Consider the following 70,835-nt stretch of genomic DNA (forward strand, 5'->3'; position numbering starts at 1 on the left):
CACGCTTGACAGGTTTTAGCTTGAGTAGAACTGCTTTAACTTTTTCGAACACTTATGCTTGTTGGCTGAGGATATGCCTATTTGGCTGCGGTCTCGCAGCGAGGACGTGACGGGGGTCCAGTGGTTCTTCGACGGAGAGCGGTGCCGTGCCTGGAGCTTTCATCGAGGCCTGTGTCCCGGCAACGGAAGCTCCGCCTTCCCCACGCGTCGGCAGTGTAGGAAGGCGTGCCTGAAGCCAGGCTCGCGCCGGAACCCCTGCGCCGTTCCACGAGCGGAAGTCTGCTCGCCGGACGTGCTCAAGTACCCGTTCTTCGCCGACATGTCCGCGGCCAGGGCGCAAGACCGCTGCATGGCGGCCACGCCGAAGAACCTTCTGGGACGTCAGTGCCTCAACGGAAACAACCGCTTCGTTTCGCAGGAGGACTGTGGGCGGGCTTGCCTGGAGGGGGTGCAATGACGCGGCCTCCGCTCTTGCAACTCGTTCTCTGGTCTTCTTGTTTCGCCTTTTCTCTTTCGTCTTTTCTATATAACTTTCCTGGCGTGCAATAACAAATCTCATTTGGAGATTCTCTGTAATTGTCGCCGCCAGCTTTTGTGCGTCTTTTTCACCACCCTAGCAGGTGACTGGTATCAGTGAAGGTAGGTACCTGTCTTGTTAATACCAAGTGTCAAGTTTTCTCAGGTTATAAAAAAAAGTATTCGTGTCTTAAAGTGCACCTTTCGAAAGGTCAGCCTCCGAACATTTGTTTCCCGGCTTCAGGAGGGGTGACATCAGGGTCTCTATTCTTTCCTTCACGTCCGCGCATGGGGCGTTCGGTCGTGCGCTTAGATTTCGCCGTGCAGATCGAACAAAGAGCACATTAGAGATGAAAGAGTGCAGCGAGGAAGGTTAGCAGATGGGCGCGGGGGTAACCTGAGAAGGAAAAGGGTGGAAGAGAATGGCGGGAGAGTGAGGAGACAATCGTAGAAGGTCACGGTTGACCGTATACTTGATCGTGGTATCGTAGAGCCTACCACCTTACCGACACCATCAATATGGTAACGAGAATAATGGGCGCTGCAAGGGCTAGATGGAAAATTTTGTAGTTAAACCTGCATATAACGAAGTACACAAAAACTCGAAATTTTTCGTTACATGCAGGCTTTCGTTACATACAGGTTTCGAGTTAAGGTTCGCGTGAATGGAGGAGGAACAAAACCAAAATGCTGGACATAAGCGATTTCACAGTGACCTCATAAGCATTTATTTCGCTCTAAAAAACTGCGTGATTTAAGCCTGCTCCGAACAAGCAAGATTTCTTATCCCCGTATTTACAAACGTAACTTTATTATAACTTTTACACCTTTCGACACTTTTGGCGCCAAACACGTTTCACGAACCGAACGGACGCTGAAAGAGCGCCTTTTCGCGAACATGATGCTCTTTTCGTACTCAAAATTGTCAAGCAGGTACTAGCGTGGATACTGTACCTTGTGGGATTCTACATTTCACACACTAGTGATTTCCCACCCCGCAACCATCCGCGCTCAGCAAACGTGCCTTGCGAGCGCCGGCTGCGGACGGGTCCGTTGTTTGCGGAGACAGACAAAGGCAGGAGGCAGCGAGGGCAAAACATCAATGGCAGCATTTATTGCAAAGTGCAAACCAAATACACTGCATACAGACTGATCGTAGGCCATAACGGTAACATTGGGAGCGAGGCATTAAACAACGCTAGAGATCGAGATGGTTCGACTCACCCATGGCATACCGGAGGAGCGGAGCGCTGCGCAGTGCGAGCGCGGCGTTCCCCAGGTCAGGACCAGCGCGCCGAAACGTCCGCGCGCTAGCGCGTCCCCAAGACAAGAGAGCGTCCCCTCGTCATGCTACGTCCTACCAGACTTCGCCTTACGGTGGCGCTAGTATCGAGGAAGAACTGGTTCTCGCGTAAGGCAGAGGGGAAAAGGGTCAACGCTTCCACCAGGGCGAAAACAAACCGTCCGGTCGCTGGCGCCCTCCCGTATGGTTCCCGTCGCGTGAGCGAGGCGCGTGTGCACGCCGGCCGCAACGGGAAGCTAGCCAGAAAAGGGGTTCGCGTGAAAGTCGCGATCCCCACATCCCTCCCTCCTAAATTCCTTGCGTACGCCGGTGAGAGCTGACTACAGGACTAGAGGCGACGAAAAGTTCGTTCGTCGATTAAATCGTTAGTCACTGCATCGTGTTGCCTACGCCGGCTTCCACTCGTGCAATGCCACCGCTGGTAGTGTACACCAGCAGGCCCGGTCGTTGCCCGCTGATGTCTGCAGGCAGGTAGCTCCGGGAAGAATCGCACCAGCCAACCCAAGCAAGCGTTGCTCAAGTGGCGGCATATCCGTGATGGCCCGTGGCCGCCGAGCGACCAGACTGCCGACTCTCTCAGCCAGGCTGGTGACGGCATGCCGCACCGCACCCCTTCAGCAGGCTCGGCAGCTCTCCCGGAACAGTAGACAGCAGCATAAACACGCTCCGTCACGTGGTCCAAGCCGGGGTGGCTTAGCTGCACAGAGAAACTCCCCGCACCTTCAGTGTACGGCAGAAAAATAGCTCTCCGATCGCACCGCCTTTGTGGCGCGATCCTATCGACAACTGCCGAGTTGTCAGCATTGCCATCGCTCTGTTAATGTCAACAAAGCCCAATAAATAGTCCAAACCCTACAATGTATAGGGCAGGACAAACAGGCTGCAGTAGCCCTTTGATCCCATCGATCATGTGGTTCGATGTCGAATATCACAACTGCCAAGGCTTCGGCATAATTACCAGCTTGTTAGCGTCAACAAAGCACGCCAAATTGTCCTAACCCCGCAGCGTGCAGGATAGGGAAAATACGAACTCGATTGCATCGATAACGTGACACAATCCGATGGTTCAGCTGCTAAGTTTCTCAGCAATGCAACCGCTCTGGAAATGTCCACAGAGCTAGAACCTGTTCTAACCCTATACGGTACAGGGCACCAAGAACACACACGGTCGCATCGACCGCCCGGCGCGATGCTTAACCACACAAATGCGAAAGCAGTATTTGCTCGCATCAGTAACACTTCATTCATACACATGAACGCGGAAACAGTATTTGCTCCCAACGACAGCCCTATGTTCACACCTATGAACACCGCTTGCGTAAAAATGCTGAAATACGTTTCAACACACTGGCGCTGAGTTTACGTGAACAGAGCTTGGTCTCTCGAGCCGAACAAGAGGGCTCCTGCGACTTTACAATCAGCGGGCGCAAAGTTTGCCTCGCGTAATTCTCCCCGTCAGTGGAAGAGGGATGAGGACCCCCTTCAGTCCCGTCGCCCGCGTGGCGCGACAACAAAAACAACTACGCTGCGGAAAGCAGTTTTTCAAGCAGCGAGGGGTCAAAGCAAGTCTTTCCTGAGGCGGCAGAGATTCCTTTCTCTCGCGCGAGGCGATCAACAAAAGAGGGGGAGCGCTCCATGCGCCCTCGCATTGTTCCCAAGGTCGTGCCTTCTCCGGGAGGACCGGCTGTGAAAGCCTTCGGGTCACTCACTTCGGCAAACGACCCGCATCCAAAAACACAACAAAATAAAACAGACCAAACGAAAGAAACCCTGAACGTGCCCGTACGTGCAGCCGTGAGGAGACATCTGCTTTTTAGGGTCCTACACGCTCGCTGCAACACAAGCAGCTTATGAGCGAGCGGCGCCTACCGCATTCCGCGGTATCGGAGCGCCCATGCCAGGCTGCAATACCAGCTAGCCTTTTGCGGCACACGTGGCCCAGCCACACGGCTCCCAGAGCCTCGACTCCCGGAGTCGACAAAACAAAAAGAAAAACTCGGACCCAAATTGCAGCTTCCGTACACACTCACTTCGGGCTGACACAACGGCGCGGGCTCCCGGCCTCGCATGAATGCAAACTCGGAAACCCTCGTTTCCATAAACAACAACGTCCCGACAAAAAGTCGGAGACCACGTGTTAACTGGCAGCGATGTCCTGCCATACACACGATTGCTGCAAATTCGGCGCTTAACAAATTAAAAACGCCGCAGCAATAAATAATTCGCCTCACTCTCAGGAAAGTTCGCCTCTGCTAATAACTCGCTCCAATCAGTTAGGCCTGAAGTCTGTTGTCTGTGCTCGGATCGTCCGACGCCAGAACAAAGGATGCTGCCGTGCCTCCTGCTCGTCTCCGCAAACAAGGCCCCACGTTGGGCGCCAGATGTGGGATTCTACATTTCACACACTAGTGATTTCCCACCCCGCAACCATCCGCGCTCAGCAAACGTGCCTTGCGAGCGCCGGCTGCGGACGGGTCCGTTGTTTGCGGAGACAGACAAAGGCAGGAGGCAGCGAGGGCAAAACATCAATGGCAGCATTTATTGCAAAGTGCAAACCAAATACACTGCATACAGACTGATCGTAGGCCATAACGGTAACATTGGGAGCGAGGCATTAAACAACGCTAGAGATCGAGATGGTTCGACTCACCCATGGCATACCGGAGGAGCGGAGCGCTGCGCAGTGCGAGCGCGGCGTTCCCCAGGTCAGGACCAGCGCGCCGAAACGTCCGCGCGCTAGCGCGTCCCCAAGACAAGAGAGCGTCCCCTCGTCATGCTACGTCCTACCAGACTTCGCCTTACGGTGGCGCTAGTATCGAGGAAGAACTGGTTCTCGCGTAAGGCAGAGGGGAAAAGGGTCAACGCTTCCACCAGGGCGAAAACAAACCGTCCGGTCGCTGGCGCCCTCCCGTATGGTTCCCGTCGCGTGAGCGAGGCGCGTGTGCACGCCGGCCGCAACGGGAAGCTAGCCAGAAAAGGGGTTCGCGTGAAAGTCGCGATCCCCACAACCTCGCGGTGATGTTCTTATTCTTCGCCGGCAGGGACGACATTTAAAATTTTAAAATTGCGAGATATACTCTTGAAAAGACAAATCTTTCCATTTTATATGGCATCAGATTTGATCACCGACGAACCAACGCCACAGATGGCAGTGGAAACGAGTGACTATATACACGCCGACAGGCTGGCCTAGCACCTAACGGACACTGTACTCACACGACGAAAAGCACCGTAGTTTCCGGAGCGCGCGAAATTCGCTATATTAGTGCATTTCTCCAGGCGATTTTTCAGAAAAGAGGCAACAAACAGCGACTCATCAGCGCAGCGAATTCGTTACGTCCAGGTTAACCGTCGCAATGCCTTCGTTCGCAAACACATGGGTTTCAATTGGGCTGGCAATGGGGGATAAAAAAACTTCGTTAAAAGCAGGATTTCGTTACATGCAGGTTCGTTACACCCAGGTTTAACTGTAATGGCAATCCGCAGTGACTCAACTGTGGAAGCCGCTCTGGCGTGTGTGCGCCGGGATGGCAGCGTCGGCGGCAAGTTAACGCATGCGCGCTGTAGATTCAGTTGCGCAGGAATTCGTCGGTTAAATATCGCGTTTCAGGAGCAGTTACTCGACAACCCGTTTTGACAACGTTGTGACTGCTTTTAGTTCATGGTTGATTTGAAGCCACATATTTCAACATAAATGCGTAACCACCTGGGCCCAAATGTTGCATTGGGGAAGCGTAGTTGCCGGCCCGTTCCCCCTTTTTTGGTTTATTGATTGAAAACAATGAGCATAAAAGCGGGTTGCTTTCTTAATCTGCAAAAAGGCACGATCGAGCCAGGACGCCAGCATCGATCTTGTCCAGGGATCTTGTCCATCGATCTTGTCCCAGACTTTGTGATATTGGAAGAGAGTGATATTGATGAAATGTCCAATTCGATGTCCAATGACTCCACGACAACAAAAAAGTCACCATCGGGGCCATCATCCGAAGGTGGATGTGCAGTGAATCTGTTTGAAATCACTTAATCTGCAGGTGGGCGCATGCAGTTTTTAATTGGTTGAACGTGATCGGTAGTGACAAATGCTTTGTAGTCGCTGTGGTACGCCGTGAGTGATGTGCACTGCGATAGCTTTGGATACATTCTTGGCCAAGATGGAATCCACATATGATCTGTACCGCGTGGTTGGCTGGAGGGGTCGTTGTATTAGAGGAGTACGACGTTGACTCGATGAGGGCCAAGAACCAGTCGTGCTTATAGACTTTCACAATGTCATCCTTAACGAACTGACGATAACTGCGGTTATGTCAACATTTTGTCCGCCCCATGCAACGTGGTTCATGAAGTTCTTAATGTCTGCTTTGGTTGGGTTGTGGGGTTTAACTTGCCGAAGCTGCACTTCGCCTATGAGGAGCGCTGTAGTGGAGGGCTCCGGATTAGTTTTTACCACCCGGAGATCTTTAACGCGCATAGATCCCGATGTACAAGCGTTTTTTTTTTCGCTTTTTGCCTCCGTCATAGAAGCCAGGGATTTATACACACCCCCCTAACACCCCCTCCCCCAACACCCCCCTAGAAGGACTTCGACACCCCCCCAAAAAGATTCCACAACCACAAGCACCCTACCTAGGGATTTATACACCCCCCCTCCCCCAAACATCCCACCGACACCCCCCCAAAATTGAAATTCTGCATAAACCCCTGATAGAAGCAGCCACCGTGGCCAGGATTGAAGCCGCGTCTTTGGGCTCAGCAACACAGAGCCTTAGCCATTCAGTGATATTGCGTGCGGGGAATATAACGAAATTTCCTTTTTTTTCTTTTCCCTTTTTCCCTTTTTCATTGATTTCCCTTTACGGGAAAATTTTGGCCGTAATTTTTCCCTTTTCCATTTCGAAAAAAATTCCCGTTTCGTTTGTAATTTTGGCTAAAAGGGAAAAGGTGAATCTTCAATTTTTGGACTCATAGAGTCAAAGGAAAAAAAATGTCAGTAAACCGGACCTCGCATCATTTATTACTTTGTTTTACTTTAAAAAGTTTTCTAAGACTTCGTCGGCCTCATGTTCAAATATGTTCTGTGGTGTACCCGCAAGCTACAAGCATCTAAGAGGGCTTCCAATCCAGTTCATAAAACAGAAGTGAGCATAGAGGAAAGAATACTCCATGAGAAAGGTAGTAATGCTTGAAGCGGCAGAGGCTTAAGAAGCCTGGTCGCATCTATTCCTGCGCAATATACAAAAAAAGTATTTTAGATGCGTCTTAGTCCGCGCGCCACCAACAAGAGAGGCATCAGCTTTCCCAGAGATGAGCTAAGACGTGGAAAAGGCAAATTAACTTGGTAAAAACCTAAACGCAGGCACATTAAATGAAAGGAATTCAACATAACCTGAAGACAAACAGGGCTAAAAATTTCTCCCACCTCCCTTCGCGGGAACCCCTGTGTAGATGCGACGCATAGGGGGTTCCGTTGTTGTTTCCGTTAGGTTGATTCTCCCATCGCGTAAAACGTGCCGTGAACCCCCTGTCGCGGCTATGACGTAACCCAATCCAACACAATCCACTTTAATCCAATCCAAATCCAATCCAAGCCAATCCCATCGAATCCAATCCAATGCCCCTCGCGAGAGAGTGTTCGCTATCAAAGAGGAGAGGGGGTGAACGGCGGAGAGCGCAGCTCGCGCGGCGAGGATAATGGTGGAGGGGTGTGGACGGACAAGAACAACGCCGTATGGAGGGACAAGGCGAGCGAATGAGATGCAGTCGCATCCAAAATTTATTGTACGCCGAAACTCTGATTCTTTAAACGGCGTCCGCGTGCGGAAGGCTATGTAAAGTAGACATAGGTTGCACTGGCTAACGCCCAAAACCGAACAGGAATCCGCGTAAAGATCTATCAGCTGCAGAAAGAGAATGCAGGGAAATTTGCAGGGAATTCTTGAGAAACGTGCGGGAGAAATTGATAAATATAGGGAATTTCCGAAACTAGAAATAGGAATTTCTCTCCCAAGTGTTGAACACACTGTAGCCACTAAACGAGCGTGGCGGGTACGACTAGCGCGGCAGTGAAAATTCCGGGGAATCTTTTTGGCCGATACACTCCTGCGGGGAGCATCTCCTCACGCAACGTTGTTTCCTAAATGGCACTGCAGTGGCACTTGGTGCAAGCGCCCAGCGCCGTCTTCTAGTTCTCTTTCAGCAATAGTGACATTCCGGGATTCTCTTTCTACAACTGGAGTCTCGAGTCCACAACTCGATTCTCGAGTCGACTCCTGTCGGCTCGATACTCGGCCGTGGTGGCTTTGATATTTAGGAGGAGAAGAAAAACGACATAGAAAGCTTAACAATGTGTGCTGTTGGGCGAGTTGGTGATTCACTTTAAAAATAGCTGTGCGCGAATGTAAACAAGCACTCAGAAATACGGCGCTCGTCTAGCGCTAGTCTCTTCTCCCGGCGGCCGTCAAGCGTTTGTCCCGTCGTCTTTAGGTATACAGCGCGAATATAAACTGGGACACAGAAAGACGGTGTTCGTTATTCGGCGCGTTAAACCCCACAATCAATTAAAACATTCTTCAGAGCTGTGCGGACCCGTAGCTAAAGACTACAATTAGGATCTGGATCTAGGTCCCTTAGCCCTTTGATGCCGAAAACGTAAATTCTTTGTTTGATATTTGTAAAACACTTTTTATTATCTAATCCAAGAGAACTAACGACATCACAAATATGAAGTCAGAAAAAACTCCCACCTCCCCTCGCGGGAACCCCTGTGTAGATGCGACGCATAGGGGGTTCAAGTTGCAGCGTTGGACAGCGGAGGAACGGCGCTGGAACGATGGAGAGGAGCGGCGCAGGCACCGCGTTTTATAGCGCGCATAACGGTGAGGGGACGCGCCGGCGCCAGTGCGCCTGCCGCAGCTATGACGCAACACAATCCACTTTAATCAAAATCCAATACAATCGAAGCCAAGCCAATCCAATCGAATCCGATCCAATGCCCCTCGCGAGAGAGTGTTCGCTATCGGAGAGGAGAGGGGTGAGCGGCGGAGAGCGCAGCTGGCGCGGCGAGGAGATTGGGGGAGGTGTGGACGCCGACAACGCCGGATGGATGCAGGGACAAGGCGAGTGAATGAGATGCGTTCGCATCTAAAAAATTGGTTGATTAGGACGGACGGAATGAAGTGTTCCTGAGCAACGCCGGGCACTTGCTCCTCCATACGTCAGTTGTACAGAAATGCAACCTTGATAAGCATCCACACGCTAATTTTATTGTGCAAGTCGGAACCATACACATAATGTTTGTATTGTTATCATCTCCATTAACGACATTGCACAATTTCGCATACCTGTCACGAGCCTATCGAGTTGCCGGGCTCGGTGGGAGTCGACACGCATGAACAAGCCTGTTTTTGTACCGCCTTAAAGTACGTGCTGCCGTCTTTCTCAATTTCTGAAGGTCCCGGTACTTTCGTCTGTCAACAGATGGCGTTAAGCGACCCTTGGCAAATGGTAGCTGGGGTCGTGGTGTGGCGTAGGAGTGGGACGATGGGCTTCGGTTCTTCGGTCACTGGGTTTTCACGCGTTCTGAACACGCGTTCTGTATACAGCGCGTGCGTAGTTTTTATCTTTTTTGAATGGTTAGGGAAAGTCCTCTCACCCGCTCGCTTTAAAGTTTATAACCGTAAAAACGTCATTATCATCATCACAAAGCGTGGGAGATAAAAAATTTGCAGTGGCTTAGCTCGGCTATGCCAGGATATACGTAGCGTGAGCTACGGTTCAGCTGGTTATTCTTAGGTTTCCTGATTGTCTAGGAATAGCTGATTATCATGCTTACTGTTGCTATAACGATTTCAAATCCAATCCAGTCTAGTCCGGTCCAGTCCAGTTACTGCTTCTCGCGCATGCGCAGCACGGCTCTGCAGGAGCCACGCGAAACGACTATCAAGCGGATCCGGCGCACCGTCAGACTTGGTTACTGCGCAACGGAGGCGCACAGCTGAGCACGCGCCGGGGCCAGTGCGTCTACCGCGGCTATGACGTTACTCTTCTGGAATGCACAGACCGGCGAATCTGCATACCCGATTCTCTACACACCCGTACTCCAATAGACCCTATGCGAAATTGCTTGGTGATCTAGCAACACTGATGTAAACGAGACCGTCGGCCATATTGGTACGGGCGCCGATCGGAAAGTCTCGTATTGTTTACTGTGGAAGAGTAGGTGACGGTAACGCGGTATGGCTCAAACTGGACGGTGTTTTCCGGCTCTTGACCGCGGATTGTGGACGAAAGACTTGCCTGCGCTGCCGACTGTGTCTGAAGACTCATACCACTCGGGGTGCCGCGCCAAAGACCCATCCGAGCGGCAGCGGAGCAGGGCATGCCGCCTAGCCACCGAGGCAGGCATTGCTCGCCTTCATCGGTGCGGATAAACACGCGCGACTCGCAGTAAGTAAATCCTTCTTTGTTTTTATTTGACGCGAGTTAACCGGTATCAGCATTTGTAGAGCACTTTGTTCACCGTTGTTTACCACGCAAATGCGTAGCGGCGACCCTGTTGCAGTAACCCTGAAAGAGGAGAGCGACAATCGCCAGACCGTAGCGCTAGTGGGTGGATTAGGTATTTTCAAATGCTGTACATGGAATTTACGGGATGATTTTTGGCGAAGATGTTTACGGAAAGGTTGCGGCCGTTTTCCGTGACGGTCGTCCGCCCGCGCGTTTGCCGCAAAGCAATCGTGCTTTGCGGCGAAGTCAACTACAAAAGCGCACATACGCCTTGAATTTTCTTTTTTTGTGTGTTTTCATTATTTATTGCGCATGTTCTGTGCAAAAATCTGTTTGTGTGTCTTTCTTCTCCTTTTTTGGCGGTGGGGTGGTTGTGATTGTTTCTAAAGCGCATGTTTTTGGTGTGCATGAATAGATAATACAGTAAAACCTCGTTAGCTCGAACTCACTGAACTAGATTTTTTTCAATTCGATGGGTCATCGGTATAGCCCGAATGTTTACCTGTTTATCTCGAAAGATTCTGGGAGTGAGTTCCAGAGAATCATATTATTGCTTGCTTAAGTTATGACGAACACGATTATGCGGGTACTGGTATCATCACCCACGCTGAGGTTTTTAAATGTTAAACTTCCTTCTCTTGAAAAATGCATTAACAAAGCATGCAGAGATACTTGCACGCTCGAACTTGACAAACAATTTTGACATTGCTGTTTGAGGTGTAGATTATTGCCCTTGCAACAGTGTTAAGGAAGACACAAAATCTGGTCATTTTGAGTCTGTTCCTTGCGGCCACTTCTTTCTGCTCTGTCCCTTTACCATAAACTGTAGCGGACTAGTCCTGTTCTTCTCTGAGTGTTATTTACTGATACTCTCTCTGTTCTTGCAGGTTGGGCCTCATCCATGTGCTCAGCAGCTGCTTTCGCTCCCAGAAGAAAAGTGGCCGGCCCTATGTTGTGTGCCTCACCTTTGAGATGGACAGTGGGGCGATTGGGGAGGCATCGTGCGAGTGCCCGGCGGGTTGCAGTGGAGCATGGAGTCACATCCTGGCTGCTGTGCACCTACTCGCCCTCTTGCAAGCCGAAGGTTTTAAGAGGCGCCACCAAAGCTTGCGTGTACTGAGCTGCCACAACAGTGGGGACGTCCGAGACAGCAGGGCATCAAGCCAGCGAGTGTCCAAAACATTGACTGGAGAAGCCCGCGATAAAATGGCCCCTCCCTTCCCTTGCCAATGCGTCTGTTCGATGCACGTCGAGTACAGGAGCAATGTGAGCAGCAACAAAGTGCCGTGCAGGCGCTTGGGAGAAAACTTGGTAGCCTTGGGAATGAGTTTTTTGCCCCAGTTGTGCTGACCTCCCGCTCCTCCCCCCCCCCTCCCCCGCTAGTGACAGAAACAAGGACTGGCATGACACCTGAAGGGTCACCTACAGTGGCGTAGACTTCTTATTTTTCCGGGGGGGGCAGACCTGGAGTGCGCCTCGAAGCGGCGAAGGGAGGGGGGGAGGAAGTGGTGGGGGGGTCCTTGTGAGATGACACGTCATCACCCCGCTACAAAGAGGCTATCACTAATCATCATCATCATCATCATAAGGGGCACCTGCAGCAGTGAGGGCCTTTTACATTGTGTCGGCTAACTAAGAGGTGTCCCCAAATAAGACGTCCCGCAAATCTATGAACCGTGAACTTCAGCGGTTTGACGCATCCAGTAGAAATTTCTTTGAATACGTGTTTTACTGGTCACATTTATTCAAAAACATTGCATGACTGAACCATCAGCACAAAAAACGAGTTGATTTGTTTTTCTTTTACTGGGCAGTTCGGGGGTAAAAAGAAAGGGACACGAGAAAGGGACACGACAGGGGCGCTACGCGCTGCTATGTTCATTTCCGTTAAGAGCCCCCGAAACGGGTCTGACTTTGACCCCTCATTTTTGTATCCGTGTGTGTGTTGTGCCAGAGCGCCCGACACAAATTCGCTGCACCTGGCGACGTGCCGATGGCGGGGTTGATTCGCGCCTAGGTCAAACCGCCCGCGTCAGACGGGCTGCGACCTCGCGGGAAAGGCGCCGCCGAGTCTGCTCTCCCGTTCCCGTCGCGACGGCTGGACCAAATCATGCCTGGGACAAACTAATCCCCGCAGACACGCAGCAAGTAGCGCCTGGAGATGCCGCCGCAGAGTCGTCTTCCCGTTCCCGGTAGTGGCGGCTCGGCTGACGCAATCGCTTCGCCTCCATTCGCCAGATTCATAATGCGGCCAGTGATATAGCTCCGACTGGAGGCATTGGAACTGCACGCGGCTGTAAAGGAACCCTGGGGGTATAAAACCAGCCCGGAAGCAGCGGTGGTGCGGCGGCACCTCATCGAAGGCCCTGAGTTGAGAAGTGCTATCGCGCTTGTCTTAGCCATGTAACGCTCTTGCTACCTTTGTATATATTGTATATAAATGCTGCTTCAAATAACCGTCAGCTCGGCTACTTCGTCGCTATGGTCTGCGCCGCGTCGATAGCGGACTGGGCAGGGCAACGTCGCATGAGTAGTGACTGAGCTGGGATGGCCAAGTCCCAACAGTGTATGTGTATGTGTTTTGGAGCCTTGGAGCGGGTATCGCTCGCAGTCGACGGCCGCAGTGCACCCAGTTGTTGCCGGTGCTTGGCAGCCGTTACAGCACTGTCCAACTGCTCTGGCGTGCTTTGTGACCTCGAAAACAAAACTTGCAGACAGGCTTTTCGGAGGCGTGATAGCTTGCACTGACGTCACTGTATTCCCGTGTTGGTGCGTTGGTTGCACAGTGGAAATCTGCAGGTCTTGGTTCGAGAAGCGCTGATGAAGTTGAGAGCTATCGATAAAAAGTGCGGTGGCGTCGTTATAGGCAAGCAACATGTTCTACGGGACGTTCCAAGACGCGAGATAAAGGTAAAAACCCAAGGTTTGGCGTTGGCGTTCGTCATATTGTCGCGAAGCCGAGGTCTCTTGATGTTGTTTGTTCGTTTTTGCGTTCTGCACCCGCCGCCAGGGCTCTTGCTTCCAAGTGTTGTGTGTGAAAGTGGTTCGGACGCGGCGATGCCCTGGCCCCCTTTTTTCTGAGAAACGGCTCCGGCGTGTTTGCCCGTCGGCCGACCAGGGAGGAACACGGCTGTTGCGAGGGTATAGGTTACCGCGCGCAGTGGCGTCTCCGACCCCGTTGCGTTTACGCGGGCCGCTCTGTGCTCCGAACCCTCGGTCTGGTTCAAACGACCGCCTGTCTTTTCCCCTTTTCGAGTTTGTGTGCACTACTTTATTCTCACCAGTAATACTTTTGCCGGAAACGGGCGCCTTCGAGTTTGAACTTGGTGTCTACTTTGGCGGGAACATGGCTGATTGGAGCTAAGAAGCGTCTCCCCGATTGGCTGCAGAAAGCCTTGTTCCATTGCGTCCGCACGCTCCAGGATGCACTTTTTCCCCCAATACGTCCCCCACCGGAGCACTTGAAGCGAATATAACGCTGTTCGTCTGGCTATTGAGCGCGGCGGGTGGCGGGCGACCTGCACCAGGACTCACTTCAGAAACTCTGCCGCCCGTCGTCGTGCCCTCCCGCCGGGAGACCGAGATCCAGTCAGCCATGTCTAGCTGCTAAGTACTCTTGATCTATTGACTGTCTTTCTCATTTATGTAACAAGTGTATTCGTTCTGATTCTTATGTGCTAAATGTCATCAATGTTACCAGTAAATTAAATCAGTTAACTTGAAAACCTTTTCAACGCCTCGACTTTTCCCTGCGAAAGCATGCTACCGTAGCGGCAGGCATTGGACCAAATTACGCCGTTACAACATAAAACGGCACTTTTTACGAGGCCTTCCACAGTGCGAGCTTAAACTCGGCACAAGTTGCTAGCGAGGAGTGGTCGCCCAGCCAGTACACCGCAGATGAAAGTAGGGGAAGAACAACCACCGAAATTCACCGTCGTCTTCAGCTTCATCATTACACGGTAGCATAAACGAGAAGCAGCGCATCAGGTTGCCATTGGAAAGCAAAACGCTCGTCCAGCAGCAAGATGCCAACGCTGTTCGACAAAATATGCGAAGCGAAACAAGGCGTCACACGCGTTCTGCTGGGCATTATGATGTCCGATTAACAACCCACAACCTGCACGGTGGCGCTATATGCTCACTTATAAATGGACAGCACGAGGACAAAGTCCTACCAAACCTGAGAAAAAAGTTTCAAAACGGGAGCCTAATAAAACCATGTGGTTGACACAAACCATGCAGTCAATTTGACGCGAATCACGTAAACTAACTGCGACTGTTTAAATGAGCGGTTCCTCTCACGAAACGACTCCAGAGCATGACATGCATCTATGGAAACTGCTTAAGACCCGAAAAGAGCGACTTCGGTGCGCGTAGTGCATGCATTGTGAGCAGCCTCACCGCTTCCCCTAAAACAATTTGAATGAAGCAAGCGGAACGAAGCAGCTACGCGTTCCCAGGCCGCGCATTTGTGAACAAAAATAACTGCTCCAATCAACAGGTGCCGTAGAAACAGAGCAACTGTGGCCGCGCTTCCCACCGGGACCTAACCCCCTCGTTTTTCCCTTTTCACCGCGACCCCTTGCGAGCGACCGCCGAAAAACGCAAACAGCGCCAAAACAGGACAGGCAAAGGAGGGAGGTGCAGTTTTCGTTGCCTGATTTTACCATCCTTGAGAGTTAAGCAGCACAGCGCCACCGCTAAATGTCTGAAACTCGTACACGTTCGTCCAGACTTGAGTTTGTGATAGAACTTGTTTGCACTGCTGTACTCATGAGTGCAAGCACTCGAAAATACAGTATTCATGAGTATTGTAATCATGAGTACTGTGTGCTCATGAGTACCATACTCACCAGTACTCATACTCATGAGTACTCATGCTCATGGGTATTGTACTCATGAGCACTCATACTCATGAGTAGTGTACTCATGAGTTCTGTACTCACGAGTAGTGGACTTACCCCTGTACTCAATCGTCATCATACTAACTTTTTTAACCTGGGTGTGTACTCACTCATCATCGTACTCACTCGTGAGTTTGAGTACAAATGAGTGTACTCACGAGTGAGTGCGCCGACCTATGCTCCCGACAAAATGTCGCTTTGCTGGCGTGCTGTTGAAGCCAAGCTATGGTGGCTAGAAGGGCCACCCTTCTAGCCACCATAGCCAAGCGCAGCGCTACATTGTTGCCAACAATACGCACACTGAGCACATCTAACTCACCGTGAAGAGAAGCGGCACGGCCCTGCGTTTCCCCCTGCCCATAGGGAGGACGGAACTGTCTTTCAAGATCCCAGCCCCTATTGTAAACAATAGTTGGCAGACAGGACGGCCAACAGTCCGATGTCGACGGGCGCAGAGCCGAGCCAAGCCCTTAACAAATTCCTCAGCCGGGGCCGGAGGGGGCTCTGCCCCCCCGTAAAGCCGTCCGGGGGGGGGCACGAGCCCCACTGCCCCCCCGTAGTTGGCGCTTCTGTATGGGCATGTCATTACCATTTCTTTGTAGCGTAACTTCGCCTGCTTTCGAAATCTAAGATCCGCCTTTCTAACCGCAGTTTTCGTAGGGTTTTCACTCGACGTCAACATTTTCACTGCTGTGAGGGTCCTGCGTTTGTGCGACGACACACCTACACTATCTAAAGCCAAGGGTCATGTGCCCTCTGACTTTTAGCCTTGAAAGCCCGCCTTGGTAAACACCGAAGTTCAAACATACGAGCACGGCATGGAAATTACGTCTATGGATCACGCGGTGGGATTTCCCTCTTGCACAAGCACACCTCATGCGGTGCGCCGCAACTTCAAGGTATAGAGTCTCCAGCATTTATCTTTATGTATCAATTCAGCTGTCAAAAATGTCTGGTTAACAATTATTTCTCGTTAGTATTGCAACTATAGTGCCTATAAAATGAACATTATTTGTCGAAAGTATCTCGTAATACTAATTGAGCTGCCACCAACATATGACAGGCGGGTATCTTACCGTATACATACGAAAGCTACATAGATATTGGAAAAAAGTGATCGGTTTAAGCATAAAAAGCCCTTAAAAGTCTTCCTCGAGAATAATAAGGGTTTTTCTAACGTGATTAATTAAGTGCAAAAGCGTACAGTTCTCAGATAAGCTAGTGAACAAAATGTTTGAGATGAACATTGTGGCTGGACACACACGAGACCGTTCAGAACATAATTCAAAACGTTTGTTCCGCCTTTTCTGAACTGGTTAAGCTCTGTCAATGCTTCGTAAATTAATGTACCATAACGATGACCTTATCGGTATAGGGAACAGGGAACAGGGAACAGGGTATAGGGAACAGTTCCACAAAATTGAAAATTTCAAACTTCATCTGCTGCGAAAAGTTTATCAAGAGGTACCGTTCTGCGCAACCTACGTCCATGGACTTCAGAGCTACTTTCTTCAGGAAGAAAAGGAAAACGTGGTCGCCATGCCGCCCTGAGACAGTGGATGTCTAGCGAAGCTGTTGTAAACAACTACGAAAGCTGATGGGGGAGGGTATAAAATGCTTCTCGTCCTCTCGGCGGGCTTGTAGCTTGCACTCAGCCTCTCTGGCGGCAAATGCTGGGTCCTGCCTAGCCTGATGCATGTGCTCGGCGTCTTGAGCAAGAACTGCTCTATTTGGTGACACTAGCTCTGCCTGACCTTCAAATATTATCGGCAAGCATAATCTTTACCATGAACAGATGGTAAAAATTATGCTTATCATCATCCATAACGCGGTTTCGATGCTTGTTTTGTGTTTTTTAAACGAATACTGAGATCTGTGCTGTATTCCTGATTCGCCTGGCGCATGTGCTCGGCGTATTAGGCGAGAACTGCGGGGTTCTGCATTGGGTTTGTTATTTTACGTCACAAAATTTTCCGCCAAACTAGAGGCTAACAGCTCCGTTGTAATAAAGCGGTAACTCGGGCCAACTTAGATGCTATTTCGTTGAGGCGGCATGGCTTAGACAGTTTTTGTATCTAACCTGCAGATGTAGAAAGTGCGTTTTCTTAGCCGCCATGCTACCGAGAGGCCCAAAGCAAGCATTTTTACAAACGTTAACTTTTGTAAACTTCAGTCTTATAAATTTTGGTTCTAAAAATCCCCCAAGAAAACTTGTTGTCAAGGTCTGGTCTCAGGAAGAAAATTGACTGTGGATAGAAACATGGCGTGGAGCACGCTATCCAAATCAAAGTTGCAGAGGTCACCTTATGTAAATAATTTGGACCACACTCTGAGTATCCGCATAGCACGTTAAATAACCGCATGGTGTTAAGAATTATGATTATTCAATTGTATATAAAATGAATTAGTGAAATTATTTCTTTCCTACCATATTCATTTGAGGTGCCACAATCAGTCACCTAGAGGTATTTTTCTACGTTCCCAAAGTGTGACATTCAATTGATTTGGTTACGTCTTCGAAAGTAAATAGGACAAAATATCCTCATAGCGTTTAGGGCCAACAAGGGCTTAACATCACTTTAATTTTGACTTTCAAGGCGTTAATGGTTCTTTCGGCTTTGTTCAACTCCAAAATATCCCTTGTTTGTCAAAAACGCCATAATTACAGCAATCATTTACCCGCCCCTGTTCCATTTTTTTCCTTGCATGAAAGATTACGTCATAAAAGTTTTGTATTATTTTATTGTGTGCTCCCCCCCACCCGGCGCTGGGGTATAAAATCCAGTGCAACGACAAGCGCCGAACGAATGCCCATCGAGCACAAAAAATCTTCCGTGAGAAAAGCGTCACTGCTTGATCGGAAGCGCTAGGCAGCTACGGTTTCCATCTTTAGATTCTCCGCCCAGATTCTCCGCACTTTAGATTCTCCGCACTTTAAGTAAACGAAGTTCTGTATGCAAGGACAGACCGCAGGAACACAGAATAACTGGAAAGCGTTCCTATGCTCTACTAAACACCCACAACTTCATATTTTTCAGAAGGCGCATAATCTTGAATCTGTTCAGCTTGCAATGAACACCAATGGTCTTTAACATCTCCAGCTTTACAGCTATGGCGCCAAAGGACCTCCTGCAGCCAATGATGGACCAATATTTTGCTATTCGAAGCTCGTTATGATAGCCAATCGTGGCTTGTTACTGGGTTGTTGTTTACAGACTTTCACTACCACGCGTTCATTCATGTATTGACAAGAGAGAGAGCAATTTTATTGAAATGAAATACACAGAGAGGTCGACCTTATGACATCTCCGGTCAGCTGTTCCATTTGTGGGAAGGGGAAAGGTAAGAAACAGCTTGTATATATAAGATGATAGCGGTGAAGATGAGGAGAAATGAAAAAATGTACAGGACACATCTACGCTTAAACAGTTCATATAACCGTTCACAAAGGCATACCCCAGCTACAGTCTCGCTGCCGGGCCACTTCTTCGTAGAAACATCAGCACTCCGTTGAATACGTTGCAGGCACGTCGTGCATTAGGCCGAATCCCCAAATGTACTTCTTCAGACGTAACCCGAAAGTCGAGACAATCCAATGACCTGGCTAATTGTTCTCAAGGATACGCCTAACGCGCACAGTGGCAGAGAAAGCGCGGAATAGTCTATGGTACACGGCGTGTTTCACAATTGCGGCCACTCGCAACGCCAATGTATTGACAAAGTTGCTTGTTGCCAGTGTTCGACTGCGCTAGCAGTAATTTTCTTGTCAACGTCAGCTTATTACTCGGCATGCACGGGCGCACATACGGGTCCGTCAGTGTTCTGACTGTATACGCTTACGTAAATAAGAGATAAAAGAAAAATATAAGAGAATACTGCACATTGAAAATGAATTTACATCTAGCATTCCACGCAAACGCGTCGTACCCGCCTGTAGAGAGTTATTTCTGAGGATGGCTTGGAGAACCTTCCCCCACGCTGTGGAGTTGATTTGGTGTGTACGCCCGCCTAAATTATGTTCAAGCACTCGGCATTTCATTGTGTATAAGCTTCTTTCCTAGAGCAGCCCTTCCATCGTGTATTTCCTTCTCTTTTTTTGTGATCGTATTCCCCGCGCCTTCTGAAGCACACAGAATAATAAGTTCAACGTCATAGAATTCACTTCGGCACGCCGTAGTGGAGGTCTACGAACAAATTCAGCCAACCGCGGTATTTTAAGGTGCTCCTAGTTTAACAACCGCGGGATTTTTTTGTTGATGTTTTTCGCCTTCATCAGGGCAACAGCCGCCGGAATCGCGAATTGAAGCCAAACGCTCGAGTTCAGCTGTATAGACATCTAGAAAAAACATCTACTACAACAACCCCATCGGATCAAACGCCTTCTTTTAAATACTGTAAATTTTATTTTAAGAACATGAATTAGTAACAAACAGTAAAGTCGTTTGATGTCATTGTTGGCGTATATTTTTTCCACATATTCTTTTTCCGTAATCTGCACGCTTTACAGTTAGGTTTAAAAATCCTTGATTCAAAAATATCGTGGCTTGTTTTTGAGTTGGTATTACTAGTGTATATCCCAAGAAAGGCGTATATTCCTCACGTGTACCCCTATAGATATAGCTGTAAGCAGATGTCCGCAATGTGAAGAACTCTGAAGGGACAGAAAATGCAATGCCAGCCGCTGTCAAGCAGGAAGCCGCGAAGTCCGGGATAGGCACGAAAGCCGGTAACATCCTCGTCTTGTTTATTTGTTGCCTCCCTTCGACGTGTGGCTCTTTTTTCTTACCTGGCTCATGCCAACGGGGAAATTCTGCCAGTCAAAACTTGCTCTGTCTTTTATCTGCAGTTGGCCAACTTTTATTCCTATGTGTATAGCGCCGAGTAGGCAGAGGCACGTCCACGGACAGTGTTAGGACCGAACCAACTCAATTCGAAACAGTCAGATCAAAGTAGCCTGAACACCGTACAAGTATGTATTTTTTGTAGTGCAGACATCCGGCAATTGTTTCCCTAACTGCAATCACCACAGTAAAGGATCATACACGCCCAGCTACGATTGAAATTCATAGTGACGGATGTGCACTGAATTCACACATTTTGGTTTTTTTAGTGCGAAAAATAAGGATACCGACAATGCAGCCCTACAAGCTGTTACGCATGCCCCACCACTAGGAATTTGAGAAAACTCAGACACTATGGCACTGCGATGCCCAAAAATGACAAAAAATCGAGGCAGAGTTTCGAAGTGAGAACTTACCGCCATCCATGGTCGCGGGTGCGACGGCAACGTAGCCGTGGCAGCAAGAGGCGCAATACGCCGCTAGGACTACGGCAGTGGCGCCTACGGCGGCGAAGGTGCTGAAGGGAGCTGGTGTTTTCTGCATCTTGATGTAAAAGCGACTGAGCAGGAAACTGATCGGGGGTAGAGCTGCTGCGGCCGGCGCCGGACGCAATTAGACAATACCGGTAGCCGCGTCGACGGCGTCCACGCAACAGTCACGTTTCAGGATCTCGTTTCCCTTCCTCTTTTTTCCTTGCGCTATACACGGACACCGTTTTTTTTATCGCCCTTTCTTAGCAGACAGAGGGCGGATTTGGATAAAATAGTAAACGAACGCAGCGCCGATAAAAGAGGGGAAGAGTGCGAGATAGATTGCGAAAGGCGAAGAACGTGTACAGTTAGAGGCACGGAACCCAGCTGAAGTGTTTGAGGGCGTAGTACTAGGAACTTTGGTCACTACGAATATCCAGTCAGCGTCGAGGGTAAGTCTTATCTACTAAGTTTGCCTAAACCTGAATGTTCAATGAAAGCGTTTGGTCAGGCTAAAAACGTTTCTTTATCTCCGCCTACCTCTCTCTTTTAAAGTCACTAACTGGCTGCTATTCTGGTTGCGAAATGGCCCCTAATACTCATCATACCCCGAGAGTTTATAAAGTTTGTGTTACCCAATTTCACACGCAATGGACATTCGAGTCCGAGAGAATTCCAAGTCGAATATGCTAATAAGGTTGGTTTCAACCTGCGTGAAGCCCCGTGAAAATGCCTGTATGCTATCGATACGAAGTATTTTACATCAACTTCCTTGCAGCTATTCTGGTTTTGAAATGGCGATGAATACTAAATACATCTCTTTCGTTCAAAAGGTCTGTACCTCAATTTTCTTTTCAGATTACGGACGTCCGCCTCAACGCCGATTGTAAATTATCTGTGTTAGCGATTTGGTTTCAAGCTGCAAGAAAGTCTCACAGAAGCCTTTCTAATAACCGAAAGACTCAATTTGGGCATTCGTTTCCTGACAGCCATGCTGGTTTCGCAACAGTGAGGAATACTAAATAAATCTTGGGGACCATTTATCCATTGAGCAAGTTATTCTAAGCCCTCAAGGGGCGGGTTCACAAATCAGTCTTGGGAAATTCTCCGTGAAGACAGCGTGCGCTGAGGGGAATGAAAAACGGCTTTTTTAAACGGCACTAGCTATCTTGCGTTCCCTTGGGGTATTTCTTTCCGGGAATCTCGCGATGAAATTTCGTCGACTTCCCCTTAAAATAATCCTTGGCTATCACAATCGTTTTCACCGAAGGCGAACGGATACGTGTACTTTCTAGCGAATTAGCAGCATTTTTATAGTGCAGGCGCTATTCCTACGATCATCGCCAGAAGACGCACTAACCATTCGTAATCATATTATAAGCGAATGAACCGTACAATAAAGAAGCACGCTTGTCTCTGGAAGCTGTTTAATTTGCTGTTTCGACTTGACACAAGCCTTCTTCATGAATGGGAGTATTGGCAAGATCTCCGAGTTTCTACCAAGACCCCACGCCCAAATGCAGAGACGTAAACGACACACACACACACACACACACACACACACACACACACACACACACACACACACACACACGTACACACACGTACACGTACACACACGTACACACACACGCACGCACGCACACACACACACAATGTATATCTATTTGAAAGATGCTTATATGTCATTGCGCCAGCAAAAAAAGTGAATAAAATAAGGGAAAAAATGGAAGGGGGAAGGTACTGAAGATAACCTCCTGTACGCTGGCAAGTGGCAGGGATATTAAGAAATCGGCGAAAATTTAAATCGCCTGAGAGCGATCAGGACCTCTACAAAAGGGCGGACTCTGTTTGAGAAAAACAGAGCCTGTCAAATCCCCCCATTAGCCCCCAAGCAACGAGGTCGAATTTCGTGCAGCACGTTTCCGTTGACACTCGGGACCGTCTTGGGCGAAATGTCAGAAATGGGTTCAGTTGTATACGGCATATATTGTGTGCGGGGCTTACGTTCTTTCAGGGATTGCTTTTGTGGGCTTTGCTAAATGGCGAAATAACAACCTAGTAGCAAAATTGGCCCCTATTCTCCGGCGTGAGCTCCGCTCTCCCTTCCCCTCTCCCACCCGTGCTGTGCGCCACGATGACTGACGTGCTTTATTTACGACATGTTTACGGCAGTACTCAGCAGCGCTGAGAATACACCTGGTCCTCCCGGGTTCCTTATTTCTGGAAAAGCCGATTCCAGTCAGAGCCGGAATCAGGAAAAAGAGAAAGAAAATATGAGAAGGAAGGAGCGAGGGGACGAGAGAGAAACAGACAGTGCTAGCTACAGGCGCGATGGGGGCACGCGAAGTACGAGAGAAGAGATATAGAATGGACGTGCGAAAAGTTGCGCCCCGCACGCTAGCCGTGGATTGCACAATGATCACAAGAAGGGGGGGCACTAAAAACATAAAACCGTATGCATATACGCTCGATCAGGAACGCAAACCCCACGATTCGACGAGTAGGGCTTGCGGGGCAGCTAACACGTCGCAAACAAAGCCTGTATGCCGCATGCGACAGTCTGAATAGGGTGGTTGCGGAGCCCACGCAGAATGAGCGCGAATGTCTCATCGAGATTGTATAAAAAAGGCCTGGAGGTAACGCGAGCCCGGCACACAATGTCGGCCGGGAAGTATAGCACTCTGCTCCTATTCAACATGCCGCTCAAGACGGTCCCTAGGACCAACGGAAACGTGCAGGGGAATTCGATTCAAAATACCAGACGGACAGCCGGAATTCTGAAACAAGAAAACCCTTTAGAATTTAGGGGGTAAATTTATACGACGCAATTGGCAGCAATATAGCGGAGCTGCGGTTATGATTTTAGTTTACAAAGCTTGATGTCACGAAGCTTGAGGTTGACGACCTTAAACGCGCGATATTTTCCCGTCCCTGATGAAGTTCACGTCAAAATACTGTTGTCGCTTTATCTGTTGCCCGCATTCTGGTACAGGCTAGCAGTTTCCGTTCCACTACTAGCCATTCCAAAAACGTAGTATAATAATTATATTATACAGATGAGGGTCCCGTAGTTCACCATCGTAAAAATGTAACATTGCAAAATTTTCGATATTTTTTCGTGTTTTCGTTGACGTGCTAAGTAGGAGAAGAAGCGCTGGTAAAACTTGCGTGAACGCTAAAGTTCTCAGAATCAGACATCACACCAGACTGGTTTTATCAGATTGCTTCCTTTTATGCACACCGATTTGCATTTATTCGACGCGGATTCTTCGGGGCGTGATCGTATTTTATACGCGAAGCACGAACTGGCATACCACGCACCTTCCCCTGTTTTCTTCTGGAGTGTTTTGCGAAGCTGATTTCACAAACACCACGCCTAAATAAAACCACCACCGCTCCTCAATGAGTATTCCCATTCACTCGCCATTCTAATTGTCATCCCGTTCTCAAGCTTTTTAGCAGTCTCGAAGAGCATTAACTGCTCTTTCGTGGCCAACCAGACAGAGGCAGCGGTGGTACAACCACCGGCCGATGAGAGCTCTAAAAGATAACGTGGCCTTACGCCCTGCACCACTGAAGCACTTGTCTCTCGGCAGTTCCTCACAACTATTCAAAGCACAAATTTAGCCGTAGTGCGATAAACTGGTTTGAACATGTCCGAACGTCGAGGAAAAACGGGTATCCTGGCGCCTGTACGAGACTTGAGGAAGAGGGCACCGCGTACGACGAGAAGGGGCACAATAGCGTGAAAATTGGCGGAAAAGGCTTGTAACTACCCTCCGCTTTGTCGCTTTCTGGTGTCCAAAGCAAGCGTAGGCTGCCGTAAACGGCACGTCTCTTTTACAGCTAACCTGCTAGCGCGTCTGGAAGTGCTCGACAGCGCTGTGGACGGTTGTTACGGTGAAATGGAAGAAAGAAATGATGTGCTCAGCTTAATTCAGGTGTCAATACGGGGCATGTCAAATTTCAGAAAGTAGAAGGACGTTTAGTGCAGCTAAGAATACACTTAGCGAGATAAGCAAATATAAATATCTTGGAAAAGTTGCCAGTGCTTATCCCACGCATAAAAGACAAAAAATCCAGCGTAATTTATTGCGGCCGGGGGGTTTTCAGCAACACCCTCCACTAATGAAAACTACGTTGCCTCTATTACTGAAAGGAATACAACCAATGGCAACCGATGGAACATTCGAGCAATAGAGGTACGAAGAGAGGCCCAAAAAGAAGAGCAAGACCGTCGACTAGACGAAGGGGAGGCAAAAAAAAAAATTGACTCCAATTCACGCTGTGAAGGTGCTTGGAAAGCAAAGCTTTAAACGACACCCACAACTGCCCATGTGACGGCACTTAAATTCACACACGGGGCTCTGCAAAGAGTGAAACAAGAGATTCGACCAGCCGTTTCCTGAAATTCGCGGGGGCGACGTCCCGACCGCAGCAGCGTCGACCACGGCCGGGCTAGAGCCGCGGGCGCCGCCCTTGTATCCCGGCCGGGCGTCGGCGAAAAAAACGGGAAGGACCGCCTTTCGAAAGATGAGACAGCGGAACCTGTAGCCATCCTGGTATGCTAGCTCGGGGCTACATCACCGCGCGACACAAGCACACACACCGAAACAAGTGGGCACGTAAGCTTAGTGCTTCCAATTTATACCGACTAAATCTAGTTAGTTTAGTAAGTTTGAGACTCGCGAGAAAGTTGAGAGAACTTTTCTAATCGCTATTTATCAGATCCAGTTGCCCCTTTCGCCTTTCGTAATACCTGTTAAAATACAAGCGAATTGGTATTCACCAATTTAGAAAACGGAGCCCCATTCGTGGCAAGCAGTGAGCAAAAGGTAGCGTTTCTTTAGCGTGCAGATTCCTGTATGTGGTCTCTAAATTTTGTTTCCCCACCCTTCAAACCAATCCTTAACGTATCTTTTCCGTACGACCACTTAATTCCATTGGGTCCGGGTTACCCAGGAGGGGCTGTCGAGCAAGTTAATCAAGCCGTGCGAAGGAAGCGCGCAATGGACGCGAAGCTGCGCCAAAACAGGCCCAAAACAACCATCGCTAAAGCAGACGACAAAGCCGTCCCACCGATGCGCCCGCCGATGTGAGCAGGCAACTGCGCGCGGGGAACGCTGGAAAATAGTACCCTATCGCCATGCTATCTACACTGTGCAGCGTGAGTGAAAACCGCCCTCCCCATCCTCAGCCACGTTAAGAGTTTCTTGTCGCGCACGCAACGAAGGAACTGTTGGCTGTTAGAGGTAGAAAGCTTTGCTTTAAAAATTGGCACGCAAAGACGGCCTGTGGCATCGCACGACAGTTATAGGCTGGAGGAAGATCGAGGCCTTCGTCCTGCAACAAACACAAGCAAGACGATGATGATAATAATGATGACGATGGTGATAATTAGAGCAATTTTTATCTTTTAAACAGACACACGTTCATTTACAAACAAGAAAACACACTTTGGAAGACCTGCTTTCCTAGCACGAAGCATTGGAGAAGAGTTGCGAAATAATAGGGAAAGTGATGAATGGAGGGATATACGCGTTGCCTCACTGTGGCTCAATGGCCGAAAACGGAAGGCAACGAATAAGTGTTGTAGGGTGTTTATTTTGTAGAAGGGCCTCCTTCTCGACCATCGTCCATGCTGCACCGTCCTCTGCACCCATGTCATGCTTGAATTAGCGGGTCGTACGCATGTGTGCTCGGTGTAGAGGCAAAGATCCTTCTGAGCGATTGTGCAGGTGGACCTCCTTATTGCCTTGCACTCTTTCATGTCCGGGGTCACACTGCCTTGTCTAGTAATTTAGGACACTATTTCGGCCATTTTCTATGAACTTTAATTTGGAATTAGTGGGGCTCGTAGTTTTGGTTGAGCCTAACGCTCAAGTGGCATTCGTTGAGTCGGTGTCCAATTAGAGTCGGTGTACAATTCGCTTTTCGCTCGTTTTCAGATGTCGAACTACAAGAGACAACCGTTTTTAATGGGAAAGTTAGAGTTCTGTCCATGCCACAATCACCAAACACGAGGTCAGCGTTGATGGTGGTGGTTTCCGCGTAGCTTGTCTGCCAGTTGACTGCTATAGCTGCTATCATCACGATGATGATACGCTATCCTGCTGGCTTCATTGTACATGTGGCCAACAAACCCGTGTGCCTTCTGGCCAATCATTGCATTCACCCGCTCTCCTGAATCACCACCACCTGCTCGTTCCACGAGATAGCAAAGACTAACTTTCGCCTGGACTAAATGACATAGCTATGCCGACTGGTTTCGGTCACTTCGCCTCCGCTGCATTGCTCACAATTAACACCGTTGCAGTATATGATTAACCTAATAGCTTTTGAAAGTAAAAATTTATTAAAGATTAAAAAATGTAAATGAGTAAAAATTAACCAGGAAAGATTAGCATCTCGAAAACAAAAGAAAGGAAAAGACGCTTTCTAAGTAAAAAACATCTTGGAAGGGTACGAGGTAAAAGCAGAGTGGAACAAAATATAAATGTAAACTGTGATAAATCTAAACCATGAACTACGCACTACATGACAAGTTCTCAATAGAAAATTTCTGCCCAGCTTCTCTGTCTTTTTTGTGACGATTTTACAGCTCTTAGAATACTTGAATCTTGGCGTAGCTTCGACACGCTTCTCCGTGTTTTATTCAGTGAACGTCACTGTTACGCGAATGAACAGCGGAAGAGAGTATACGCCCCGCAGAAAGAACTGAACGATCATGACATTGGAAACAAGACCGCGAGGCCGATCAACGTAATAGATCTGCTCGCGGCCTATGATAAGTAATTGCAGCGGGTGGTTGCGTGGAAGGTAAGCACTGACGTGTGCCTCCAAAGGCGTACGCAGCAGAAAGGGCCCACCTCGTAGTAAGGCCGCGTAAATTGGACAATTACATAGCATCCGCACGGCTCAGCTGTGACGTCATCGGTTCTAAGGTAGCCACGCCTTTATTTTCCGCGTGCTTCCGCAAACGGTGGCTGCTACTGAAGTCAGTCTTTTGAGTCAATGCGTAAGTATTCTTTGCTTGGTTCTTCAATGACCGTACCATGTAATGGCCTGTACTTGCACAAAGGCGCCTATTCGGTGAAGCTAGAAATTGATTTGTTGCAATACAGTGAAAACTCGTTAATTCGAACTCCAATATTCCAATTTCTGGATAATTGGAACTGTACGTTTTGTTCAGGCCAAGCTGCATAGAAGCCTATGTATTGAAAACCCGTTAACTCGAACGCCAGTACGTTCCCCTACGGATAATTTGAATTACGCGCCACAGCAATGGTGGTTTGGCACCTGGTTCACGACCAAAGAAACATGCCCGCTGTCCATTCACGACGCTGTGTCGCCTCCGGATGAGAAAGAAGAACGCAGAAAGGAGATAAACGCGGGTGAAAATCTAAAACCCCACGGCGGATGTTTTGGAACACGTAATCTTTGCGGACTACGTTGATGTAGACCCAAATAGAGTAATGTGCGGTGCGCTGGCATATGGGGACACCATATTTCAGGTCAGAAGCGGAGCATCTATAATCCTGCACTGGACCCCCGGCCACGTGGGCTTTGGCGGTGCGGAAACGGCCCACCTGGCCGCTCGAGGACTCATTTACTGAGCACCAGACGTGGACGTCTCACAGCACGGTGCACGAAACGCTCGCGAACCCCTGCTTACTTTTAGCGACATTACCACACATTACCGCCTACAGCGGCTAGAACTACCGCCCCCTCACACGTCTCTTCCTTCACCCTTGGACAGATTATGGCGACAATTACAGACCCATTCCCTCCCCACCAGACACGTCCTCCACCACATCTATCCCACATTATATCCCCGGGCATGTGGCGCATCGAGATACCACGCCACACGCCATTTGGGAATGCCCCTCCTTACCCCCGCTCCGTTTACCCAACCCTCCCACTACCTGGCTGGAGGTGACCGGGAGCTCTTCGCCCGAGCTACAGCTCCTGACGGCCACTAGGGCTCAGGATTACCTGGCGCGCCTCCCTCACCTGAGGGGCACTCGCTAGGACTGAGCCTCGTCAGAAATAAAGTTACTCTCTCTCTCTCTCTCTCTCTCTCTCTCTCTCTCTCTCTCTCTCTCTCTCTCTCTCTCTCTCTCTCTCTCTCTCTCTCTCTCTCTCGTTTCCCGTGACGACCAGGAGGAGGAGGACAAAAGTCTATGCCGCCATCTGCTAGAAACTCATGAAGGGATTAAATGCCGCCAGCCTCCTTATCAGTTTTGAAGAAAGCTAAGAGGCCTTCACTACATAAGAGCAGGAGGGCTGGCTTTTGTTGACATGTGCTACTACTCCCCAACCTCAATGTACTGTAGTTATTCTTCACTTTCTTTAGTTTGAACTTTCATTAATTCGAACTCATATAACGTCCTCCGCCGGTTCAAATTAAAGAGCCTTTAGTGTGGTGTTAATGCAAACGTTTGGTCGAAGAAAATTTGAAAGGCAAAAAATTTAGAGCGAACTAGAAATGAACTAGGTAAACAAAAAATTTCAATCCAATGCGTCACCGCCACACGACTGGAACAAAAACAAAACCTTGAAAAAGCAAACAAAAATACGAAAAAAAACGCACAGAAGCCTTAGTGATGTAACACCCTGTATCTGCACAAAAGTTTATAATTGGCGAAAGTTAATGCATTTAATTGTAATAACAACGTAAATAGGCATAACAAATCTACAACAATTTGGTAGATTCTCGCATATTCTGGCGGATTTTGATAGACAAAATCTGATAGATTTTAGCAGAACAAAAATAACAAGTTTCGAAACAAAACGACAGTTGCCCAACATAGCCCAAAACTAACTTAACTTGACTACTCACAGCCAAACCTTGGGAAAAAACTGAAAATAAAGAGAAGCGGCGCAGGGATGCTTACACCGTTGTGGGCAGATCTCTGAGTTTCTGTAGAATTTATATTTACGAATCGCGAAACATTTTTGTTCGATCGATGCTCTGGCGCTTTTTTGCAGCGAATTTAATTGAGGAGTTCGGATACGCAGCAGTTCTGTAACAATTCTGCAGTAGACCTAAACAAATTATATTACATTCGGCACGTAGAATGTTTTAATGGGCATGCATACTTACTTTAAACTGGGTACGCTAATATTTTCCTCGAACTAAATATCATAATGTTTGATGAAGCAACTGCGCCTTGGCGAGTGGAATGCGAAGGAACTCTTGTGTGGAGTAATGACTACTCATACCACACATATCCGCTTTATTTCGAACGTGACTAATAAACAATCACTCGTGGTGAATAATTTTGCAGGCGATTTATCTCAAAGGCATGTTTCCTTTCCATCTGTTGGGCAACATTCGCCAGGATAATTGAATTTTTCAGGGGTGTCAGCACGCCGCATGCCACGTAGTACAGTCTAACCTCCTTATAACGAATACTGATATGGCGAATTAGATCGTTATATCCGATATTCGTTATAACAGTAGAGGTAAAATACGGCGGGAAAAAACGACAATCTGCTCGCGCAAAAATACTAGATACAAAAATGCATTTTTCAGGTTTTCAACCCATTGTAAACAAGGTAACCCCTGCCTTTCTCCTTGCATTTCAAGCTGAATGAGCCGGAACATGAGTGCGTGAAATTACAACAAAACCAAGCTCACTTAACAAAAGAGGCCCTCGTCTCTATTTATTTGACGATGGATGTGATTTGCATCTGGTGGCTGCTCACAGCACTGAGCAGGATGCAGTTTTCCACAGTGTCCACGAACAGAAGGGCCTTTATACTTATGCAGTTTCGGATGCCCGGTGGTTTTTCCAAGTAGCTTCTCAGCCTCCTGGCCAAATATTTCTCGTTATATCCGATATCGCGCGCGGCTCACGGTTTTAGTTTCTTTATAAAAGAAAAAGTGCCATTGAAATAAAGCGTGACCAATCAAAGATTGTATTTAGTTCACTATAGCAGATGATTCGCTACATCAGTATTCGTTATAACGAGGTTCAACTGTACAGCTTTTACTTGTCTACCCAGATACCCATCTAGCTTGTTGGATGGTATGTGGCCCCCGAGCATTGGTAAGTATAGTAAAACCCGCCTAAACCTAATCCTGGCCCAGCGAAGAGCATTTATGCGTGCTTACTTGCATATGCACATTTATTTACATCTTTTATGAACTTTTGTCTCTCGCAGGGGATTTTTCAATGTCACAAGCACTGAGCTGAGCACGCCGACATGGCGACAAAATTCCTTCGAGAAGCTTTTTTTCGAAATGTTGGCACAGTCTGGATAACTGTGAATTCATCCGTAAATGGCTGCGCGCTCGGTGATGAGGAACAGTAGTAACCGATATGCTCTTGAATATATTCTTCCAAATAACACGGGGTCCTCACCTGAACACTTTCCTAAGGGGCTTACTAATGCATGACCCACGGGCATAAAAAGCGTCCTGTTCCGATACGAAAAGTTTTACAACCTAATAGAAATGACCCTAACGGCGGAGTTTGCATCGTTTAGAGATATATCCCGTCTTTACTGAGATAAAATGTGAACAAGAAACCCATTTCGGTTGCTCTAGCTTTCACTAGATGTCGCTACCTATCTAGAAAGCAAGAGTTCTTTATTTTAATTTCAGTACAGAAATGGCATTGCTTTAAAATAAGCAAATTGACCATTTTGAACATTGCTATGTATTTGTAAAGCTTTTCGTATTAGTTCTCGGTGGTTTTAAAGAGCGTGGGGCAAGCAGTATAGGAATGTTAACAGGTGAGTACCCCTTAACTCCTCCCATCGTTCCCTTGCCTAAACGGGCCTCGCACCAACCCCTTTAATAAATTATTCTACTGCTAGTAGTAGCGTCCCAAGTGCGCGGAAGGTCTGTGTGTCGCTCTTAAACAATGAGATGTCCATTTTCTCACAGAAACGCAGGTATAACTCTTTAGTGAGATGAGTGGTGCATATCAGACCCCCTATCTGGTGTAGCAAGCCTTGTACTTAGCAGGGCTGACCTCACCAGTTCACATTAAAGAGCATTCTCTCTCTCTCTCTCTCTCTTTAGTGAGAAACAGCACCGACCACATATTTTTTTGCTCTTTAGAGGCATTTGCCCTGCAGTGGGCGTAGATATGATGATGATGATGATGATGATGATGTCATGCGATGCCTAGTCGGCTCACTTTGGCGAACAGTCTCCTGCCAGATGAAGCAGCCATAACGCGGCTTTGTTGATTGTCGGCTGCGCAACGGCTTGCCAGTCCTGCAGGTGATTCCAGCATCATGAACGAGAAAGTCGCACTTTATAATAAATGTGGCACTGAGCCATTGTCTTTGCAGTATCGGTTGTCAGATGATCACAAACGCGTTTCGTAGTTTTGGAACAAAGGGGCTGATTTTGACTTGCGTTGAAATTGACAGCCGCATGTTGATCAGCAAGGCAACACAGTGTCTGTGTTCCAACGCCTAGCCGAACGCCCCACACAGAGACGGAGGCGCCAATGACGATGATTTTCCACGTGTCCGCGAAGTTAATCGCAACAGTTTTAATGCATAGGACTTTTTGCCGAGGATCCCCCAGCCAGGACTGTGTAACGCCCTGCATTCCCACAAAAATTAAGATTTGGCAGAAGTAACGCATTTAATCGTTATAGTAGCGTAAATGGGGGTAATTGGTGGGACACAATTTTGAAAAACTAAACATACGAAAAACAGAAAAAGAATAGCGAAAATGGCGAACTATGTAACGTGCTTGATTTCAACAAAAATGCAGATTTGACGGAAATAGCACCTTTAATCGTTATAGTAGCGTAAATGGGGATATGGGCACGAGGGAGACTGTGTGACCACCCCTTCTATTATGCTAACCGAGAGTGATATTGTTTTTAGAACAACATTTTTAACGACAGCACGTGGACCGGCTTTGGCGTTCGCCATCTTCCCAGTAAATCCCTGTAACTCCCTTTCCCCTTTTCTGTAATTTGCTATCTCATTCTATTTATAGCGTATACGTTTCACCTCGTTTAGAACCCACTCAGTTTTGAGTGCACCCTCCATCTTCACCACAAACTGTACATTTCTTTCTGACTGTCTTTTTGAGCCTGCCCAGCGGAACTTTCCTTCAAAAGATGTTACAACTAGCCCAACACTGAGCATTACCAGAGTCCTTCAATGCTTTACTGGTCACGAAACTCCTCCGTAACTCAATGGGAGAGCTTCATATGCTGCGTTTGGCCGCCGCGCGGTGGCGCCACCCTCTCACTGAGGTCACTCCTCGGGCGGCGTTGCGCTGGCTCGAACGGCGGAGCCGCGGCGAGTTGTGTTTGTTTTGTGCGGGAAAAAAATGTAACGTGCATATCGCGCTCTTGTGATGCGACTTAATTAGTGCAACGACGATGCCGAACATGTGTTGCGTCTCGGGATGTCGTTCCTTGTACAACGATACCACAGAAAATGTTTCCTTGTTCTGTTGACCGAGCGACGGGCAGCTGTGTGAGAAATGGAGGGGCGTCATTCCAAGCCAAGCAACGGGAGATTTCAGCTTTGATTATAAGTGTGCGACTGTGCGTGGAAATGCATTGTGTGTGAGAATGGAAAAAGCAATGTACCCTTTTGAGAGCATCGTGGACCTAGAGTTGTACAAGGCTAACTTAAAGCCGGATTTTTGTCAGGTCAGTCAGGTAGTAGCGGTGCTTCATTACCTGTTTACAAACTTGTATTACCTTACGCTCAGGCTCGCGTATAAAAAAAGCTTCGGGACGTCCTTGTGCTTTTACTTTTCATATTTCCGCGAATTATCCCGGAGGGTTCGTTTTGTTTGTTTTGTAACCGCGCGTGGCCGATTCCGGTTTCTTATCTGGCGTTTCAACCGTAGTGCCCGTTTGCTCTTTTTGTCGTACGTCCCGTTGGGCGATATTGTTCGATATGGAAAGGGTGCCACCTTGTCGCTAACTTGATATTTTGTTTCTTCGGCAATGTTCTCGATCCTATTTCCATGGATCTGAAATTAATAACGTTCCCAGAGTAATGCATGCATAGCAAACGCCGCGCAACTCACTTTATCGAGAGCTAGCTAGATAGATAGATAGATAGATAGATAGATAGATAGATAGATAGATAGATAGATAGATAGATAGATAGATAGATAGATAGATAGATAGATAGATAGATAGATAGATAGAGAGAGAGAGAGAGAGAGACAGAGAGAGAGACAGAGACCGAGAGAGAGAGAGACAGAGAGAGAGAGAGAGAGAGAGACAGACAGAGAGAGAGAGACAGAGAGAGAGAGAGAGAGAGAGAGGGAGAGAGAGAGAGAGAGAGGGAGAGAGAGAGAGAGAGAGAGAGATAAATAACATTTATTGAAAGAGCTCCCCCTTATGGGGCGGTGGCGGCTGCCCACAAGGCCGCAGCGACCTGGAGGCCTCGGGAGGTGACTAGCACCTGGTCCGAAACCTCGGAGCTCGGACGTTCATCTGTTCACGTCACACTGCGGGCTGCTTCTTCGACGTTTGTGTTTCATTCTAGTCTTTTGTAGTGCAGGAGATCGCTAGCTCGCTGCGTTCAGAAAAGCTTTGCGTCGTTCTTGGCTCCGTGGCAATATTCTGTTTCCTCCGTGTGCTGCACTTCGCAGCGCGAAAAAATAAATTTTTGTACGCTGGACCACGCTCTTTTGTCTCCCTTCGTAACATTGAAATTTTTTGTTGCGTGGGATAAAATCAGTTATATTGTTTCGCTTCCTGTTTTTGCAGGGATTGCAAAGCGTCGAAGCAGAAAGACACATGGTGCAACTTATATCTCTTCGTTTTCGATCCTTCGCGTTTCTGCAGTATTTTTAGATGTTCACAAGTATGTACCCACTCATCGAAACGACAATACTATTGGGCTATCTCTTTTAGCGTTCTGTGCATTCCAGAGCAATCAACGAATTCATTAAGCGTAGTCTGAACGACGCGTACTTGGTTTCTTTCAGTTTTTTTTTATTGTATTATCGATAGGCCCGCAGCAGTCCGTGACTACACAGCTACCGTATGTGTGGTATTTACAACTTTGCTTTAAGAAAAGAAGCAGTATAGATTTAAAATCCGTAAACACGACGGCGCAGCGCTTGTGCCAGGGCACACAGAAGGCGTTGCCGTTCGCGGCCGAAGTCTACGGTAACTTACTTCAAAAAATAAAACCCCATTGAAGCCAGGTGATAAACCCAATAACTGGACTATTCATCGCTAACTACTACAAAAAAAAACACACTTAATCAGCGCGCTGACACCAAAAGCAGCGAGCTTTTGCACTCCAAGAGCTGGCCAATACGCCGCACGCGCGGCGGCTGGATGACCTTCGTGCGGCGGTGGCGCCTGTAGCGGCGCGCGCGGTCCCTATATGAAGCGAGCGCCGAAGTTTCGTGACCAGTAAAGCATTGAAGGACTCTGGCATTACTGAGCTCTACACATACACAACCGAAAATTTCCAAGGTTATACCAATGTGGATCCCAGCAGTGCACGTAAGATTTTTGGTTTCCTTCCGAAACTCAAGCCGCAAGAATTCTCGTACTCCGCTTTGTGTATGTGTACTGTTGCTTCTCTGACATCCAACATTCAGACTGTGTTTGGTATTAAATAGCTATCTTTGCGTATATCTATGCGCCCATTTTTCTTTGCTCGTCACGGCTCCATTCTGCTTTACTAGACACACGAGAATACGGTTCGAGCATTTCGCGGAATTCTTACGCGTCTTCCTCAAAAACCAACGCTAAATCTCGGAACAAAGATTTCTGGAACGCGAGAATCGACACGCTCCCGCGTGTCCCGAGCTGGGGCGGAATTTACCAAAAGCTTTATTCACTACGAAGGAATGCCCGCACGCGAGTCGGTTGCCCTAACAACTGCACCTGTTGTTGGTAATAAAGAGTTGATTCATTCATTCATTGCTGTTTCCGCTTCTTCACTGCGGCCATGTTGCTGATCTTTGATATTTGAAGCCTCAAACATTTCTCTGCACTCTTCTCGGCCGATACGCCAGAAAGACCAACAACATTACTCGGACAAACAAACTGAACCACTTTAATCCTTGAGCGGGATTAAAAGGACGGCTTGATCACCGGCGAAGCTCTGCTTGTGACCACCTAATCAGATTCCACAAAGGCGTCGAAGGAGTAGAGACAAAGCACGTTAGATACCCGGGAAGAGCGTGACACAACGAGCTCCACAGTTTCTGTGTATTAAGTGGCGCAATTTTTAGTACGTAAGCCTTCCTATAGTCTCCCCTGTAAATAGGAAAGTCACGCGTGGCACGATGAATACCGCAGATACGCAGGGGGACAAATTGGGAGATTGTATTTGATAACTTCTTATATTACGCGTGCATTTTTTTTCCTGTTAATGTGTTAGTGTACACTAATCAACCCAAAACCCTACTTGAAAACGTCTTCGTTGGTACACATAAAGCCTTGAGGAGCAACGTAAAATATGAATCCCCAGAGGTTTGTATCAACCAACTCTGTTTATATTCCGCGTAGAAGCATGTCTTACAAGCAATGCAGTTTTGTGTGTTTCTACCGCGGGTATGACTTTAATTTCTGTTTTGGAGGTTGGAAATCACTGCTGACCACCTCTGTCGTCCTCAGCGGCGGTCAGTATTGCTTACTTGGCTCATTAGCTGTCCTGAGATTTCACAAACACCAAGATCTGGGCTTTACAACTATACATCGGGCTCCTTTAAATCCGGCTCGGCGATTTTGGGCGAGTTAGCTTTACAATTTGCCTGCCCATAGGGTTACCGCTTGGTGGCATGTCTCTGTAGAAATTTACATAACCAGCTTATAAATTAGATAAAGGGCGCACAGCGAGGTTTTAGCTTAGATTGTAAGCTAAGGAACCCTGCGTCAGGGTGCTCTCAACGGCCTAACCGAGGAGTGAAAAAAGATTTGCGCCAATCCACCCTGTGAATGTGGTTGGAAAGCAAAGCTGTAAACAGCACCCACAACAGCTACCCATGCGACGTCCCTTAAATTCAGTCACGTCGCTCTACAAATAGTTAAACCTACCAAAAGCGAAATGCACTTAACCACACCCTTTATTACTCCAAAGAGATATTCTTGGTAAGGTTAAAACAATTATGATGCATGAACGGTGGTTGAATGAGTTTTATTGGTGTAGCACATGAGTGGAAACTTTTTTTATAAAATTAAAGGAAGCTCGAATCCGGTGTTAGACTATCTCACTTCCGCTCTTCTGCGGCCGCGGACGGAGGCGACAAGATCGGCGGCCGAGGTGTTTGAGGAGGGCAAGAAGAAGGAGGAGGAGAAGCAGGAGTAAGAACTTCAATTCAGATTTCTGAATGGCCAAGAGTGCGGCCCAGGGAAGTGGTTCTTTCTTTACTGCAGCCCATATGCAGTCCGCGCCGCCTGTGCTCTGTCCACCAACTGAAGCTGGGTAGGCAGGCAGGGGCTGGACAGCAAAATCTTCCATTTCCCTTGCTGGGCAGTTGCCGGAAAGAGAGGAGGGTGCTCAGGGCTAAAGTCGCACACCCCGCTTATGTGGCGGAGTGTTTCTTCTGATCAATATTTACATTCAGCGTCGTAGCGATTCGGGCGCATTAAGTGAAGACCCGTTCGGTGTGGGAAGGGGCCTGATTGTATGTGCCGTAGGGTAGTTTGTTTTTCTCTGGAAAGGTCAGGGTAAGGCAAAGGTATAGTTCATCTCACAAGCTAGCTGCAGCACTGTGGAGGCTACATTGTTGTCCCCCTCAGGGCGCCCAACTCACCGCGAAGGAAGCGACAAAAGGCGCCGGGGCCATGCGGTGCCACTTGCCGAGAGGGGAGAAGGGAGTGTCCTTTCAGGACCCCCTTCACGGCGGATTAGGCGCCCTCAGTGGGTGCACTATTGATAACAATGTAGCCTCCACAGTGCTGCAGCTAGCTTGTGAGATGAACTATAGAGTCTGTCTCTGAAGGCGATAATGCTGGGTTATGTCCCTGAACGAGACAAGCGGGTGACTGTCCTCGTGCAGCTCCATAGCACGGGGGGTAAAAGCTCAGGCTTGTTGGTGGGCGTATTCGTTGCCCTCCGTGGAAGCTTGAGCGGGTGTACAGGTAAGCTGCATGGAACCGTTTGGGGAGTGTTTTTTTAGCACACGCAGTGCACGTCGGGTCACCCAACCCGACTGGTAATTCCGGTAGGTTTGTTGGGAATAGGTTACTAGCTTTCGAACCCCTGTTCCAAGGCGATGGCTGCCTCTTCTGCTGCCATCATGTCTTGGGTCTTGAGTGAGGCACACGCAACTAGGTTTGTTCTGTAACGTGATGTCGTACTGCTGCCCTCGATGTTGGGAGGCGTCAGTGTACACAACAGTATGATCCTCGCCGAGGGTGTTGTTGAGTGCTTGAGCCCGTGCTTGTCGGGGACCCTCGTGGTATGGAAGGCTCATATTTCTAAGCAAAGGGTGCATCTTTAGTTCTTGTCGCCAAGAGCGCTGGAGTACATCACGCGGGGTGACATTCTGTGCTGCCCAGCCAATCTGGTGAAGGATGCGGCGACCCAACGCAGTTCTGCTCATACGGAGCTTCTGGATAGTAAGATGGCCCTCTATCAGCTCTTCCACCGTCTTATGGAGCCCCGTGCTAAGCAGCCTCTCTGTGGACGCACTCAGGAAAAGACCAATGACCGGCTCAACCGCTTTTCTAATGATTATATAAAGCATCTTTATGCACTCCTGGCCGAGAATAAGACAAGGGGCTTACGAAAGTGATTCTCGAGAGGACAAAAGCTTGAATAAATCGAAATGTATCGGATTCCTTGAGGCCTCGCTTCTTGGTGGCAACTCGCTTGATCATTGTATGATTTTATTGATGCTGGGTTTGGGGCGCTGCAATGATACATCACTCTTGGTGTTGGCCTAGAGATGTAGGCCCAGGATCTTGATGCTGGGGCTTGGAGTGACGGCCTCGCCATCAAGGAGTACTTGAATGTGTTCCTTGATGTGTCGTTTGGCGCGAGGGCGGACGAAAAGGAGCTGTGATTGTTTACGTGAACACTGGAGGCCACAAGCTTTAGCACATTGGCGTACTAGAAGTGAGATGCCATGCGGTGGTGTGAGCTTCCTTTAATTTTTGTAACTGCTAGCACTCTCACAAGGCGCGCACAGGGCCGCTAGACGTGCCTTGGACGGAACGCACAGCGGCGCGTGAGGTCGCGTGATGCTATCACGTGGCATTCAGGGAGAATGCAGGGGGCCCCGTATCCGCGTGGTCCCCTAGCTAATCGGTAAGACAACGGGCTCTCGCTTTGTTACGCTATTAGTTCCAGGTGCGATTCCTGGCGGTGCAAGTATATTCTTTTATTTGTTCGCGGGAGTTTTCTGTTGACACCAACGGTCGCGAAAGAACCCTTGGGGGGTACAGGTATATAGCTTTGCTTCAAAACATTTTCTGCGCAGCCCTTTATCGATGACCTCTGGGTAGGTGCAGAGAATTTGCATGATTACTGTTCAATTGATTAGAGTTTCAGTCAGCAGGTGACCTGTCCTGTATTTGTCCTCATTCGTCAGACTTCGAGCTGCAAGTCCGGCCCAGACATGTACTAACTCGCACAGATTAAATCCACCCCTTGCACATGCATTCATTTTACGGCCCTGATTACCGGCCTGCCTCAGTTTTTCAATAAGGCAGTTGGCGCATAAAGGAGGGGTTTTTTGCAAGCGGCCTGTAATGCCGTCGGCAGTTTACCATGCGCGGTCTGCAAGTAAGTTTGTGGTCAAACTTGAATTTTACACACTCAGAGCGAAACACATAACTACGCACGCCCACGAACAGCAACGGCAATTCTTGTTAAACCGCCGAACGGGGAACCGTGCTTCGTTTCTCGCCTTGATACAGGGAGCAGTTTTCAAGGCTGCAATATTGGTGATTCCCACTACAATGTCCCACACAATACATCATAGGCTATGTGTAAAAGTAAATCGGCCATGCCAACTTGCAATGTAACTGCTGCTGCTTTAAGTAATGCGAACAGTTTTGTTGAGTGCGAGGAGAAAATGCCAACGGGGAAAGATTGCAAATAGGGAATGCTGATTGTGACCGTTTTGATTGTGATTAATTTCCACCTATGGCTGACAATCTGCGCAGTAACCGAACTGTTAATGGCGGCAGGGAAAATCAGTAGGAAAACCTTGCAAAAACTACCCACGGGAGCGATTTTACCTTTTCCATTTTGGAGAAATGCATCCATCGCAAAATGCGCGAACTCGTGCGCACTTTAGACCCCCGTAGGCACCTCTTGCTTATATAGCTTAAGGTCTAATAACGGGCTTCATGTAGGCGGTTCGGGCCTTACGAAGATCTCTCGTGGTTTACACAAGTACGCTACCCGGAAATACTTGAAATGGGAACCGCAGAGACCGGCGGGTGCTAGCTGTGCGAGGCCGAAAAAAAGCGAATGTGAGGTCAACCATGATCCTGCACAGTTTAGTGAACTTGTTAGCCGTGCACTTATCACCCAAGTCGTCCCCTGAGAAGAAAAACAACAGACGAGCTGGCCTGCACATGTCTCACTTTGCGCCCCGTTAGCCACAATGATCGATTTTAAGAATCAATACAGGTGATCAAGCGGTCCGTTCGAGATACGCTTCCATGCTTTTATTTGTCATGCAGTTGAGCATCATTATACACACGCGATTCCGTGTTACATCAAAGCCTACTGGGCTCACATTGACGGCTCACAGTAGGACAATTCTGCACAACACACGGGCGTTTTGAGCACTCGCCAGTGTAGCGTGCTGATATTGTCAGAAAAATTCGCGCAAAATTCGCATCGTCTTGTTGGCAGGAAAGCAAAATGTACAACAGTGTCGTAGCACTAGTCATGCACTGCCTGCCGATACATTCCGAATTTGTAACTTATCTTATAAATACACTGATGTATACAGAGAACTAAATACTGCTGTAGAATTCTCAGAATGCGACCTGCTGTTAAACACGAATATGAACACACTGGAATAGGAACAAGCCATATAGACCATCTCAATGCTAACAATACCGATGAAAAACTAAGCGAAATAAAATTGTCACTCTTCATCGTACCAAGGTATGTTCTCGCGAATGACTATGTAAAGTATGCAATTCCGGAACCTTGAAAAATTCGAACACACTCAGCACTACATTCACGCCATGCAACAACTAGCTATCACACTCATAACAGCATATCACACTCACAACATAACAGCATATCACACTCAACTTAAACATCTAATACAGATGAAAATACCACCATTATGTTACAAAAAACTATGCATGTCTAAAACGATCTCAACTACATAAGGCCTGAACACAAAATTGTGATTTCAACCAATCACACTCGCCGTTGCATGTACATCCAGAAGGGCATGCGTCTTTTTGTGTGTGTGTGATATGAAGAGCCCTTCCAGATATTCTAAAGAAAATTTCCAGCGTCAAAGTGATCCAAAAATATATTCTACGCTACAATTTGCTACTTACAATTTACAGAGCTTAGGCTACAGTCATTACATTTATATGACAATAGTGTTTCGCTATTGCTCAGTAAAAAAGTATTCGCAACAAAATGAGACGGTGCCACTTCCCGCCAAACTGGTCTCTTAAAGTTGCCCAAAAGCTACCGTTACGTCATTTCTTCTATTTGTACCGAGTCGTGTGCAGCATCGAAATCTATGGTTAAAATGGCTGCAGGCGCTTTCAGTTGGCTGAAGGTGATTTCAATTTTGTGGTGAAATTGCCAGAAGCGAACATGAAGTGAATAATGATAAAGACAGCCTCCAAATGGCTTCCGTAGTAAATGGCTTGTGGGCACACAAAATGGAAACTTAATGCAATTGTTTAAAACTTTGGAAGTGCTGCCCCGGCAAATGGCATAAGACACGCTTATGCGCGTTACGCTGGAAGACTGTCCTCAGACGAACTCGGAAGTATCTTGTCTATAAAAAATGCGTAATATTGTCGGCGACAGCCTTCTGCGGTGGTGACAAAAAGTGGAAATGCGTACTATATGAAATGAAGGAGTTAGTATAAGTAAAATTGGAGTCTTGAACTACCTTTGGAAGCTTGTTTTGTGTATAAGCAAAACTTGACCCCTTTCCGGTAACAATAAATGAGATCCCTCGAGCAAGGACTAACTTTACCCGTACCTCCAAAGAATATCCGTTCCTAACAGCCATGAAAAGTTATCTTCATAGAAGTATTGCGTTACGATGAAGCAGCTATCACTGGTAAAAGACACAATTAGCCGCAAATAGTGCTTCGTTGTACACTGCATTCGCAGGAAGCCGGAGACCATTATAACCCCACTCAATTGCAGCCAAGAACGTATGCTCGTCCTTCCCACCTGGGTCGTCCAAGAGCCTTTAGGCAAGCATTGTTATTGGTGGCATGGTCGTAAAACGCAGTCACATTTTGATGCCGGCGCACACACGCGATCACTTATTTCTGTCTCGCAATAGAACACAAATTATGGGCATTGTGCGGAAGTCAGAACGCTGTTTTAAAGCTTCAGCACCCCTTTTTCAGACTGATTTCCCGTGAGTCTGCTGAGAACCTTCGAAATTAAGGCTGTTATCGGCTATTTGCTCTTACCAGTATTTTTGTCACTATTGTTCAACACTTTCCCCTTTTCTACCAGTGATCGCCATTCTGTTTCTGTAGGGGATTCGGGAAAACTGCCCATTTTCTAATAAAACCCCGCAAAGCTCTTGCAGTACAATTCTTTAAAAAACGGCGGTACGGGATACTTCAAACAAGCTGTTGATTACGTGCAAACGCTTCTGCTTCCAGATAAATACCTGCGTCCCCATGAATATATCAACACTCATTTAGAGGCACAGGGACGATAGAACAATGAGCGGTACAATGCTTCCCTCTGCCACAACGATACAACGTTGCTAGAGCTAAAAAGGCAGTTGCTAAAATATAGCAATAAAGCAAAAACAGAGCTATTGCGCATAACAGTGTTTTGTGTGCAGACTTCACTTTACCCGTACAATCTTCATGAAAGGTAAACCAACGTACACCATTTCCTCCCCACCATCTAGCAAGCATGTAAATGTACTTGCCAGCATCACTTTGCAAGCTTATTTCAGCGCCATGGTGAACAGTGAAGGCACAGTGGTTTGTCGGAATGAACCTTCTTTCATGTAGCAGACAGATACTGGTATCCCAAACAACTCATGATTCCTTTCAGCACCGAGAGCATCGTCAACAAGACTGAATAACTGGGTAGATAGTGTCCGGACTTAGCATAGTGTTACACTTTCTTTTGGCACACAGTCAAACGTATCATCACGCAATAAAAATGCACGTTTTCATGGGTACTCAACGCCAGAATCAGTGAACATCAAGGCGACAGGACCTGTCCTCAGTACATTATCCTAGTGATGTCACGAAACAGTAGGAGTGCCAACATGTAAAATTGGTACTTGTAAAAGATGGGCACTTTTGTCGCTGACATAATTAAAGTTAAAATGTGACGCGTCACAAGGCACACAAAACCCGAAGTATTAACTTTAGCTGTCACATCACAAGTAGTTCACATAATGTCATCATTGTTGGCAAAATAAATACTTCTAGCACACAGTGACGGCCTTTGTCAGTACCCTAAGCTGATGACGTAGGTGCTTAGCCGGCCCCACTGTCTGTAAAAAGCGTCACATGCCCGACCCTGTTGCGTGCAGTGCACTTGTCAGTGCTTGTCGTTTCAGGTGATGCACGGGCAGAGCTGCTGAAAGAACTCGAGACGACGAAAAGGCATCTCCTTCCAGCGGTGGTCCCACTTACGACGGAATCCCTCTTCCGAAGGTGCTTCCAAGAGGCTGGGTTCCAGGCACAGGGGAGGCAGGTCGCTGTCTTCACGCTTCCAGGGACCATGGTTAAAGCGAGGATCCAGCGACTGTATTGCGAAAATTAAATCACATTGCACTAATTAATCTCACCACAATTTTATCACAAGGACAATTTCAACCAGTAATGGCTGGTTGTCAATTTTAGCACTGCTACAGGCGTAATCAGTTAGCCAAAGTCACTAGAAAGGGTTGTTGATAATGTCCGCTCGCGCGATGCTGGTAACTTGCTTTTCGCAATTCCTCCCGGGAATCCGCTGTACTAAGGCAAATTCAGACAAACACGCTACCTACTGTACACCTAACACACCAATTCCAACGATTACCGGGTACCCCCAAGCATCCTAACTGCGGGGACTACCCTAGCATCTATCACACTCTGGACATGTACAAAGAACCCTCACCTTTCCCCCATACCTAATACTACCCCCCCTGCATGGGAAAGGAGGCTGGCCGACTCTAGCGCGGAAGTGCAAAGGGCACTTCATTGAACGCGCAGAGAAGGCCCTGTCGGCTATCCCGGAAGATCCGGACTAGGGAATCCTTGTGAAAATAAAGTTATTTTCTTCGTCTTCGTGTCCCGAATCCTCCACTTGTGGAAGAAATACTGCAAAGCAGCCTGCAACCACCTCGTCACGTAGAGCAAAGCTACAGCTCGGAGTATGTTGTCAACAGATTTGCCTAATGACCACTTGGAATACCACCAGGTACCCACTTCAACAAGCATTCACAAGACCGGTGGCGCCAATTTTTTGTTTAAACACTTTAAACTCCCAGATAAGTTAGCCTCTCCTCACTTGGTATTCTAAACATAACGCGCTTATATAGAGAAGGTGGCAGCGCTGAGACCACCTCAACCATCAATATAATTTGAATAAAGGATGTTGATTCCTTGTCATTCAAGCATAGAGCAGACAGAATAACCTCTAGACAAGCGCCCCAATCACCAGGCAGGTGCTGTGGCAAATTCTTCAGCAACTACCCACTGTTGCTTTTGAAATAAGACAAAAAAGCTTTTAGTAAAGGCTGTGGGTTGACCTGCAAAGTAGAAATGTCGTTTTCGTAAAACCTGCGCGCACTGCTGCTACGATCAGTGCGTCGTCGTATGTTTAAAGAGGACCACTACCATTGCACCAAATAGCCAGGAGGGATTCTCAATTGCATCACAGCTCGCTCCAAGGCTCTGGGTGTTATCACGGGACCTCAAGCGCAATTGCATTTGCTGAAGGGCCTAGAAAAAGTAGCTTACTATGGGAATCTGTAGAGGTCTAGGAGGAGGAGTTCAGATCATGACGGGAATGCCGAGATGGCGATGCATGGCTTTGAAAGATGCAATAGCCTTCCTCTGTGCGGATATGATTGGTCAGCACGGTAGTAAAGCTGTTTCTCAATGAGTATTATGGCTAACTAAGATTTTCTAGTACTGAAACGTCACATCCCAGTAAACTGCTTCCACCTCGTGCCGCAGACTAACTGGTTCATCTGTGCACTACCTCAACACTGGCAGCCTAGACAGTGGACTCCTGACCAGATACAGCTCGTAGATCCAAGGTTCGCACTATAGGTCATATTTTGATTCAATCAAGAATAAGAAGCCCATCATTACACTCAACATCAGCTTTGCGATGCATAGTAAGGTCAACGCAAACGCCAAGCATGCGGGTCTTATGCTTGTTCTCCTCTGCGCTGAAGACAGCGCTAGACAGACGATGGCGAAAGTAGACAAACAACATATACAGGCGCCGAATACAAACGACATATACAAACATATTTCGCTTGTATCTACCTTCGTCCTCGTCTGTTTAGCGCGTATACGTTTTGCTGCCGAAATGAACAAACTAGCTCGACAGGTTCTGTTAACTCGTAATTCTGCTTGCTCTCCTCACCGCGCCTTTCTTTCCCAGGGAGCGTCGCTTTCGTTTCTTGGATGGCGGCGTGCCGTCCCCGGTCGCCTCCCTTTTGGCGCTGTCCGTCTGCGAGCTCTGTAGGGTCTCGTCCAGGTCGGCCCTGGCCGATGGAACCGACGAAGATGGCGTAGCTGCTGATGCGGCGCTGGACGGGTTCTCGGGCATGGGCAGTGACCCACTGCGCGTGCGCTGAATAACCTGCTCCACGATGTCGGCCACGTCTTGTCGGGTGTGAATGAAGCTGCAGCGGGCGCCGAAACTGCAGAAGCCCTGCGAGGAATAACGAGGGTGAAAATCGTCTCAGATTAACCTTGGAGAGAACTCGAAGACGCGTCGGATTATACTCGGGTGCAGCTTCGGAACGACAACGGAAATTACCGCGGCAACCACAAACTTTGTGACAAAATCCAGACGGTGTCGCGCATTAAGCGCAATCTCCTTTCAAAACGCGCGCACGCGTTGGCGTCTAGCCTGTCGCGTCGGCAGAGATACACTACATGAGCTATTTCCGTTCTTAACTTTCGCCCGAGTACAGCTAGTAGACCTTTAGTGTCGCCAGGAAATCACCCCAAAGATATGTTCCGAGAAGCAGGAAATGGGAAAGGCTCAAAACAGTTTGCGGAGGATGCCTTAATTACTGACTGCCCTCGATGCTGTACATCGGCCTAAGAAATATCCGGCATTGGTAAGCACTTGGCCTACAAAAGAAAAATGTAGAATGGATGCCTGCAAAAACTGCTCACGCTACTTTTCGGAAGTGGTGACTCTAAAGGCAGAGTGCACCAACTCTTTTGCATTGTTTCTCTGCCTGTCTTGCCATTGACATGTCGCCTTTCTGACTGCCACCGTTCTATGTGTTAAACGGACAACACCACAAAATTCAACACTGGTGTAAAGTGTTCGTGGTTCTCAGGGAAAGATTCAAAGACGTTTGTATATTGTTCAATACCTGCTATAAAAGACAGCGTGGGCCTGCAACATTGATTTGAGTTAATTGCTTGAATTGGAAATTCTGAAGAGAATCTACAAGTGCAATAAAGAAGAGATTTAACAATGCGCGGGCATATAAGCTTATTTTCACAGATTTTCACGCATTCTGAGTAAGAGTCCATGACCAAGCTGGTAAGGATGAGACATAGCACGGCCGCGTGTGCCCAAAGGTCCTTCGCAAATGTCTAAACGGCGAGCGATGCTAATAGTGCATCAGATAAACAATTTAAGCCCTTACACTACTGCGAAGATGGAAATATTAAGTTATGCACGTTGTCTTACTGTATTATTTTAATAAGGGCACGTATAAAGCTCCCTTAGATTAATTTTTTAAATTAATTGTCGTACAATTTATTTTCAAATTGCCTCGACAAAACGAGAGTCGCAGCCGCTTTCTTTAACCGTGCTGCCTGTACGTGTCTTGACAGCAGAGGGGGAACTCTCTAGCGTTAACAACTTTCCTATGAACTAATTACGACAAGTGCATTACGCACAAAGTCTTAGCGGTCAATTTCAGTATTTGTTTCTGTACCACCTACATTAAATTCAGAGCTACCAAGCATTTTACGCTAGCTCCTGAGCGAGCGATTCTCCGTCGATGCGACCTGATTGGCGCGCGCAATTTTGGTCAGATCCTATGGCAAGACAGCTTCGCTGTAAAAAGCGCGCCACCTCTTCGTGGAAGTCCTTGCAGAGCTGCGACCTGTGCTTGGGGTGCCTCTTGAGGGGCCGCAGTTCGGCGGCGCTGTGCGCGTACACGCAGCCGGCCCCGAAATTGCAGTAGCCGAGCTCATCCAGGTGGTGGCACATCTCAGTCTTGTAGCGGCTCGAGAACACCGTCGACCACCATGGTGGGCTCGGCGCCGGACGGGCCTCGCGGGGGTCCCGCTGGTCCACCACCTGCTGGGCCACCTGACGCATCAGGGATACGTGCCGGCGCTGCGAGGAATTAAAAAGGGTGCAGAGTGTTAGAAGTCAACTTCTGAGTGAGGACCGCTTACTCGGGCGCAAGTGAAGAACGGCAGTCGCTCGTGTAGTGTATCACTCCGCCGGAGCGACGGACTCGTGACGTCAACGCGCGCCTGGTGTTTATATAGGAGATTGAGCTTTATGCGTGACATCATATGCTTTGAGCACTTTCCTAAGCAGCATTGACCGCAATGCAAGTTCTGCGGACATTAAAGGGACACTGCAACACTTACCATCGACAGCTCGGAATATATTTTGGGATAAAGTCTATCGTCCCAGCAATCTCCTCCCGCGAGAATTATGAAAATCCGTTCACTATCACTGAAACTACGCGCGATGAGGAATTGCGCATAATTGTTCCCTCTCAACTCGACCGCGGACAACGCGACGACAGCTGCGCGCTCTCTCACGGAGCGGGGGCGGCTCGCGACGTTCTCTTTGGGGGCCTCCGCTATATCTCATGCCGGGGAGTTTTCTCCTTTTCTCCGGAACGTGGAGGGGTCTATTTGCGGTCTAGTGCCACAAAAAACCAGTCGTGGCTGTCTGGTCGCAAGCAAGCGCTGAGGCTGGTAGGGCGTTTACCTTACTAAGGCGACCTTAGTAAGGTAAGGAAGGTTTTAAAATTTGGGCCTAAGCGTTTGTCATCGAGTGGTATCGTTGAAGGGAGAGTATTGCGTTCGTCACTCAAACTCCTTGCGCACTCAAAACACAAAAGAAATACCAAAACTATGCGAACAGGTTCAGGCATAGAAGAGGTTGTACATAGTGCCGACTACGGCGGATCGTCACAGGAAATGCGAGAAATAAGCCGCGAAGTTGACCAGCGACAGCCAATAGGACAGCCATGGCTGTCCTATTGACTGTCCAAATGACATCGTTTAGGCCATGCCAGGGGTGCATAATAAGAAGAAAGAAGAGAGCGCGGTTGGTTTTTCCGCGTCTTTCTCGGCGATTTTCGCGCTTACCACTTCACGTGCACGTGCAATATTTGGCTCAGGTATTCCTGGCAGTGTAATGTAAACCTCGCGCAGGTTTACTTGCACTGCACAGAGAGTGTTGCAGGGTCCCTTCAAGGCTTCCTTCCCTGTACTACATAGTCCATCGCGGACTCTCCTCCCTTTCCCAAACTCCGCACCCGAACTGTGGGAGACTGCGCTGTCCAGCGCACACATCTCCGGTAATGAGACTCAGGGACAACTTCGGCAGTCGTTCTCGAGTGGTAACCGAGTATAGCGATAACCTGCATTGAACTGGGACCCGCCCAACTGGGACACCTGCATTGTTAGGTGCAAAGCTGGCACTATCCATTAGTTCCCGCTGACTGGGCCTCCGATTACCCGTCCCAAACTTGCTTCGGACTGCATGTCCGAGACTAATAGGCATTCGTTTTTCCTTAGACTCCTCTGACTCAGCCCTCGGACCGCCCTTAAACTGTCCGCGGTAAGCCCTAGATGTAAAATCCAAGACTTCCTAGCTGATGCTTCATTTGACGGTAGTTGCGTCAGTGCAGAAGACTTCGCCACCAAAGATACCGTCACCACGGCCGGAAATGACAACTTCCGGTGGCGTCTTCAAAAGCGGGACATCGTCGTTACTGCTAATCCCCAACCGCCTCGGAAATGACGGGCACTTGTAGAACAGTTCGCCTTAAAATAGCGCTGAAGGGGATAGTTTTGCCGTTACCTTGACACGGCCCTGTCGCGTTCTCAGCGCGCCATTCAAACCCGAGGCTTCATTAATTCTACTTTGACAGGGAAAGTCCGGAGAGTTAGTGTAGGTGCATGGCATGAAACAAAGATCGGACAGCTTAAGACCGAAAGTATGAAAATAGAGAACACAGAACGGGGAAGGGGTGAAGGGACATGGCAGGACTTCAGTTCAAAATAAATTCTTAAAGCGCTTGGCTTAGCCTCCGCAATGAAGTGCGCACAGTCGCGGAAAGCTTGAAGTAGCTAGTAGGCTACGCGGAATTCTTTAACCCAACCTAGAATCTTGTTCTTGCAAGTTTTTCGTACGCGTTTCTCCCCGTACAAGGTACCAACTATTTTTGACACTCCTACAACCGAACTGTCCGGTATAAAGCCCGTCCAAAATACCGAAGACCTACGCCAAACATCGCGTCTGGTATGCGCCGTCAGAAGCCATGGTTGGCAGGGAAATATGCTCGAGTAAAAAGCGACGGACGCCCAGAAAGCTATTGAACTTACTGCGCCAAATCTTGCGAAAAAAGAAAAAAAACTTACGAAGGCACAAGCGTTGCGTGGAAACGATATAACTATTTGATCTGTGAGAATGACCTCTGTCCACCCAAAAATGAAAAAGAAAAGCGTGACGCCCTATGTACGACGCCCGCGGAGAGCGGACTTTGAAGATACAATTATGTATCCTCAAAAAGTGCTTCAGTTTTCTTACCTGCACTTTCTTTCCATTAGAATAAACCAAGAGTGCACGGGTGACCAACATTTTCACGGCGTCACACCAGCGCCTCTGTGTTTTCCGGCGCTCATCGTTTTCGGTACACAGCACGCTACCGACAAGACTTCATTAGACAATGAAAATTAAAACATGAGACTTTAGGATGGTAGTAAACCTAATGCCAAAACCCAATTTTTTTATAATTGGGGAAACGACAGATTTATTAGGCGTTTCTATCATCGCGACCGAACTCTCCTTAGTTCTTCCATATTGGGACCATGATTTTAAATTATTGATGTTCTAAACTGGAGCGCGTAGGCAATTCCAAATCATTTATTAAACGTAACAGGTGTTTTCGTTACTATCCAGCAGCCTACTTCCAGGCACGATTTCGCTATCCCCTGCGTAGCCAAAATGCTACATGTTAACAAAACCTTCAAGCGTCTGCCAGCTGCTTCCATCTTCACTCAGTCTTGAAAAAAAAAGAAACTGGCCTCAACGAAACGGGTTTTGCAAAAAGTAACTCCGCGTCTGAATTTGACCTCTTCGGTTTGAGAGGTTTTAGGGAGCAAACAGCCCCTTCTGTTGTGGCCAGTTCTTGCAACACCAACAGAAAAAAAAGAAAAGGAACTTGAGCATTTCCGTTAGGTCACGTGAGATAACTGGCCGGGAACCAAAGCTAGCACATTACGAGGCAATTAAACTTACCAGTTCCTTCTTTTGACGCGGTCTCTTCTCGGCGAGGGCCATCCTGCGAGCTGCGACAGATAGCAGGTGGAAGAAGGCCGGATTAATAGTGCGCAGACAACAGTTGAGCTTGAATTTGGAGAAGACACCAAACTACAATGTTTTCGATCGCACACGACGTTTAAGCGGAGAGCATGAGGTCAGGAGCTACATTCCCTAGTTAGTCATTCAGTAATCAGTCCCAGGCATCCATTGGCAAACCCGGCCATGTATTCAGTGCAGAACAGTTATATGATTAGTCTCTCTACGTTCGTTGCATGAAAACGAGAGTGGTAGCTGAAACGCATGCGCAATATGTAATTATATTTTTATTGATGCATAGCTTGACTGGCCCCGAATTCCTAGTGGGTTATGCAGGCAAGCACTGGAAGGGGAGCACTAGCAATTTTGGGACCTACTATCGGGCCCCAGACCATGACAACAATAACAGAATCCCGCACAATCAAAGGTAAATCAAAAGAAAATGAAACGATTGCGAGAAAGCAGGTCACAAATCTGACAAACGCTCAGCGTAAATCTTTAAGAGAAAGATTGATTGTGTCCATTGTACCTTGCTTGCTCATTCCGTATTGTGGGAAGTTGGTACCGTTAACATTTGTTTTCGGTAATTACTTCTAAATTTTCTGAATTCCCATTCCTCCGGATTGGCGGGGCTGGTGGGTTGTGGTCGTAATCGGGAGCAAATGCCTGGTACTGCACTACAATCGCTTTACAATTGCGATTTAAACAAATTGATAATTTTAGCGCCAATGGGAAATGGGAAATAAGTCTTGCAGCAAGCGCCGCGGCCTCGACAAGAAATCGGCAGCGTATCTACTCCCATACCTGTTCGTGCGCGTCCAAAATACGACAGTCATCTGCCGCCCCTCCCCCGAAACTGCCAGCCCTCTCTTCCCCGCCCACCTTCCACGCTGCGCCTTTTTTGTCTCGGTCGCCCAGTGGCAAACGTAATCGAGGTTTACTGAATTCAATTCAATTTTCCCGCGTTCGCACTCCTGGCGTGGCATCTGTTGAGGTCTACTGAATTGATCTGAGCGATCCAGACAAGCTGGAGGCTCAAGCGTGAGCCCTTTTTTTGTTGTTTGCGGTCGAAACATAGTTTTCAACGCGTATTTTTTGAGCCCACATCAATTTAAAATAAAACAACTGTCAATAATAGTTACGTATAGATGGTTTGCCTCAAATTTGCCTAACGTAATCTTTTTGCACAGCAATGTTGGCAAGTATGAAGCATTGTACTAAATCTAGTGGTTTGGAATGGTTCTGACTATTTAAGCGTCTCGTTCAAGAATTCTTAACTTCTGGCCGGGTGGCTCAATCAAGAGACATGCACAGGCATACAGGCAGTCCAAATTTTCGGATTTAAGTAGTCAAACAAAAACCATCATCTTTAAAACTTGAGTTCTTCGAAGTCATTCAGCTAATTAGTTCCGAAGTAAGCTGAATCGCAAACCGCTGACAAATTTGTTTGTTTCGTCCACTTTTTCGACTGCACGCAGCTTCGCTGGTCACCTTTCTCAGAGTGGAGGACCACTGAATATTGCAGTTTGCTTCCCTACAAAAAAAAATGGCGAAAGTTTCGGGAGGTGCTGCCTGAGGAAGCCGCGAAATCAACGCAGATACTTCTCTGAATCGTGATGTGATTAGAGCCACTGAAACAAGTCTATGAAAAGTGCCATCGGGACACATATTATCGCTTTTTTTCTTTTGGTTCAACAAAGGGAAACACAGAATTAGGACGATTGGGGGAAGTGGGGGGAGGGTTTTCATGGTGCGGTGCAGGCGTTAAACGGTGCAAGCGAGCTATTATGTTATCGTCCCCTTAAAATTGTAATGTGCCCAACTTATACTTCAGACTTAGTGTGTGTAACAGATCTGGGACACTTTACAGTTTTAGCAGCCACTAAACCTGCTGATATTTGCATTAAACTTTCTTACAACCGTTTTATCTCTTGTAACCACAGGAACGACCACGGAAGCAGCGGCGTCGCGACACTCGCTCGAAACCTTCGATTATAATTATCCGTAAGGATAGGAAGGGGACACGGATATAGCACATCCTTATCGCTCAACTTTAAGTTGCCGTGAGTTACTGCGTTACAATGTCAAATAAAGCCGTTTTCCTGCCCTATTTTCCCCTTATAGGAGCCAAGTGCACGTATTCGTTAAATAACTAAATAAATAATCTGATGACCTAATTATTCGATCACTTTATTTATCTATATCTCTATCTTGTTTCATTTATTTATTCATTCATTCATTCATTTAAATTTATATTTATTCATTAATTCATATATTTATAATACCCCTAAAGTATCTAGCACGAAGGTATAACATGTGGTGGGCTTAGAGGTACAACCAGATAACGTATACATTCTGGTGCCGCAAAAATGAAAACTTAGACCATGCAACTATGCAGACCACATAAAAATGCTCAAACGTCTGCAACTGAACTGTAAACTATCAAATGTATATTAGGGAAACTGAGCAGTTACTGAGTCGACGGGGCTGGGAAATGTGTCGTATATGTGTCGAAATGTGCCAGGTATTAGAACGCGAGTTGTACACAGGCCCGGGCAGTATATGCATTTCATGCAAAGTTAATCTTTTCGCTCGTATCTTTCTAAAACTTTTCTAGCATACTCAAATCGATTGGTTGATTCTGGGGTTTAACGCGCCGACGCAACGCAGGCGATGAGGCACGCCGTAGTGGAGGGCTCCGGATTAATTTTGACCACCTGGGGATCTTTATCGTGCGCCGAAATCTCGTACACACGGGCGTTTTTGTTTTTTGCCTCCATCAGAAAAGCGGCCGCCGCGGCCGGGAATCGAACCCGCGACCTCGTGCTCAACAGCGCAACGCCTTAGAGCATGCTCAAATCACCATCACTATTGTAGCCACTTCGCGAACTACGAATTCAAATTCTGATGTTTTCACTTTAACCCGTGCACCCTGCATACCCCGTCAAGCGGGTAATCACGTGTGCTGGCGGGCGTAAACGCTACTAGAGTTGTGAGAACAGCTTCGTACCTTGGAAGCTCTTCGCGTAGCACCTGCCGAAAACAACCATGGTCGTAGTCGTCGCCAAGTGCAGTTCCAAGCACGTTGCGCACGACGAAATTTCCATACCGCACGCCTGCACGCACTGCGTCCAGCTTGTCTCCCCAACCACCGGGGAGGTTTTAAAACGACGTGTCCGTGGGTTGTGCGCTCGGAGTGCAACGATTGAAGCGCTCACGTTCGGACATGGTCGGACTGAGACGGAAACGAGCTATCTCGTGCCAGCCGAAGCTCAGAATCTGGGTGACTAAGCCGTCCTCAAGGCCCGCGAAAGGAAACGTGTTCGGGTACAAAGATTTGGGCATGGAAACCATGCTGGCAGCATCTGGACTTGTAAAAAAAAAGGAAAGAGAAATGAGTGCAGCCGATTGCATCGTCTGGGGAGGGTGGAGTTTCGATGTTTTTCGAAGACGCGCGGGAGTACATTTTGAAATCTTTAGAGTGGGATTATTATTGTCCGAAATTCCACGCTTCGCTTTGCAAATTATCTTGTGTCTGTTATGATCGCTAGTGCTCTGATGCCTACTTTGCATTTCAAAAGACCTTTGGAAGGAACGCATGAAAAGAGAGGGGGGAAAGAAAACGCGGAGGTAGGGACTAACAGAAACCATCGACACCCGGTAAATAAACCGCTTTAATCGTCCACGTAAAACTCCCATCTTGGTTGCGTACGTTAAGAAACCAATCGGGAACACAAATCTATAAAAGCCATCGAAGTGCTCCCAACACTGAACGCCACAATTTCATGTTTACTGCCCGTCAAGTGAAGACGGGGGGGGGGCACCAATTCATTTCACAGAACATCGACTTGAACAGACCCACATCCGAAAACGGGAGTTAGTTGACTGCGAGAAATTGTGAGTTAAGGGACCCTGCAGCACTTTTTTCAACTTTTTTCGAAATCTCAAATGCCTGCAAAACGTAGTCAAACAACACATTGTTGCCGAGATTGCAAAGTACCTCCGCCAATTCCAATCAGATAACTTAGAAAGTTCTCCGAAAAATTTTCCTCCCTTTCCCGGTATTGGCGTTCATCGACCGAATTAGGTCATTAACAGCGATTTAGCGGCTATTGGCCGGCTTTCCTTGAGTTGCAGCAATGAACGCATTCGATAGCCGCTTTAAAAAGGAAACCACAAAAGCAAAGAAGACACGGAAGTCGTATCTGCTGCGACGAGTAAATCGCGCAGTGCCGCTCCATGCTGGCGATAACTATAGCTGTAGCAGTGCTTCCAGACGCGAGAGAAAGAGTGAAAGCGTTCATAGGAACTGTTTCAGAGCCATTTAACCTTTCCGCGTCTTAAACGCGGCAATCACTTGTAGCCCTTGTTTTCCTTATCGTCGGTGCGCCTACTATACCACAGACACGCTGCTTCTTTTGCTTGCGGGCGCGTGGAAATGCGCGCGCATGCAAGTTCATGCACACGTGTGCGTAAATGCATGCGCCCGGACAAAACACTTGGGCAAGAGTGGCTTCATTCTTGAAAGGAAACCCGCTAGCTTCGTCTTCTTGACAGACATTGTGTTTTTATGAGCGCGGAATGCAGTCTGCATATAGTCAGAGGGGATAGGGGACCGCAGACTAGTGACAGCAATTCACTGCCGTCGATGGTCCCCTGCTGTATGGGCGAAACAGTAACGTTCCCGCATTTGGAAGGAACGACGTTGTCTAAGTTTCCCAAAGGCATCGTTGTTCCTTTAATGTGGTTCCAAGGAAGTTTTGCTTGGATAATACAAAAAGGTGCACGTCAGTGTCGACTTGAATACCTTCTTGCCTATCCCGTCAATGAAATATTGTAACTGTTCCGCAAAATACACAGTATTCCCAAGCATCTTGACGACACCAAGAAAATACTGGATAGGCGGACAGGCAAAGGTGGGTAATTAGGCAAAGCTTACCCTTAAATGAGCCTTCTGTGCTGCCCACATAAACGTAAACCACTACCTTGACTAGGAGGCCCCTCACCGGCCGGGCGACCGACATCACCCTTTCTCAAATGAAAGCATCTCTCTCTCTCGCTCTCTCTCTCTCGCTCTCGCTCTCTCTCTCTCTCTCTCGCTCTCGCTCTCGCTCTCGCTCTCTCTCGCTCTCTCGCTCTCTCACTCTAAAGTGTCCTTGCAAACGAGGAGCAGATAGGCAATTGAAACTAAAGAGTAAACTACGGATACACGAAGAAACCATGTAATCCTAATCTCGGCAACGACGGAACACGGCAACAACTGCTAAAGTGAGCGTTGAGAGAAGGAGCCAATGGTTTTGCAGGCCTGCCAAAAAGAGACTTCGAAAAAAGGAGAGGTTCTCAGACGGAGCTCAAGAGGGTTATGAGATAATCACATCCTCTTACAAAAATTTAGAGCCCCTTTCTTAGGAGAAAGGTGGTTAAAACGTTAGGCTTTCTCTCATGCAACCTGAGTCAAAGTCAAAATCCGAAACCCACTCTCCCTAAAGCCCACAATCCAAACTTCTAAAGTCAAACTTCTGTAAAGGCACACTTCAACTCGGAAAAATCCAAAGTCAACGTCCGACCCTGCTTGTCTTTCATCATCGCTAACCGGGCATACAGCAAAAATTTTCTTAGCATATTACAAGAGGTCCGTTGTGCAAAGTTGGCTTTCCGGCAGTGCATTTTACACCGACCTAAACGCCATCAGTCCAGAACAGAACGTTTACATTTAACAAGCTTTTTTTATGAATCACTTCTACACCGCATTGAACGCGGGTCAAAAATACGGAATGCAAAGTAATTAATACATCAACTGTCGTGGTAGCCCAAAAGTAGGCGACAGAATTCAAAAATATCCGAGTCGCATTTATGGAATACAATTTTGGCTACACGTACACAAGTTGGGCGTCAGCTTGTCATTTCTGGAAGCTGTCTGCAGGAAGCGCTTCTCAGCAGTTGTCACCACTAGTAACGCATAATGCAATGACGCTTCCTCTGGAATTTCACCGAACTGCGTCTGGTACACTTAATCAGGTAGAAGGCTAAAGCGCGAGACACATGCCCGACTACAGCATGCTATTGACATGCCATTGATCGTTACGACTGTCGCCACGACTAGTCGTACGCGTGAATTTGGGACACGGTCCGATGCGCGCGTGGGATGCGTCGTCGGCGCCGCTCCACCCACCGTGGTTGCCTCCCTGTTTTAGGCGCATTCAGGCCGATTTAGATATGTGAAAGATAAATCCGAGCATGAAAAGAAAGCATTTATCAACTTGAAGTGAAAATGAATAGTGCCATTACTTTACACATTGCATTTTCATGTGTTCAGTACAGCGATAGCACACATGTCGGCCGCGGCAGCGGCGGAGAGCGGCTTTCTACAAAATACTCGGAACTGCCACTTGCGCGCCCTCGGGGCTTTGAAAGAAACTTTCTCAGCGATAACACCTTCGGTCTCTCATTGGCTGTGGCCGCACGACGATCGAAACGATGGTACGACTGCAGCTCGTGAGCCTTCGACCAGCGAATGACGCCAAAACCGGTCCTAACGATCGGTCGCATGCGAATCGCATGCACCAGTCGTCCATGTGTCTCGAGCTTAAGGTATTTTTACGGAACCGACGGACTTTGCAGCGTAGATGCCGAAGAGTGCGGGAATTTGATTGATTGATTGATTGATTGATTGATTGATTGATTGATTGATTGATTGATTGATTGATTGATTGATTGATTGAGAATTTATTTGAAGCGCCGAAGGTACACCCGCCCAATTTTGTGTCAGTATGACGGGAGCGTCGACCGTTCGTTTGATCAGCGCCGTATGACGGAGTCACACGGCAAACACGGCGAGAGTTGGCGCATACCCACTAAGCACTGGTTGCGGCGGCCCTCGTATGCTAACCTCTTCCAGAGGCTGAGCGCAGCCCCGAATTGTTTCGTTCGCTTATCACAGTGCTTTGCACACTGGCCGTCTCGGGAAGGCCTGTTGTGCCAATACTTCGCAAATCGCCAATAACGCAGATTTAGAGACTTGGTCGTGGAAGGCTTAGGCTTCTGCTATCAGTCATTTTCACATGCCCTTTTTGCACCGCTAGTGTCTGCTCTGCAGGCAGTGTGAAAAGCGAAGTAAAAAATCGGGGGCAGCGTTCTGCTCTTGGAACAGCCCAGCAGACGACGGCCAGTGCTTAGTGCGCATGCGGCTACTTTCGCCGAGTTTGCCGTGTCGCTGCGGTATACGGCGCGAATCAACAGAACGGTCAACGAAATGGCCGGGTGTACACCCGGGCCATGAGGCGCGCCGTAGTGGAGCACTCCGGAATAATTTTGGCCGCCTAGGGTTCTTTACGTGAGCCGAACTCTCGACACACGGCCGTCTTGACTTACCACCCCCCCCCCCCCCAAAAAAAAAAAAAAAAGAAAGAAATCAGTGTCCTACTCTGTGAAGGATGACCAACGAAGGGTTGGTGTGTAATGTTAGAGCCGTCGTAGCAGCTAACAAGCAATTTGTTTCCGGATAAAGGTACGGTAAAACAACAATTACAGCCGTTTTCTGTAACCGTATTCCCTCCGTAAACGGCTATGTATTGACAGCCGACTAATTCTGTAACGTCTACGTCACTAGAAACTAATTACGGCCAGCAAACGAAACTCAGTAATGATAATCGTCTTAGTTGCTAATTTTACACAATTTGTTTTGGGATACTTCTGATAACACAAGAGTTAAAGCATTTTTTTCTGTAATCATACTCCCTCCGTAGATAGCCATGCATTGCGAAACACGCAACGTGGGAAAGCCAGCAGCTTTCAAACACCAAGCTTTCGCCCCTAAACACAAATGAATTGCTGGGAAGACATTTTTCCTGGGGAAATATAGGCCGACTTAGATTTAATATGAAGGTCCTAGAACCTGGTTTTATGTATTTTTTTTAAATGCAGAGCATTTCAGTAACTCACGATGCCACCCACGTTGACGTCCGTAGTCGTAGTTCGCACCCCTCCCCCTACACTATATAAAAAAAATACTATCCGGCGCCTCGTTTCGATCCCTCGACCCTGCGGGCGGAACGCAATGTACATGGTGCTCTACCCACTGCGCCACAAAGCCGACACAGAATGGGAGGCTACGAACGCGCCTTATATCCTTGACTCATTCAAACTACGTCAAGAAGCTGCTGATACAACGCATTCACTGCCACCAACCCCCCAAACACTAAACGTTAACGCAATACACCCACCCCCTATGCGACGCATTTACTCGAGTCCCCCTCGCGGGGAGATGGGCCCAATTTTTTTGTTTTCATATTCTGAAGATGTGCCACGCAGTTTTGCGAATTCGGGGGTTATAGTGGGCGCCGCAAGAAGGCGGTGCGCTGTCGCCCGATTCTTATCTGCCTGTTTGTTGACGGAGATAATGTGATTTGATTGTGGCGTTTAAACGCGCTGGAGCTGCACCTAGGCTATGAGGCGCACAGCCTCCGTATTAATTTTGGCCACGTGAGGATCTTTAATTAACGTGCGCCGAAATCCAGACACACAAGCATTTGCGCTTTTCACCTCCATCCCTGACAGTTTGCTGGATCGTAGCCACAGATGGCTTCGGCGTAAAAATGGCCGCCGCAGCTGGGAATCCAACGCGCGTCCTTGGTCTCAGCAGCAAGGAGAACCTCAGCCACCGCTGAGTGTGAATAGTGTAGAAAGCCAACAGTGCGGATTGTGTTGGAAAAACATTGCGATTCAGTGCATCGTTGTACAGCCTCCAAGTTTTTTAGCGACAGCGATGACCGATCGGCATGTCAGCGCCTTATCACTGTGTTCACCGGCAATATAGGCGAGGGTACGCGCACGGAACTGTATGCTGTGGGAGCGTCGTCGGCTCCGCTGTTCTTCTCAGGGAAACACACCCCCTGTTTTTTCTTATCTTGCAAGGCCGTTTCGCTACCGCCAAAGGTAGCTAAGAAGCGTGGGGCACACAGCCATTCAGATGCAGGGGCAGGGGGTGTGCCACTCTCAAGGAAACAGCGTAGCAGACGACACTCGCACAGCAGATGGCCCTATGCACGTGCGCGTGCTCACGCCTGTTTCGCTGCTGAACACCGTGATACGGCGCTGACATACCGGTCGGTCGTCGCTCCCGCTATATCAAAAATTTGGGAGGCTGTACATGCTGCTTATGTGAAAGATCTGTGGAAGTTGCCTCCGGCGAAAGCAGTATGATAACTTGCGTGCCTTGCACTCACTGATGGCAATGTGAGCGAGAAATGAATCTTGGCGAGTTACTCGCGTAAACGGGCTTGTTGAACGAGAAATTAACGTAATAACGTAAAGATTCAATCGAATTAGTTTTGCATGATCAACCACCATTAAGCACAAAAATTCGCAGACAGAAGACGTTACACATTACAATCGGCGTGCTACAGCATATTAACAAAAGGCTCAATTAAGCTTTCTCCACATTAGAAAGCTGTTAAGCTTTCATGCACGTGCCTTGTCGAAAAAGACTGCGCACAATATACGGTATGGCGTCCCGTAATGTTTTTTACAGGTCATTTAGTTCCCGAGGACCGGATATTTGTGCCTTCTATAGCATCAAGGCCGTCGTTTGCAAAAGTTAACGACTCAAAACAACGAAAATAAACAATACAATATATTATTCAAGGTGCGGGGGCGTTCCTGTAATCGGCCGGAGTGGGCCCTAACGTAAGATACACTATAACGACGGCTATACGTCACACCAACCACTACTTCCCCGACCATCCTCTTATTTACGTATCAGAATAAATTATGCCGAAAAAAAAAAAGAAAAGAAGCTGACTTGTAGCCATTTCCGTACAAGACCGCGATGTAGCACCATGTGTCCCTTGTCATTTTGGCTGTTCATGGCCCATCAGGCTCGTAAAAGGGGCGTCGATCTAAATTCCCAACCGAAGCGACATATTTTTTCTATTTTCGCCGAAGAGGTGAGTACGGCAGGATAAGTGTAATAGCAAAAGCGTTTTGTCTGACAGCCTATTTAAAACCAGCGCCAAAGGCTGCAGCTTCAACAAACCGTATTTTCGTGGCGCCAGCGAATACTTGTACTGAATTAATCTTAGCTGATCGAACTGGGCGAAATACGAGAAAACCGACAAACAAAAAAAAAGTTTCAAAGCTTCCCAACTCACTTTCTTTGTTTTCTTGGCGTTATTCACCGAGGCCGCCGTCGTCCAGCTTGTGCTCGCCGCACCGTCCTGTCGTCAATGGAACCCGCAAGGATGTGATGCGAAGGTGAATGCTGGGCGCATTTCCGCTGGGGGGTGTTGTCAGTGACGTCACTGCACTCTATCGTGTGTTTTGCATGTTCTTTTTTTTTTTTTTGCGAATAGTGTCCGACGGAGATAGATCATTATACCATTCACCTAAACGTTTTTTACTCGGTCATTTAAAGAAACAAGGTAAAAAGGGGTCCGCTTTCGGAAAAGGAAGCAAGCGAAACACAATATACGCCGCCTTGTGAATAACGCCTTATTTACGTGCTTCGACTGGATGGAACACTGTCTTGTTTTTAAGCATCACACACGATTTTTTTTCATGAATCATCGCCGCCGCGACTCTGTCACAAGGAAACTGCGTGCGCCTACTTCCTCCCGACACGCACATTCGTGATGAAAGAGTAACGGAAGAACGTGTGGTATCCGCAAGCCTCAAATTGACCATGTGCCTAAGTAAGCGACACGCGTTCCAAAAAATAATTATTTTAATATCCGTTGGTGTATTTTAAAGAATGCGTGAACAGTCGTCCCTCTGACTTGCCAAGTGGGCGCTCGGTCAGATGCGCACGCTTCGCTCTTGGTACCTCTTTTACTGCACTGCACCGGCTGCAGACTCGTATCTGCAGGAGTGGTGGGCCGGGAGCAGTGTTGTACGGAACGGCGATCCAAGGAACGGCGTTCCTGGAACTAGTTCCTTTTTGGAGGAACGGAGGAACGCCACCGTTTCATTAAGGTTCGGTGAAACTGTAACGGTAAGGTATATAAAGGAACGGCAGGAACGGCGTTCCTTATGCAAACGTTACATCGCTAGCATATTTGGCTATTCTTGATGCCAAGGCTCACAAGTCGCTACTGTGTTTCTCTTCCTATAAGCTAGCCAATTTGTCCGCCCTTCAGCGGTACGTGCTTCCTCGAAGGTCAAAGGCAGAAGACTAACCACGCACCGGGCCGCAGCTTGTGCTTGCTTTCACGCCGGTTGAGCTTACGCGGCGTTCGACGGGTGAATAGCGCAGGCGCGAGAATGCTTTCCACCTATCCCCGTTTTTCTGGGGAGGCCAGGATGCGCGTCTGGTGGATAGAATTGTTCCCTGCCAGGGAAAGGTTGTCGAAGTCCGAGCGGCGCTGTAGGTACCTTGTGAAACCACCGTATCTGTATATTGTCAGGGGTAATTACAGCATTATGCACGCGGGGCGTGGGTGCGTTGTCGGGTGAGTTGCGCTCGCCGTGAAGTCATTCAAAGGATCACCGGCTATGGGCGCACCGCAGTATCTTGGGATGTTGTACTGCTCGAAGGTGCAGAGTACGCGCGCAGTTCGTCACGGCATGGTCTATCGCCGATCTGGCCGGAATGGGTCGACGGGAGTGCCAAGTCATTTTGTTCTGCACGCGTCGTGTCGACAAAGAACAGGAATTTCATCATTGTTGGGCCTAATTTCGTCGTGCTCCGTATGAACAATACCTGAGAGATGCCGCCCGAAGGTGTGTAGGCCCATTCGTCACATGGCGTTTCGTCATATGCTGGTTCGTAATAGGTCGTTTGGCCACATAGAATCATTCGTCATATATAGAATTCTAAACGCGTTAAAATTGGTGCTTATTTCAAGCTAGTAATCGCGCGGACATCACAGTTTTCTAGAAAGTGCTCTCGGAATAGTCATTTGTTTGGAAAGGAGTCAGTAATGGTGGCAGTAAAGAGCATTGATAACTTCTAAAAATGGCACTTTATTATCGAAAAGCTGGTCATCGACTTTTCACTCATCCTTGTTTACACAAATTATGATCTGCTTGCGCAGCATGTCGGTCTTCATTCAAGACCTGCCTGATCGCTGAACGTATCTCAACTGGGAGAAAGTCCTCTCTACAACACAGCTTCCATCTAGGACAAAAAACGTCAGTGCAGCGTTTGCCGCCAGCCTGAGGTAGTGAGTGGTAGAGTCATGCCAATACTGAATGAGTTGGGAAGCTGTGTTTGTCGGTCTTGTTTCCAGCAAGAACTGGTTAGGAACGGGGGACCGTGAGCGCACGACTGTGCAGATTGCTACTTTGAAAAGGTCCATTCGGGGAGAAATCGGGTTTAACCCGATTCTCTTGAAATATGTTCGGGGTGAAAAAATCGTGTGAAATTGTAAAATCGCGTTTTACCCGAAAACGAACAACCCTGTTTTAGATGCGAAGCATCTCATGCTCGGGGCTTTGTCCCTCCCTCCCTCGTTGTCGTTGTCCGCCGTCCGTACTCTACTGCGCATGCGCGTCTCTTTGGCCCCGTCAGCGTTTGGGCTGACGTCAGCGTAGTCCACTATAAAAAGAAATAGTTAGGAGACGCCCGGTTTCGATCCCACGACTCTATGGCCGCAACGGGAGGTACGTGGCGCTCTTCCCACTGCGCTACAAACCGAGACGGGAGCATGTGCAACGAACGCGCCTGATGTCCTTGACTCATTCAAACTACGTCAAGAAGCTACTGATACAACGAAGGCACGCGAAGCTGAACGTCAACGGAAACGACGAACTGAAAACTAATGGGAACTTCAGTCGACCCCATGGCTGCTTCCCATACTACTCAGGGTTCTTTTTTACTACTCAGGTAATTTTTTTTTACATCAGCGGTCACATATAAGTGGCCACCGCATCGACGGGCAACGTGTAAGTCGATTTGCCCATGTTGTTCCATGTCAGAATCGTGCACGAATATTCGCCATCTTCTGTGGAATACACCCTTTAAGAAAGCCAGCGCCGCCTAGTGACGGACGCACCAACTGCTCTCGTCCGCCATTACTTGATCTACTTGCCAGCGTGCGGCATGCACACACGGTACGCCTCAGCGCTCAGTGGCTCGAGTTTACTATCTTTTGTACTTTTTGCGGCCTCTTGCGCCCTGCAGACGCTACTCGTCATCGTCTGAACACATCCGCGATGCCAGGATGCTGTTGCGTGCCTTTGTGCAGCCAGCGTGCCACGAAAGACGCGCTCGGAAACAAGGTACGTACGCACTCAGTACATACGTGACGCTAGAACGTGCCGTAGCAGATCTGATGTATGAACGGAAAACATGCTGGCCATGCGTACTGAAAAACCGCTTGCATCAAAAAGAAGGGGAGGTGATCTGTTTAAACCATTGGCAAGCGTGCTGCGCTGCTGGACGAGTGCGTACTTTCCCTGGTCGCGGTCGCTGAGTGTTCGGGCTCGCCGTGAGCACTTCGTGCGAACTGCTCGCGCTTGCTTCAGTTTTTTTTATTATTATTATCGTTAAATACTACGGTTAGGAGCAGTTTGTGAAGGTTAACTGAGAGCTTCTCTAGCGTGGGCTGATGCAAAGTCATTGGAGGTAGATATTTTCATGTTTTAAGCGCGTTGAATTCGCCCGATGACTTTCGCGTCATATTTCCTGTTGGTCTCAATGAATTTTTCAGTTAGTTTCGTGAGCGCGCTACTTCTACGTTTTCAGTCAAAGTTCTGCTTCGCATGTAGTTTTCACGGTGCGATTTTAGTAAGCTCGTCAAAATCGCATGTGCTTACTACTCAACGCCCGTTCATAGTTTTTATGGTTATCAGCCAACCTAGAAACATTGTACTAAATTGTACCTTTTCTTAAAGGGATAAAAACATGAATAGTATAGAAAGCAACTACGCGATGTTTTTTTTTTTGCTTCTCTGGGCTAATGCAATTTTTACCCCTTTCTTAGGTTTCATTCTTAGGATTCCCAAATGATCCTGGCCTGAAAAAAAAGTGGATTGTGGCTATACGCCGAGATCAAGGCAAGAAATTTCAAATAACCAAACACACGAAGGTCTGCTCAAAGCACTTTGTTGATAGTGACTTCTTCTCAAACTACGCATCCGGTAGAAGACGCCTGAAAGAGCATGCTGTGCCAAGTGTGTTCAACTTCCCGTCACAACGTCCTAAAGTACAACGGCCACCCCCTAAGCAACGCTGTGCAACATATGTGCAGCAGTTGACAACCCAACGTCAAGGAGCTTTTACTGGGAATGGCAACTTTGATGGGGTGTGTGCACAAGATGTAGATCTCCCTTCCTCGAACGAACCAAGCAACGAGGACACTGAAATGAGCAGCTTGGAACAACAGTCATCTGTTTCCAGCCAAGGCTGCCCATTCTGCAATGAAGCCAAAACTGCAGCGACACAGAATCAGCAGCTGCTGAAAGCAGCCCAGAATGATCTAAAAGCCACGCAGAACGAACTGTTACGTGTTAAAATGGAACTTCGAAAATCTGAAGAGCTAGAAGAGGAGCTGAAGGCTGCTAAGTTGAAGGTTTGCAAATTACGAGGGAGTTAGAGCTGATGAAGGAGGTGGCAGATAAGCTGCGGAAAAAAGCCGGAACACAGTTTTCCATTGAACGGTTCAAGCACAGCGATGAAGACATGCGTTTTTATACTGGCCTACCATCATACACGGTGTTCCAGTTTCTTGTTATGTTCTTCAACCCTGGCTTACAACGGGAGAATGTGAGAACTTGGTCTACACCTCGTTCAGACCCACCAAAAGCAGGCAGACCAAGGAGTCTCACAGTGGAAAATGAATTCTTTTTGTTTCTTGTGAGGATGCGCCTCGGACTGTTCGAAAAAGACTTGGCAGACAGATTTTGCGTGTCGATTGCCACCGTTTCAAGCATATGCATAACTTGGACAAGCTTCGCTTTTATCAAGTTGTCACATCTGAATTTATGGTTTTCTAAAGCAAAAGTGCTTGAAGAGATGCCTCCAGCTTTCAAGCCCAAGTACTCCTCAACACGCGTTATCCTGGATGCAACTGAGATAAAATGCCAGGCAGCGAGCTCACTCGCACTTCAGTCGGCAACATATTCGCACTACAAGTCTGCGAATACGTTTAAGGGTTTGGTCTGCATTTCACCCGATGACACCGTGACTTTTGTGTCAAACCTTTTTCCAGGCTCCATCTCCGACAAGGAATGCGTGCGTCAAAGTGGTTTTTTGAAGCGTTCTTTTGAGGAGGGTGACGTCGTAATGGCTGACAAGGGCTTCAAAATCCAGGACCTACTAGATGACATCAAGGTTCAGCTGAACACACCACCCTTTCTTACCAGAGAGCAATTCTCGGAGGAGGAGGTGGAAGAGACCGAGGAAATCGCGTCCCTGCGCATACACGTGGAGTGACGCATACAGCGAATCAAGAACTTCCACATCTTCGACAGACCTATACCGCTTTCCCTGGGTCATGTCATCAACGAGATGTGGGTGGTGTGTGTATTGCTGACAAACTTTCAGTCTCCCATTATACGTGCACCAAGTGACCACACACCTAATGACACTACCCCAAATGACTCAACACCAAGTGTGAGTGAATGAAAATGTGTTTATTCATGGACGATTCATCCACCGCACAGTAGCTGGAGAACAGAGGAAGAAGCTCTGAATAAACAAACACTAAATATTTTGAATAAAGCAAATTTGTATTTTATCTTTATGACACCTCTGTGCTTGCAGTGTGAACTTGCAGCACAAAGTGTGCTTCTCCTGACTAGCAAATTCTGCATTGCCCCTTTTATCACATTTATTTGGCCAAATAAGGCAGCAAAACAGAAAAGAAAAAGTTGTCAAGTTTAGGCCTGGCTACAGCCCAGTCCTGCTCGCAAAACCTTATGCGCTCAACAATCATGAACTGGTCCGAAAACACGGCAAAATCTGTCCAAGACAGGCCTGCCAACGCCATCTGGCCGAGCACTTGAAAGTAGTAGTCATGACTACGGTCTAGCCTGAAGATGCCTTGATGGTCTTTCACCATGTAAAAGGGCTCTTCTATTTGTGAAACTGACTTGCCCTTTTGGCTGTATGGGCACTTAACCTCAAGGAGGCCATGCATAGGTGTGTCTGACGGATCAAATATCAGCCTGTCTGGCGACGCACCCAGCCACGGACATGAAGGGTCAACCAACAACCCACATCTAAAGGCTTCAACATCGTGTCCTCTGGTCTTCATCACCGACACATATCGGTGAACTGCAGGTTGCTCGTTGCTGATGCCATACCTGTAAGAAAAAGTTGCATCAGTGGTACAAAACAATTTCAAAAAAAGGTGGAGGAGGGGGTTTATGCGCCAAAGCTGAGCTATCATGCCTTGTAGAGGGCTTCGGATTAATTTCGTCCACCTGGAAATCTTTTGCGTTGACCGAAATCTCAATTAACGGGCATTTTTGTTTTTTGCCTCAATCAGAAAAATGGCTGCTGTGGCAAGGATAACGCAGTGTGGTACTCAGCGGCACCACTGAACCACGGCAGGGGAGAAAAAAAGAGTACGCAACTGCCACATACGTTGCAAGCATGAAACATTTGCAGGTATACATTGACACTCGTGCCATTCCTCCTCGCTTTGTGTGGGACCTTTGCCTAAAATGCTAAAATGACATGACGACCCTACAGATGTTGTCTCCTAATGCTCGTGCTACATGGTGTGATCAGAGGCGAGCGCACGCTCACCTCTGCCTATATGATCAGTGTCATGAGTTCAGGCGACACGGTTTTTGGGGATTCAGCTTACGATTCAGCTTTCACGATACAAAATAATAAAACAAGCATACAGATACATTTGCACACGTGCATCTTGGACCAAATGTTAACTAAATTTTGCACATATGGAGCATAAAAATGCATGCAGTTGGTCTTGGCCGATGCATGCGCACATCCCATTTGGTTTACTGGTCAGCCTACAAAAACTAATGCTACATGGGCAACCAAAATTTGGCACCACACAATGCTGTGTGTCGTCACATTTTTGTAGCCGTGTTGCATTAGTTTTTGTGGGCTCTGACCCAGAAACTAAGTTCACTCAGCCATGAACCAACTAGTTCACTCAGTTTCTGCCCATTGTACACGTGCACATCTCAAAAATACAAAAAAAAATACATGCTACATCAATCTTCAATAGTTGAGAATTTTCTCTTCCTTGTAATGCTTCGAGATGAAGTTGCCAGTAGCAGTCATTGGCCACAGTGCGTGTCTCGCAGCGCATTCAAAACTGCTAATTCATATGGTTAAGTGACAATGAAATTTCACAAACGTAAAAAAACAGTCGCTTGAATGTAGGGTCATGCCATGTTCCATTTTGGTGGAAAAAGGAAGTATGTGCCACTGTCAAAAGCTACATTGCCAAATTTAACTTTACCAAGATTACATAACAAGAAAAAAACGCAGGAAGTCACATAAGACTTCCTGCCTTTGCATTGTAAAAAAGAAAGGCCTTACTACACAATTTTTTTATTAGGAAGAAGCCCAAACATTTTTGTACTTACTGGATAGGTCTCACGCGTGACAGATCTTTCTGCGACGTAAAATTTTGCAGTCCTTTATCCGTCCACGTAGGGCGTTTCAAGACAACCCCGAAGGACGACGCTGTTACACGCTGCGACCGAGCAGCAGCATCAGCAGGCGTGATTTCCAAGCCCTGAACAGAAATGTTGGGAAGAGGTTGTTGCTTGTTTGGCCTAAAGTTTCAAGTGGAGCAGACCCGTGCTATTATGGAGATTAGTGGACCACGAAAAAAAAATTGTTATACGAGATTCAGCAGCACAAAGCCTTACCCACTGCGCCACGATGACAAAAAAAGCTATTCTTATACCTATTTTTATACCTTTATCCTCAGTGCCTTTTTTTTTTTGGTGTGATGATTTAAGCATCGATCACGTTACACCAACCTGCCCGGGCAACCACCGTTGCAAGTTCCCTGCCCAGTACTGGTTATGACGCAACTTTAGACTGCAAACTTACCTCAAGGATTGCAGCTTGCTGAGGAAGACAGCTCGCTGAAGTGTGCCTCCACACCGTGCATGACTGGAACAGGGCTGGCCTTGTCGGTGTTGTCGCGGTTGGGGCTGTGCACTCTACCTCGGGACAGATCAATGTCCCGAACCCGTGAGGCACCACTGGCTTCAAATATTCTAGTGGGCTGTCCACAGGTGTAGGCCCCATTCTTGAGGAGCTCTCAATGAGGTCCCCTGTTTCTAGTTGCCTCGAGAATGGTGAAGGACAGACGGAAGAAAGCTGTGATCCGAGCGTCCTTATACTGGTAGCCACTTCATTGAATGACTCCACAGTCACCCTTGCATCATAGAATTTACTGTAGATTGGCTCCGTTAATCCTTCTTGCCGCACACTTCTCCAATCGACAAACTCCAGTGGCATGGGAGCAAGTGGGGTGCTGCGTGGCCTTCGCCATTGCTGCGGCAGCTCTGTGCAGGACAGCTCGGGTGGCGGTTCAGTATATCCCTGCTGCTTTAGTAATGCCAGCAGATTTAGGGCAGCCCTACTGTGACTGCAGGCACCACTCCTACCGGCGGGGCATTGGCACGTAGCTTTTGTCACGGTGCCACCAGGCCCCAGGACCACGTCCACTTCATAGGGCTTTGAAGTCTTTTTTTGGCTCCTGAAGCACTTGCATTTCACATGCACATCCCCAGGGCTGGAATGAATACAGAACAAGTTTAATGCACTCATTCCGTACATGTGCACTAGTGAAAAACACTGCCATTTTTTACCCGCATCAGAATATTAAACTGAGTAAATGACATGCATGACATAAATTTTATTTCTGTGAATAATAAGACAAACACCCAAATATGTCGAAACATGGACGCTTTGAAACTCTAGAAAGGGAGCAGTTGGCAAGGACAATAATAATGATAGTTTCACTAATGTGTGAGACACCAACAACCTGGCCAAAAATTCTGGGGACCTTGGGCCTACATAGGTTCTTACACGCTTTTTTTTCCTGACAGGGTGATGTGCACACATACTACCTCTTATCCGACTTCAAAAATGGTTTAAAACTCGGTGTTTGCAGGGGGAGGGGCCGGGGGGGGGGTTGCACCATGTCCTACGACCTAATAAGTATGCGCAATAGGAAAACTCACGAGCATTTATAGCGGTTTTAACGTAAGCCACCTCTCACAACCACCGATCTACTTTTCCTGCCTATGCCAGCGCATGTTTTTGTAAGCTTCACTAGGCCGCGAAGGGTACACAGGTTATGCAGCGTCTGATCGGAACGTAGAGCCTAGAACTATGTACCGATTATTTCGTTTGTTTTGCTTCTGCGCCACGCTGCGTGCGCCTATCGCCGACACCTAGAATGATATGTTCGACGAGTTCCCCATGTGACTGCTCGTTTTTGAAAAGGATTGCCCTTTGAAATAAATGCCTACATACTAAACGACCTGCCATTCAATCGATTTGCGCCCAAGTTTCCACGTGTACTATGTTACAGATCCCTCGCCGCATGCTTTGTTGCCATGCAGTTATTGTAGGGCGAAGAGTCGCTCGAGCGCTGAAGGGAGATCGAGCGGCCGTGGCTGAAGGCTTTCGTCAGCTTTGCCGCTGACTACATTACGGAGCTGACATAACGGCGACGTGAACGACCTACACGCACCCATTTGTAGCCGGGAAACAACGCGGCAGAGCCTTTCCTGAGAAGCTATGCTGACCGTTCACATGCAGTTAACCAAAATCAAATATATTAATGTACTGTACCTTGCCGATGATGAAGCAACGCGCACAGACGACGGGTCGGCATACGACTCCGAGACGAGCTTGTGGCTGCGCTCGCAAGTACGTCCGGACGAACTGGAAGCACCCAAACTTTCGAAGTAGGGGCCTAATCGCCTCTCTGAAAACCCACCCGGTAGCAAGGATAAATCCTTCGACCACTGAATCGGGTCGTTGGGCATTTTAACAGAGTGCCGGGTCAGATTAGCTCGCTTGCGCACCACGCCGGTATTACGCCGGCTGATAGTAGAGATCAGGTAATGGCCGACGCCAAGTGAATATCGATGGTGATGATAGTAAGTTACGTTGCCAGACTGACTTTTCTAAAGGGTGTATTGTCCTGTCTCCATTGCTCCAGACAGCTATTCGGCGTCAGCTCCGGACTGCCTTTTGGTTTTGGTCCCGTCTGTTCTTCGCTTTCGTCCAGTGTCTTTTCTTGAGCAGGTGAAACCATGATGTCGAAGCCCCAACTACCCCAACCACGCACTTTGAGCAAATCCACTCATTTTGCCGTATCACGGCCGCCTCTGAGTCTCAGAATAACCTTCCCACCGCATTTTTCTGGGTGGCAAGATTTGCTGCATAAAAATGTGGTTGTTCCCTCTTCCATAGGAACCGGTAAAACACGAAAGTGAAATGTGTCTTCACATGAGCAGTTCAATGCTTATT

The 70,835-nt window shown here is 47.9% G+C and overlaps 1 protein-coding gene and 1 pseudogene across 1 annotated transcript; one reads left to right on the top strand and one right to left on the bottom strand.

Moving 5' to 3' along the window:
• Nucleotides 1-40,893: 40,893 nt before the first annotated feature.
• LOC144138637 (uncharacterized) lies at nt 40,894-60,720 on the bottom strand. The gene is made up of 5 exons (XM_077671026.1): nt 60,565-60,720; nt 50,357-50,406; nt 46,937-47,203; nt 45,254-45,544; nt 40,894-43,417 (listed from the first exon to the last, which is right to left on the bottom strand). Exons 2-5 carry the CDS (start codon nt 50,396-50,398, stop codon nt 43,226-43,228), a joined length of 792 nt encoding a protein of 263 aa, XP_077527152.1. The 5' UTR covers nt 50,399-50,406; nt 60,565-60,720; the 3' UTR covers nt 40,894-43,225.
• Nucleotides 60,721-64,993: 4,273 nt separating this feature from the next.
• Nucleotides 64,994-65,978, top strand: LOC144139840 (uncharacterized; annotated as a pseudogene).
• The last annotated feature ends 4,857 nt before the right edge of the window (nt 65,979-70,835 follow it).

Source organism: Haemaphysalis longicornis, unplaced genomic scaffold, assembly GCF_048455015.1.
Source record: "Haemaphysalis longicornis isolate Haplotype H1 unplaced genomic scaffold, Haemaphysalis longicornis Haplotype H1 scaffold_5, whole genome shotgun sequence".
In the NCBI taxonomy this organism is placed as follows: domain Eukaryota; kingdom Metazoa; phylum Arthropoda; class Arachnida; order Ixodida; family Ixodidae; genus Haemaphysalis; species Haemaphysalis longicornis.

What these genes read in the sequence shown, in the direction of transcription:
- LOC144138637 (XM_077671026.1), bottom strand. Translation starts at nt 50,398, where the DNA reads ATGGCCCTCGCCGAGAAGAGACCGCGTCAAAAGAAGGAACTG. An exon ending in GCAAGGACTTCCACGAAGAG is followed by an intron (nt 45,545 to 46,936) that starts GTGGCGCGCTTT and finishes TATTCCTCGCAG; the next exon opens with GGCTTCTGCAGTTTCGGCGC. An exon ending in CCCTGGGAAAGAAAGGCGCG is followed by an intron (nt 43,418 to 45,253) that starts GTGAGGAGAGCA and finishes TTCGCAATACAG; the next exon opens with TCGCTGGATCCTCGCTTTAA.